Source organism: Fundulus heteroclitus, chromosome 6, assembly GCF_011125445.2.
Source record: "Fundulus heteroclitus isolate FHET01 chromosome 6, MU-UCD_Fhet_4.1, whole genome shotgun sequence".
Taxonomy (NCBI): domain Eukaryota; kingdom Metazoa; phylum Chordata; class Actinopteri; order Cyprinodontiformes; family Fundulidae; genus Fundulus; species Fundulus heteroclitus.
This window is the reverse complement of record NC_046366.1, coordinates 1,319,809-1,380,756: the sequence shown is the minus strand read 5'-3', so window position 1 is coordinate 1,380,756 and position 60,948 is coordinate 1,319,809. Positions and strand designations below refer to the sequence as shown.

At 41.7% G+C, this 60,948-nt stretch overlaps 2 protein-coding genes and 2 long non-coding RNA genes across 6 annotated transcripts in view; 2 read left to right on the top strand and 2 right to left on the bottom strand.

The window, feature by feature from the left end:
• The first annotated feature begins 18,024 nt into the window (after nt 1-18,024).
• LOC118563381 lies at nt 18,025-19,726 on the top strand. Of its 2 annotated transcripts, XR_004931174.1 has the most exons (3): nt 18,025-18,362; nt 18,509-18,684; nt 18,911-19,726. It is a non-coding gene; the product is annotated as an uncharacterized LOC118563381 (long non-coding RNA). The 2 variants fall into 2 exon arrangements; XR_004931173.1 differs by having other exon boundaries at nt 18,025-18,684.
• Nucleotides 19,727-20,223: 497 nt separating this feature from the next.
• Nucleotides 20,224-22,417, bottom strand: LOC110366737 (protein ANTAGONIST OF LIKE HETEROCHROMATIN PROTEIN 1). Its single transcript, XM_036137755.1, has 5 exons — nt 22,071-22,417; nt 21,710-21,875; nt 21,049-21,164; nt 20,355-20,848; nt 20,224-20,260 (listed from the first exon to the last, which is right to left on the bottom strand). The coding sequence occupies exons 1-5, from the start codon at nt 22,221-22,223 to the stop codon at nt 20,224-20,226; spliced, it is 966 nt and encodes a 321-aa protein (XP_035993648.1). The 5' UTR covers nt 22,224-22,417.
• Nucleotides 22,418-43,420: 21,003 nt separating this feature from the next.
• On the top strand, nt 43,421-50,715 carry LOC118563326. The gene is made up of 3 exons (XR_004931144.1): nt 43,421-43,973; nt 49,688-49,761; nt 50,443-50,715. It is a non-coding gene; the product is annotated as an uncharacterized LOC118563326 (long non-coding RNA).
• A 1,494-nt stretch (nt 50,716-52,209) lies between these two features.
• LOC105920836 (potassium voltage-gated channel subfamily B member 2) overlaps nt 52,210-60,948 on the bottom strand; it is a 32,018-nt gene continuing 23,279 nt past the window's right edge. For both annotated transcript variants that reach the window (XM_012856476.3, XM_036137818.1), the window contains exon 3: nt 52,210-56,973. In XM_012856476.3, the coding sequence (XP_012711930.2) occupies nt 54,991-56,973 (1,983 nt within the window). In that variant the 3' untranslated portion in view covers nt 52,210-54,990. The remainder of the gene's footprint in view (nt 56,974-60,948) is intronic.

Sequence of the window (60,948 nt, the reverse complement as noted above, 5' to 3'; positions counted from 1 at the left end):
GACGAGAGGTTCTCTCCAGATACTGGATGTGCGTCGGTCAGGCCCGTGCAGGGTCCATTATCTGAAGCAGCTCTTTCCTGGTCTGAGCAGGAGGTGATCTGTGCAGCTTGGAGTCTGAAGAAGTCTGAGAAGTGAAGAGGGCTCTTTCTCTGTGGGAGGAAGGTTTTTATAGCAGCAGGACTCCTTGTGAGAGGAAGGAGGGGCCGTCCTCTGTGCCTGTGTATCCTTTACAGCAGGAGTTGGGTTCCTTTGTCAAACTCTTCCACTGTTCAGAATTTAATCTGAGATCAATTATTCATCATGGTGTTATTATAGCATAACACTTTATTTGTCCCAAGGGGTAAATAAGGTATAGTCTAAGTCTAAATCTAAGTCTCAGCACATGCGGCTGCACAGCTGTCAGTCAGAGGCGGCAGTCTGCAGCACCGGGCCCCCCCAGGGCACTGTTCTGTCTCCATTTATCTTCACCCTCTACACCTCAGACTTCACCTACAACACGGACAGCTGCCATCTTCAGAAGTTCTCCGATGACTCGGCCATTGTGGGCTGTGTGTCCGAGGGGAACGAGCTGGCGTACCGGTCGGTCATCATGAACTTTGTGGACTGGTGTGAGAAGAACCACCCATGTCTAAACACCAGTAAGACCTAGGAGATGGTGATCGACTTCAAGAGAAGACCCCCACGCCACTCCCCTGTGAACATCCAGGGGTAGGACATAGAAACTGTGTAGAATTTCAAATACCTGGGTGTTCACATCAATAATTAACTTGACTGGACTCATAACACTGAAGCTCTGTACAAGAAGGACCAGAGCCGCCTCCAACCCGTGAGGAGGCTGAGTCATCGCAGGTCCTTTGGTGTGGGCCTGCTCACACCAAAGGACCTGCGATGACTCTGTGGTGGCTTCAGCCCTCCTCTATGCTGTCGTCTGCTGGGCCCCAGGCAGCACAGAGTCGGACAGATAGAGGCTGAATAAGCTGGTGAGAAGGGCCACTTCTGTCCTGGGCTGCACTCTGGACTCGGTGGAGGAAGTGGCCGAGAGGAGGGTGTTGTCCAAGCTTACATCCATCATGGACAACACCTTTCACCCCCTTCACCAGACTGTAGAGGAATTGAGCAGCTCATTTAATGACAGACTGATACACCCTGTGTGTAAAAAGGAGCGCTACCGCAGGTCATTCATCCATGTCTCCAGGACCTGTACGCCTCCAGGACTCTGAGGCGTGCAGGGAAGATTGTGGCTGATCCCTCGCACCCCAGTCACAGACTATTTCAGACACTTCCCTCTGGCAGGAGGTTGCGGTCCATCAGGACCAAAACCTCACGCCATAAGAACAGTTTCTTCCCATCTGTTACCGGTCTTACCAACAAGGCCAAGAGCTGCCCGTGACACTGGACACTGCCTCTCTCCCCCATCCAGGACTTACAAGCTTCTGCGTTACATTAACACACAGGCTACTGTGTGTATATAGCTCTGTATATATATCTATTCTATTTTATTTTGTCTGCACCATCAACACCAAGTCAAATTCCTTGTAAGTGCAAACCTACTTGGCAATAAAGTTGATTCTGATTCTGATCCCTGCTGCCATCAGACGTTACAATGCTGCACTTAGGCCATGGGCCAGAATCTGTAGGATGACTTTTCGTATGAACTGTCTGGGGGCAACTTTATTGCACTTGGATAAGTTGCTACACATAGCATTGATCTCAAAACACGAATGTTCCTACGTTTCACTTGCACATTAATAAGCTATAAAGTGATAAAAAATCTAAACTGTTGCCCTCCGGTCCAAGAGGTCACGTGATTTGAGTTTTGCTGCTCAGCCAATCAGATCGCTGTATTGTCAGCTGTGCGACTTCAACCAGTTCATCATGGCTGCACCCGTAAGGTGTTGTATGCGTCTGTTTCCAGACGAAGAAAGCCCAATAATACCATTTTCTGGTGCCAGTTGGCAGAGATCTTGATGGCGAGGAAAAAGATACAGCCCAGTCCATCCATCCTTCCATTTTCTAACATGCTTATCCCTGCTGGGATTGTGAGGGGTGCCGGTGCCGATCTCCAGCTTTCAATGGGCAAGAGGCGGGGTACACCCTGGATAGGTCGCCAGTCCATCAGGCGAGGAGAAATAGCTCAGACTTTGGCCCAATTTACTGTGGTATTTGTGGTATCACCAAGACCTGCTGAGCTATGATTCCATAGATGTCGTCGTGACAAACGACTTATCTCTGCCAGAATTTGTATCCCCTGCGTCGGGAGCACATTCAGCTGGAAGAATGAATCCAGTCAGCTCCGCCTCATTTCCTATTAGGCGTGGAAATTAAGACGTTTTACTTTTCTTAATGAAATATAGCAATAGTCTCATTACATTATCGTTCAGTTAGTGGGATAAAACTGAAAATGTAACACTTGTTAGTGCTATCGCAGGGGATTGCTATGTGGCTAAAAACTCGATTGATCACTCAATATAACACGTTCTGAGAAAGTGGTCATTTCCACATGTGTCACGAAAATATTAGCTTTATGTTATTAATAATAATAATACACTTTATTTAACAACGCCTTTCTGGACACTCAAGGTCACTTTACAGAGAATAAAAATGAAAATACAAAAATACAAATACAGGAACATAAAGACAGTTATGGGGAGGGGCAAGAGCAGTGTATTTACAAATAGGCGAGCTGGAAGAGGTGGGTTTTGAGTCTGGTTTTAAATAAGGGAAGAGAGTCAATACTGCGGAGGTCAGGAGGGAGTGAGTTCCAGAGCTGGGGAGCAGAGCAGCTGAAGGCTCTGCTCCCCAGCTCTTCTCCCCAGCTCTGAAGGCTCTGCTCCCCAGCTCTGCTACCCAAGTCAAGCTGGGGGTCCACTGAGGTGGATGGTGGAGGAGGATCTAAGGAAGCGGGAGGAGGTGGCAATGTGAAGGAGGTCCGACAGATATGGAGGTGCAAGGTCATGGATGGCTTTGAAAGTATATAGAAGGATTTTAAATTGTATTTTGAATTGAACTGGGAGCCAATGGAGTTGGTGAAGGACAGGGGTAATATGATGAAAAGAGGGGGTTCTGGTAATGACACGAGCTGCTGAGTTCTGAAGAAGTTGGAGTTTATGGAGGGATTTGTGAGGGAGGTTGAAAAGAAGAGAAATACAATGATCAAGACAGGAGGTGATGAGGCTGTGGATAAGGACAGAGGCAGTGCGCGTGGTAAGGGAGGAACGGAGGCGGTTAATGTTGCAAAGGTGGAAATATGCAGACCAGGTAATGTTATTTATGTGTGATTGAAAGGATAGGGAGGAGTCGAGGATGACACCCAGACTCTTGACCTGAGGGGAGGGGGAGACCAAGGAGTTGTCAATGGGTAGAGAGAAATTATTGATTTTGGATAGGGTGGATTTGGAGGCGACGAGGAGGAGTTCGGTTTTATCACTGTTTAGTTTAAGGAAGTTTGAGGTGAACCAGTGTTATGCCAGAAGCTGTTTGAATATGATTATTATTATTAATTATAATTTGGTATTATACTTGTAATAATAGGTCATTCAAACTTAAATAGTAGCTATAACAAAATATGGCTCAAATGGTGGTGATACCAGGGCTAAAAGCTTGTAATGATTTATAACACCAATGCATTTATTAATTAGCTGTTATGGACTCATTTATGCAGGAACAGGAGGTCTGATCAGTTTCTGGCCAATGAAATTTATCCAGCAGCGTTGATAACTCAAATTATAACTGTAATTAGAGTTTAAATCCTTACTCCTTATCACCAATCCAATGATAATATATCTGTAATAATGTCGGATGTCAACTCAAAAAGAGGCAACTCTATATTCTGAAAAACAATGCAACTCTGAATTGGAATGAACACAAACAATTACTATTCCACATGTTGCTATTTATTGAACCAAAGCAATTCCTTTTTACAGTAATTATTCTAATTTAACAACCTTGGGAACTCTACTCACTACTAAAATTAACATGCGAAAATATATGAAAATAAACAAGCCAAAAATGGATTAAAATGAGAGGTAGCAAATTTTAGTTCAACTCACAGTTGTTTAAACATCACATTTAAGACATCGGCATTTGACGTAGCAGCATTGAAAGGCAGAAGTAGCTCTGAGAACGGGGATGGACGCTTCAGACGCTTTTCAGCAAGTTAGCTACAGCTTAACCACACTGTACCCTCCCAAGATGGCGACTATGACAACACATGACCTGCAACCTTGCGTGATATGTAAAGGGGGAGGTCTTAATGACGTAATCAACGCTTACGGTAATGTGGGGTGGTACCTTGATTAAGAGGGCGGCCTGAATGAGAACTTCAAGGGGAGACCGCGAACTGAGGTTTAACAAAGAGATTTCACTCGCTGATAAGACAGAAAAGAGAGGAAAGAAAAAAAAAAAGATGGAGAAATTGGCTGTCGGCGGAGCCACTTATAAGAGCCACAAACCAAAAACACAGCCAAAATCACTTTCAAAATGCATGCACATACATCAGAAAATATCCAGCAGTTAAACAAACTCCGTCTTGGAGTAATTAAGCATTAAACTAAATCCTATTAGGTTTCTCTGCCCAGGCACAATTAGATCACCTTAAGGGTGAAAAGAGAAATAAAAGGGGAAAATTCCATTTACTTGTGTTGTCTCAGGGGAAGTCCTAGTTCCAAATCCGCATGCGTCCTGGGGCGCTTCGGCAAACGCAGGTCCGTCAGGCAGCAGGAGAAGGGGGGAAATCCCTGCAGTCTCTGGGCTCTTCGGGTGCTTTGTTTGGCCAAAACGAATGCATGGTCCCTTTTACGATCACCGGGAGATAACGGCTCTCAGTCTTCAATCGAAGTGGGTTCAGAAAGTACTTTTTAAGTCGACCTCCTGCTATGATTAAGCAGGGATGAAGTTTGCTTCGAAAAAATCCTCGTTCCAGCGAGAAAATTGAGCACGGCACGTGGGGAAAATCCCAACGGAATTAAACAGCTGTGTGTCTTCCCAGTCTGGCCAAGTAAGAAGGATGAGCGCAGCGCGTCCATCACTTATAAAACCCTCCATAGTAACGTTATCTCGTCGTTCGTTGTTAGGGTTGGCAGCCATTTTGGGCCGTGTTGCATGATGGGAGTTGGTGGCCATTTTGACCACATTGAATCATGGGAAATGCAGTCTGTCACGTCCTGAACAGATGCAGGCTGTCACGTCCTGAACTGGTGTACCACCAGTCTTTAATTTCAAGTAAGCAGTTAGTAAGGGACAAGGGGGGAGTGAGGGAATGGGTTTACTGGATAAATAAAGCTAGGTGCCATCCGCGTAACAGTAAAAATGAATGTTGAATTTGCGAAAAATACTGCCAAGGGGAAGGAGGTAGGTGATGAAGAAGGAGGGGGCCAAGAACTGAGCCTTGAGGGACACCAGTAGTAACAGGGGAAGGGTGGGATGTGAAAGATTTGAGTTGAATAAACTGAGTGCGGTCGGAAAGATAAGAGTGGAACCAGTCAAGAGGGGTGTGAGAGATGCCAAGTGAGGATAATCTATTGAGGAGAATGGGGTGAGAAATGGTATCAAAGGCCACACTACGATCGAGCAGACACAATTTTTTCCGAGTATTTTAGAAATAAAGGGAAGATTTGAGATGAGACGAAGATTATTAGTTAGTGGGATCAGAACCAGGTATTTTCAGAATCGGGGAAACAGATGCAGTTTTGAAAAGTGAGGGGACAATACCAGAGAAGAGAGAGGAATGAATAATGGAAGTAATGAAGGGGGGGGAGGGAGGTGAGACAGGTTTTGACCAAAGCTGTGGGGAGGGGTTGTTGAGGAAAATAAATATCTTAGTTGTATTCATATGGGAGAGCTAAAGGAATGCAGGGTTGTTGACTGTCTCCCTCTTTGAGGGAGAGAAAACATGCAGTTGGGTTTTATGGCAGGGGGGTAGGTCATTTGGCTTGACCCTTGGCAGAGTAGAACAGCCTCTTTGTTCCAACAGATTTCCAAATTTGACACCACCCCCTCCTGAAGAGATGGGAGGGTCTCACCCTTTTAAAGATGTGTTCAGAGTTGTGAAAGTCAGGCAGAACATTTTTACATCGCCAGGATGTCAGCTTGTAATGAATACAATCAAATGGTAATGTAAACTTCTGTCTCCGTTGGGAATTCCTAATTAATTAAATATGCATATTACAATGTTTACCTCTGATCAATGAGTTCTCATTTACTGTCAAATCTTAAACCGGGGTAAAAATGGGCCTTCAGAGCTAAGCAGGATTAGGCCAGTACTTTAAATTAACAATTTAGTGCGCATGACCCCAGATTTGACAGTAAGTGGAGGAACTTTTTAAATTTGGGCATTAAGAAGTAATCTTTTACAGCACCACAGGATCGACCCGAAAAGGTAAGGAGATTTTGAATTCTCCTTTGGCGTAATGTTAGACGTTTAGGCTAAATTTAAGTGGTGCTGTAGATGAGAAGCTTTCTTCTCAAAATATCAGGGGTTGAACAGAGCAACTAGAATGAGAGGATTGAATGGAATTTATGTTGAAACCGAAAAAAGGACTGTATGGAATTTATGTTTAAGTCTACGTCGAAAACGTAAAATAAGATAGAAACGATAAAATATAAATAAAAGAAAATAAAAAAGATAAAATACAAAGAATAAAAATAGTCCTGAGATTTGGCCACCTCAACTTCAGACTGACGAGCTCTGATGAATTTAAAGCTGGGATGGAAAACTTTCCCTGAGAAAGGGGACTCTCAAAAGTAGTTTAGCGATAGAAAATGGTCAAGATACGTTAATACTTTTAAAAGTTGAGTTGAATTGAGAAATAGAAGAGAAGAATAGAGATTAAAATAAGGGATCCCAGAGAGATAATTTGAATTATCTCTTAGCTTCCAAAAACGGGAATGTTCGAAAGCATGACGGTTAGACCAGGAGATATTAAAATAAATGAGACAAGGTTCCGTCGAAAGTAAAGGGTTGCAGAGGACTCTCTTTGCCGTGCAAGGCTGTCTGTCTTTATATGTTAATGTTTGTCATGTTTTGTCCAATATTTTGTCTTGGTTAAAATGGGATCCATTGTGTGAGAGAGAAGGAGACTGATTAAGCCCCCGGCTCTTCAAAGTGTGGGTGTCTCTGTGTGTATTTCTGTGTGTATATCAAGTGTAGGCTGTTTAAAAATCCAAAGCTTTCACACACATCTTTGTGTGAAAGGTGTCTTCTGTCCAGTTCTGAAACTGTCAATGAATCAGATGTACAAAAGTGCTGGCTGCCTGATAGTTCACACCCAACCTCAGATGAATCATCAGCTTGTCTTCTTCTTTTTTTTTGGGTGTCTGCTATGTAGCCTACTCTTGGGAAATGATGAAGGACATGTTTCTTTCACATATCTCAAAGATATCAAACTGGTCTCTGATTTGCTATATAGTCACGCAATGATCGAACCAAATCCACCACATTGGACAGGTCCAGTTCCACCCTTTGTAGTCACTCCCTGGAAACATTGAAGAATTGCATTCCATGCACATAAATTAAATTTCTAATTTATAAATTTTTTGTGCAGTGCCCTGGCCTCCTCTCTTTTGGAACAGTTCTGGTCCTCATCATCAGCAGTGTTGAGTAATGAGTGCTGTGTCCCAACATAGTTGTCTACACAAGGTTTTCGTTACAACTACGTGTGTCGATCATTTGGTATTGGAAAGGGATTTCAATGTCTTTTTTTATATGATTATCATTGGGTTGCAACCCTGCCCTGATTGTCTGCCATGTGAAGGGGCCCTAGATGTAAAAATTTAACAGAGCTTGTATAAAACAAAAAACTTGTTCCTTTTCCTCAGAGCAGTTTACACTGTTAACCCCCACCATTGGCACCAAGCCTTAAACTGGTGCCAATAGGATGTACCTGTTTGATGCAGGTCTGCACACCTTTACAGGCTTCTAACATATTGTTAGTATTGTCATAACACTGTCCTCTACAGTTACTAATGTCATTGTCCATCTCTTTGTAAAACACTAACTGCTAAGTTTAAAATTTCCAGAGGCTTGTATAGAGAAACCATCTGTCAAATTCCTTCCTATAGAGAAATATAGGAAGGAATTTGACAGATGGTTTCTCTATACAAGCCTCTGGTGATATAAAATGCAGGATAAAAATCAACTGGTCCATATAGTGTGATGTCTGGGGTTGAGTCCACACTGATGGCATTAATATAAGCAACCATGGCTTTCCTGTGAACCTCACAACTTTCATGCTCTACTAAACCTTTATTAGCATGTTTCCAGTCATAAAATCCAGTGCTCATAGATGGAGACTGTTCCATGTTGTCAAATATTTAACAAGCAAAACAGCACATGTTTCGTACCCTCTGATGGTGAATAACACAGTTGTCCTCTAAGACAGCTCTCTCTCTTGCTGAGTTTGCGTTTAAAATACGTTTTTGAGAAAAATCGTCTTAGGTGCTTGTAGGCTCGCTCCAATGCAGAGAGGTTGGCATCTTTATTCTGACACAGTTCCAGTCCCTGTTGGTTGACAGTATTTCCCAAGAGGCCTGGGTTATTTTTATATGGATCAAACTGAATGTCTCCCCTTGCCTCATTCTCTCGCTCCAACTGGGCTCGTCCTTATCTTCTCCACCTACCTGCTCCCCTTTGGCAAGCAAAACATCCACCTGTGTGTGACGCACCTCGTCCTGCTGTCCCTCAGGTGGTTGATGAATTGGAAACTGACAATCCTTTAGCAGGATCATCTTCTCTGGCAGATGTTTTTTTTTTTTTACAAAAAAACTATGTCAGTTTTGGTATGGTTTCAAATAATTATTTCTCTCAAAGCTCCTTGTGACAAGTGTCTTTTCTTTACGAGCACTGCTCTGCAACGTGTTAAATCACAGTGGGGGAAGCGGGGAGGTGCAATAAGGAACGGAATAGAAAAATTGCTATCCACATTATAATTGGTCAAACTATGGCTGGGAGTTGGGCCATAACTTATTGAGCCCATGTGGGTTGTTTTTGTTTTGGGGCAATCAGCAGCAAGAGATCTGTATTTAAATTAATTGACCTCAAAACTGAAGGCCCTCAATACTTAATGCATAACTTAATGCACAGGCTTAACTGGGCATTAGGCCAGGTAAGCCTGTGCATTAAGTTGGCCATGAGTACTAGCAAAAAGAGCAGGTCAGGAGTCAGGGCAGAGAACTGAGGGAAATAATTTTAGTGTTAACGACCAGTTTCTAAAGGAAATCCTCCATTAAAGGTTAGTATTATTCCCAATCAAGAAGAAAACATGTAAAGAAAAAATTGAATTAAATTAATTTATTTAGTTCAATTCAATTTTATTTATATAGCGCCAATTAACAATACATGTCATCTCAAGGCAATTTACATAGTCAAATTCAATAAAATCATACATATTGGTCATGTTGTGCCAGAAACCTGTTTGATTATGAGTATTATTATTAATTATGATTTCCATCCATCCATCCATTTTCTGACCCGCTTAATCCCCCATGTTTTATTTTAAAAATAAAATAATTGGCATCCACCCAAACATGATTACCTCGTCCACAGTAAGTGAGGAAGCGTTGGAGGAATCTTTAGAACCTGTGCAGTGTCTGAACTGTTTAGAAGCAGTAGAGCTTTCTGAGCTATCTAAAATTTTAGCTTTATCTAAACCTTTTACCTGTATGTTATACCCAATCCCAACCACATTGTTTAAGGAGGTATTCCCTCTGTTCAGTGGTCCTATTTTAGACATGATTAATCTATCCTTGGTAAATGGATATGTACCACAGGCTTTTAAATTAGCTGTTATTAAACCATCTCTTGATCAAGATGAGTTAATAAATTACAGACCTATATCTAATCTTCTTTTCTTATCTAAAATTCTTGAGAAAGTACTTGCTAATCAACTATGTGAACATTTACAAAGTAATTACCTACTTGAGGAGTTTCAGTCAGGCGTTAGAGCTCATCATAGCACTGAAACAGCTCTGGTGAAGGTCACTAATGACATTCTAATGGCCTCAGATAATGGACTTGTGTCTATACTTGTCCTGTTAGATCTCAGTGCTGCATTTGACACAATTGATCACAATATTCTCCTACAAAGACCTGAGCATACTGTAGGAATTAAGGGGAAAGCATTAGGCTGGTTTACATCTTATCTGTCGGACAGATTCCAGTTTGTTCATGTTAATAATAAATCTTCCTCAAACTCTAGGGTCACCTGTGGAGTACCACAGGGTTCAGTCCTTGGACCAATTCTCTTTACTATATATATGTTTCCGATTGGCAAAATTATCAGACAGCATGGGATTAATTTTCACTATTATGCTGATGACACTCAGCTATATTTGTCCATAAATCCTGCTGAATCCAATCAGTTACTTCGACTGCAGTCATGTCTTAATGACATCAAAAGCTGGATGACTTTAAATTTTCTGCATTTTAATTCTGACATGACAGAAGTTGTAATCTTTGGACCAGAGTCCTAAAAAATAAACTTCTTAATCAATCACTTAATCTGGATGGCATTAAATTGGCCTCTGGTAATAAAGTAAAAAACCTTGGTGTTGTTTTTGACCAAGACATGTCATTTAAATCCCATATTAAACAGGTTTCCAGACTTTTCTTTTTTCACCTCAGGAAAATCGGCAAAATTAGAAACATTCTGTCCAGGGGTGATGCTGAAAAACTAGTCCATGCATTTGTTACTTCAAGGCTAGACTATTGTAATTATTTACTATCAGGAAGTCCACAAAATGCAGTTTGAAGTATTCAGCTGATCCAAAATGCTGCGGCAAGAGTTCTGATGAAAATCAACAAAAGGGATCAAATTTCTCCAATTTTAGCTTCCCTTCATTGGCTTCCTGTTAAATCAAGAATAGAATTTAAAATTCTTCTTCTAACGTATAAAGCCCTTAATAATCAAGCTCCATCATATATCAGAGCTCTGATTACCCCGTATATTCCTAACAGAGCACTTCGCTCTCAGACTGCAGGTCTGCTGGTGGTTCCTAGAGTATCTAAAAGTAGAATGGGAGGCATATCCTTTAACTATCAGGCTCCTCTCCTGTGGAACCAACTCCCAGTTTTGGTCCGTGAGGAAGACTACTTTTAAGACTAATCTTAAAACTTTCTTTTTTGACAAAGCTTATAGTTAGAGTGGCTCATGTTACCCTGAGCTACCTCTATAGTTGTGCTGCTATAGGCTTAGGCTACTGGAGGACATCAGGGCCTATTTTTCTCACTCTACTGTTCTCCAGTCTACTGTTCTCCTGTTTTGCATTGCATTACATTGAAATGACTGTCATCATTTCAGCTTTTAACTTTTTGCTCTCTTTTTTCTTCATAGTAGGCACAGCTGGTATGACGTTCTGTTCACTGTGACATCATCCAAGGAAGACAGATCACCCGCTATTATCATCTAATGTAGAACATATTAATGGATCAATGTTTGCTTCTGTGCTTTTTTTGTCTGTCTTGTTGTGTCTCTGCTCTGTCTTCTGTAACCCCCAGTCGGCCGAGGCAGATGACCGTTCATACTGAGCCCGGTTCTGCTGGAGGTTTTTCCTTCCCGCTAATGGGTGGTTTTTCTTTGCACTGTCACTTCATGCTTGCTCAGTATGAGGGATTGCTGCAAAGCCATGGACAATGCAGACAACTCTCCCTGTAGCTCTACGCTTCTTCAGGAGTGAATGTTGCTCGTCGGGACTTTGAAGCAACCAACTGGTTCCCTTATATAGGAAATTTTTCACCAATCTGTATAATCTGACTGATTCTGACTTTGTAAAGTGCCTCAAGATGACTTGTTTCATGAATTGGCGCTATATAAATAAAATTGAATTGAATTGATGTGGTCATGGGGGTTGCTGGTGCCTATCTCCAGCGTTTACTGGGCGAGAGGCAGGGTACACCCTGGACAGGTCGCCAGTCTGTCGCAGGGTAACACAGAGAAAAGACAGGACAAACAACCATTCACGCACACACTCACACCTAAAGACAATTTTAGAGAAGCCAATTAACTTAACGCATGCACAGGGAGAACATGCAAACTCCATGCAGAAAGAGGGTTGGATTTGAACCCAGAATCTTCTTGCTGCAATGCAACAGTGCTACCCCCTGCTCCACTGTGCAGCCCTAATTATAATTATAATTTGCTATTATAATTTTAATAATAGATCATTCAAACTCAAATGGTAGCTATAACAAATGTAATTCAAAATGTTGTGATCCAAGGGCTCCAAACCTGTAATGACTAACACTAACAGGGTATTTATTAATTAGCTGTTATGAACTTATTTACGCTGGAAAAGTGTGATTGTCATGGTTTTTGACGTGTCTAACCCACATGCAGAATATACTCAAGAGGCGCGGAGCAGTTTCAGATATTTATTTTAAAGCAGGGGAGCACGAGCCGATCTCAGGCGATTTACGCTTCTCGCAGCCAGGGACAGAAAGTACAGCCGGGCTCGGGCGGTCTGCGGACAAAGGAGAAAGTTAGATCAGCTCACGGAGCAACGGGAACGGTGTTACTTAGTTTCCGCTTACCGCCGAGCGCCGTGATCTAGCCGGGGGGAGTGGAGCGGAGAGACGGACCCGATCAGCGACCCTCCTAGGTGGCAGATGGTGGTGGAGAGACAGGCGGGCGGTCAGGAGGGATCCGTGCGGGGCCCGAGCAGCAGGTGGATGGATGGGTGGCTTGAGGAAAGCTGGAGTAACCAGAGCGGTTTCGTAGGTGTCCACGGATTGACTCGTTGGAGCCGAATGGGCACCGGAGACAGAGTTCGCGGAGGAGCGAGGAACACTCGGGAAGAAGGGGTGACCTGAGACAGAGGGCTGGACAGCACGGGCTTAACTTGTGAAACATGGAAAGTAGGGTGGATTCTGGAGTGCGGGGGAAGGCGAAGACGGACAGCAGAGGGGCTGATAACAGAGCCTACAGTAAAGGGGCCGGAGTAACGGGGAGCCAATTTACGTGGAGCGCCCCTGGTTGGAAGATCCCGTGAGAGCAGCCAGACCTGCTGACCGGGACGATAGCGAGGGGCAGGTACTCGCCTCCGGTCTGCAAACCGGCGGTTCTGCTCGACAGTTCTGTGGAGAGCCTGGATGGTTTCGGTCCAGATCCGCCTACAGCGGCGGATCTGGTTCTCCACAGAAGAGACGGCGATCTGTTGTTCGTCCGTGGGAAGAAGGGGGGGCTGATATCCGAGGGATACTTCAAAGGGGGAAAAACCAGTTGCGGTGGAGGTATGAGTATTATGAGCATACTCCACCCACGGGAGGAATTTACTCCAGTCAGATGGGTTAGTGGAAGTGAGACACCGGAGGGCTGACTCGAGCTCCTGGTTAAGCCGCTCCGTCTGACCATTAGTCTGGGGGTGGTACCCAGAAGAGAGAGAGCACCGAGCTCCCAGAGCGGAGGCAAATTCCCTCCAGACTCGGGAGGTGAACTGGGGACCTCGATCGGACAGGATGTCCTGTGGGATCCCATGCAGACGGAAAACGTGCTTAACCAGGAGCTGAGCAGTCTGTAGAGCGGAGGGGAGCTTGCGGAGGGGAACTAAATGACAGGCTTTCGAGAACCGGTCGACTATGGTTAAGATTGTCGTCATCCCCTGAGAGAGTGGGAGACCGGTAACAAAATCAAGGGCTATGTGGGACCAGGGGCGTTTGGGGATCGGTAGTGGACGTAGGAGACCCGAAGGGGGTCGGTTTGATGGTTTATTCTTGGCACAGACGGGGCAAGCGAGGACATATTCCTGGATGTCCTTAGCCATAGATGGCCACCAGAATCGCCGGGAGATGTGGGAGAGAGTTCGGTGGGTGCCTGGGTGAGCGGAGAATTTGGAGGCGTGGCTCCAGTGAATCACTTGAGCGCGTGCAGCGCGGGGCACATAAACTCGATTGGCAGGACCGTTGCCTGGATCAGGTTCATTCTGTTGAGCTCGGGTGATGACTTCTTCTATTTCCCAACGTAACGAGCCAACGGTGCAGGTGGGGGGTAAGATAGGAGCTGGTTCAGGATCGGAGTCGTGTGGGGAGTAGAGGCGAGAAAGGGCGTCGGGCTTCAGGTTCTTGGAACCGGGGCGGTATGTTATGGACAGGTTAAAACGGGAAAAGAACAGTGACCAGCGGGCTTGCCGAGGGTTTAGACGTTTGGCGGACTGTAAATAAGCCAAGTTTTTATGATCAGTCCAAATGATGACGGGCTGCTCGGACCCCTCTAGCCAGTGACGCCACTCTTCCAGCGCGAGTTTAATAGCTAGCAACTCACGATCCCCAACATCATAGTTGCGTTCAGGAGGGGTCAGGCGACGGGAGAAAAAGGCGCAGGGATGGAGCCTTTGGTCATCATCGGATTGCTGGGAGAGTACAGCACCAACCCCCGTGTCTGAGGCATCGATCTCCAGGATAAACTGTTTCAGCGGGTCAGGATGCTTGAGAACAGGTGCTTGGGAGAAGCGATTTCTTAAGTCCTCGAAGGCTGCATTGGCTTCAGTGTTCCACATAAATGGGGTCTTGGGGGACGTTAGAGCGTGTAGGGGGGCGGCGATCTGGCTGTAATTCCTAATGAAACGGCGGTAGAAGTTTGCAAAACCTAGGAAGCGCTGGAGTTGCTTCCGCGTCTCAGGAACGGGCCAGGTGAGGACCGCCTTGATCTTCTCAGGGTCAGATCGAACCCGCCCACCCTCTAGAATTAGACCTAGGAAGGTTACAGAGGGTTTATGGAATTCACATTTTTCCGCTTTGACAAATAAGCGGTTTTCGAGGAGGCGTTGGAGAACTAAACGAACATGGTGATAATGCTCGGTGGGACTCTGGGAATAAATCAGGATGTCATCCAGATAGACAAAAACGAATATGTTGAGAAAATCCCGGAGGACGTCATTGACGAGGGCTTGAAAGACTGACGGAGCGTTACAGAGCCCAAAAGGCATCACCATGTATTCGAAATGGCCCAGTGGGGTCTTAAAAGCCGTCTTCCACTCATCCCCCCGGCGGATCCGTACTAAGTGATACGCGTTACGCAGGTCTAACTTTGTGAATACGGTGGCATTTTGGACAGGTTCAAGCGCGGAGGAAAGGAGCGGCAGGGGGTATTTGTTTTTAACGGTGATTTGGTTGAGCCCGCGATAATCAATGCATGGGCGAAGCGACCCGTCTTTCTTGCCCACAAAAAAGAACCCCGCCCCTAACGGCGAGGAGGAGGGACGGATCAGACCCGCAGCGAGAGACTCGCTGATATATTTCTCCAGCGCCTGGCGCTCGGCCCGGGAGATGTTATATAGGCGGCTTGAGGGCAGCGGAGCGCCGGGCAGCAGGTCGATGGCGCAGTCGTACGGACGGTGCGGGGGTAAAGAACTGGCCTTACTTTTACTAAACACCTGCCATAGATCGTGATACATCTCGGGGACAAGACCAAGATCCACCGAGGACTCACCAGATGCGGTAACCTCCGATGGAGGATGTGAGGGAAACGCGTAAAGTAAACAGCGTGAGTGACAGGTAGCTGACCAGGACTCGACCCGCTGCTCGGCCCAATTAATGTGTGGGTTGTGTTCTCTTAGCCACGAGTATCCGAGGACTAACGGAGCGTGTTTTACTGGAAAAACAAAAAATGAGACACGTTCGCGGTGGTTACCTGAAATGATGACCTCCAGGGGCTCGGTCTGGTGGGTAATTTGCGGGAGGTTGCCACCATCCAGGGCGGACACCTGAAGGGGCGTAGGCAGTGGCACAGTTTCGATGCCGATCTGCTGCACAAGAGAACCATCGATTAGATTAAAATCGCAGCCCGAATCAACTAGAGCAGCGAAACTTACTCTGTCATGAGCCGTGGGAATTATTGCTCGCAGACAGAAACGTGGGGACGCAGGAAGATGTGGAGGCGCGGGAGACGAAGGCTTGTGGTCCGCCGGTGTTACGTCAATCCGCGTTTCCTCATCACATACGGTTCCCCCTTCGTCTTCTTGCCGCTCCGCCCCGCCCACGCGGCAAAATAGGCGCGTGCTCGTGATGAGCACTGAGAAAGCATGCGCGTGGCAAGCACGCACTTGTTCGGCGCGCTTGTCTGAGGAACTACGGACACCGTGAAAGCTCAAACAACATGTTTCGGCAAAGTTGTCACACTTTCTTCACGTTTTTGCGGGAAACTAATAGTAATAATACTAATAATATAATCAATTATAATAAATATATATGTTAATACATATTATGATTATAATAAATATAATATTTTATACATATATTATAATTATAATACATAATATATGTTATATATATATAAACATATATATATATATATATAATATATATCTATTTATATTATCATACTCTATATTATACATTATATACATAATTATGTTTAGTTATACTTATTTCTATACTGTTGTCTCCACTTATATTATATGTTTGTATATATTCTAATTATATAGATAGCGCATATGCTATATGAATTCCAAACAGGGCAATGCAATTTAATGCTCACATATACCCATCAATACCGTTTCCCCTGTTTTACAGTGGGGGAACGCTATCTGATGGCCATAAATCTCCCTTCAGATAGCGTTCCCCCTGTTTTACAGTGGGGGAACGCTATCTGATGGCCATAAATCTCCCATCAGATACCGTTTCCCCTGTTTTAAAGTGGGGGAACGCTATCTGATGGGTGAAATGTCTCCATCAGATAGTGTTCCCCCACTGTAAAACAGGGGGAACGCTATCTGATGGGTGATTTTAACATAGGGGGAACGCTATCTGATGGGTGAAATGTCTCCATCAGATACCGTTCCCCCACTGTAAAACAGGGGGAACGTTATCTGATGTGAAATTTATGGCCATCAGATAGCGTTCCCCCACTGTAAAACAGGGAAAACGGTATCTGATGGGTAATATTGAGCATTAAATTGCATTGCCCTGTTTTTAATTCATATAGCATTATGCTATCTATCTATCTATTATAATTATAATATATACAACATATTATAATTATAATATATACAACATATATATATTATAATTATAACTATAACATATATTATGTATTATAATTATAATATCTATATATATATATATATATATATATATATATATATATATATATATATAACATATATTATGTATTATAATTATAATATATGTATAAAATATATATTATTTATTATAATCATAATATGTATAACATATATATTTATTATAATTATTAGTATTATTACTATTAGTTTCCCACAAAAACGTGAAGAAAGTGTGACAACTTTGCCGAAACATGTTGTTTGAGCTTTCACGGTGTCCGTAGTTCCTCAGACAAGCGCGCCGAACAAGCGCGTGCTTGCCACGCGCGTGCTTTCTCAGTGCTCATCACGAGCACGCGCCTATTTTGCCGCGTGGGCGGGGCGGAGCGGCAAGAAGACGAAGGGGGAACCGTATGTGATGGGGAAACGCGGATTGACGTAACACCGGCTTCTCCACTACAGCCGACGGACCCGGTCTTTTGACAGCTCAGGGCAGGCACGGATGAAATGGTCAGGTGAGGCACAATAGATACACTGCCTAGCTTCCATGCGTTGCTGCCTCTCTTCTGGTGTTAAACGCACCCGGCCTATCTGCATAGGTTCAGGTGGAGGTGGTGAGGCGGCAGCCGGCCTGGGAGGAATGCGCTCGGGAGGGAGAGGAGCCGACAGCCGCGGGGATCTCTCAGACCTGCCCCGGCCCCTACTTCTAAGACGGTCATCGAGACGGATGGTGAGTTCAATCAATTTATTTAAAGAGTCAGGCTCCTCTAGACGGGCTAGCTCATCCTTAAGGGATTCGTCTAGCGCATTAAAGAAGACCGTCTTGAGCGCTCGCTGTTCCCAGCCGGCGGCGGCAGCTAAAGCCGGGCGTACACTGTACGAGTTTTTCCCCTTTTCCCCTTTTCGGGCCGATTCAGTCGTGCGGGCATTTTTGAATCGGGGCGGATTTCAGCTTGATCTTAGAGGGGGGGAGGAGGGGGGACTGGCTTCTCACGACTACCTCCCGCTCAGGAATCGGACGATCGGTGAAAATCAAACATGTTTGAAAATCAGTCGGCCGTCGTGAGGTTTTCGTGAGCGCATCCTGCTGGTGAAGCAGAGCTACGACAGTTTACGAGCCGTTTTTCCCCCAACCTCGCGCAGTGCGCACGCGCAAACAAGTAGATTCCGCTTCCGTTTTCCTCTCGGACAACACAGAACACAACACAGAACTATGGCGGCAACACGTGTTTCATGGAGTCAGTCGACGGAGGAGCAGCTCGTGGAACTTTGGCAAGCTCACCCCAGTCTCTTTGATGTTGGCTCCCAAAGCTACCACAACAGGAATAAAAGGGAGAAGAGTTGGGTCGATATTGCTACCCAATTACAGCTACCTGGTACGTTCCTGTCTTGACCAACAGCATTTTGTTTTGTTTGTTTTTTGTGTGTGTGTGTGTGTGTGTGTGTGTGTGAAAAAAAAAAAAGAGAGAGAGAAAGAGAGTTACTGGCAATATACGTGAAAAAATATACTTTTCTTTTGCAGTGAATGAGGTTAAAACCCGTGTGGCATCACTCCGGACGCAATACGGAAAATTGATGAGACCCAAGCCCAGCGGCAGTGCCCAGAAACCACTGACTCCAAAGCAGAAGTGGATACTGAAGCACCTAGACTTTTTGAAGGGTCACGTCATCCACAGAACTACAGAATCTACACTGAGAGTAAGTTCATATAAGCACAGCATAAAAGTGGGGACATGATGGACATAATGTTAAAGTCCAAAGAAATGCACACTTAAATGTATAAATTCAAACACCTTGAGGTTTAAGTCACTACAGTCAACCTGCACCTAATAATTATGTGTAAAATTATCTGACTGGAGTAACTGATCAAACTTGTTACTTGTAATCACTCTATTCTGATTGCTGTCTACACTTTTTCCCACAGCCTGGCGCTGAGTCAGAGGACACTTTTGAGGGAGAGGAGGATCCATCCACTGTTGAAAGTGAAGCAGATGTGTCTTCAGATACCATCAGTCCAGTGTCAGTGCCAGAAGAGGAAAGCAGTGTGCCTGTGACATGTCAGCCGGTGCAAAAACAATGGGTCCCAAAAAAAAAACCTCAATCTACTCAGCAAAGACTTGAAATGACCAAACTTTCACTGCTCCAGCAAGTACAAAAAACTCTCTCATCTACTGGCGACCCTGCGGAGCTGTTTGGACAGCAAGTAGCCACAGAGATAAGAATCATCGAAGACAAAGTAGATTATGCAAGGCTTAAAAGAAAAATCATGGATTTGATTTATGATGCACAGGAAGCACAGGCTTCCCGTGCATCATATACACAGGAGGCCTCTGCCTCCTCTGTATATGATGCACGGGAGGCAGGAAGTCAGCTGCCTAGGCCATCATTGTATTCCGCACAAGACTACCAGGCCCCATCTACCCAGCCTATGTCTTTTACAACAATGTTAAATTCTGATTAGCTGGTTTGTAAAAAATAAATGTGTCAAGAGAGATCAAAGCTCTTTGTGACAGAAACCACTTTGGTTTTGGAGAATTTCCAAATTTTGCATTTCTCTAAATATCTGAAGCTAATACTTTTAGTTTATTCTTTACAACATAGATTTGTTTTAATCTACATGTTCAGTTTCTACACACAAGTTTGTCTGGGGTACGAAAGAGAACAATCGAACTGTTCTTGATGTGCCATCTACTTGAATGTAGCACTGTTTGCACATTTTGTAAATAAAGGTTTTTCTGAATGAGTAAATCACTTATTTCCCAATAATGTACAGTACTGTTTTCTACTTTGTTTTAATATTTCAAAACATGTCTAAGTAGGCTTTGTAATAGGTAAAGTTTAAAATAAAATTGCAGGCGACACATCGTTGTCACGTGTATGGCTTTAATGACATCAGAAGGCTGCAAACACAAGTACTGACATTTCCACGTTTTCAAAGTAACAGGTAGATGATATGGGCGTTTGTGAACTCTGTTTATAATTTTCCTTTCTATACACAGTGTATTCCAAAAAAAGAAAAAAAAAGAAACACTCAGTTTTTACTTTGGTCCTGGACCTACACCATGTTTTCTTGCCATGACACGCTTCCTGCAGGTGAGACAAAGTATTGGCAGAGGACCTCCCTTTGTCTCTTTGCCTCCACTGATGGGTTGCGTGCTTGGCCTGCTGAAATGGACTGAAGTGCCCCCTCCCTCCTCCATGCTCCTTCAATCAGCCGGTTGTTAGCATCCTCTGAATCTACATAACCAGGTGGTACGTAGCCCTCAGACCTCTGCTGTCGGAGAAAGTTGTGGAGACAGAGACATGTGAACACAATGGTGACTACCTTGTCTGGATCCAGGCAGATGGTTGTTCTGAAAACCCTAAACCGATTCACAAGAATTCCAAAAGCATTTTCCACAACACGCCGTGCTCTGGAAAGACGGTAGTTGAAGATCCGCTGATTGTTGTTAAGGTTCCGAAAGGGATATGGTTTCATCAGATCTGGTCGGAGGGGATACGCATCATCACCAATAAACATGTAGGGAATCACATTATCAGTGCCTGGCAGGGAGTCATCGGGGGGGAAATTCAGTATGCCTGTGTCCATAGCATCTCTAAGGTCAGAATGAGCAAACACTCCAGCATCAGACACCCTTCCTTGTGTCCCTGCGCTTGCATACACAAACTTGTAGTTTGCGTCAACAACTGCCATGAGTATGATGGAAAACCTAGACTTGTAGTTATAAAACATGCTTCCACTGTTGCGAGGGGGTTGAATGAATACATGTTTCCCATCTATTGCTCCTAAGCAGTGTGGAAACTGCCATTTGTCTTCAAAGTCTCTGGCTATGGCCGTCCACTCAGAGTCAGTTGATGGTGTCTGTGGAACACAAAATATGATGTATGAAATAAACATTTTTGGAAAACACGTTTTTATGTCTTAAACACTGTTTTTTTTTTTACCACATTTCACAAAGACTGGAGAAAAAAACTAATGACTTTTGGTTTACTTGTGGAACATATTTGAAAAATGTTCAGTAAACTTTAAGCAGTATAAAAATAGCTGTAACAGAAATTTACCTTCAAGTAAACATCCCGCAGCACTGTAGTGAGGGCTGTGCACGTTTCCATCACTATCCGACTCAGTGTTGTGCTTCCAATCCTGTATTGAAAACCTAATGACTTGAAGGTCTCGCCTGTCAAAATAAAGAAAGTGATTTAGATAGTTAGGTAGATTTAGATCAGGCGTCACAAACCTTTTTCAAACAGCGCTCCTTTATCGGTGTAGTGTAATAAAAAGGGATACAAGGATCTGTAATGTGGAACTCACTTCCTGGTGATTTAAAGTCTTACCAGTTTTAATAAGACTTTAAATCACAACTCTGGTTTTGCCAAAATAAGACATGTAACAATTTAAGATGTTTTTATATTTTACTGTATGCCTTTAGATGGTGTCAATATTAAGTTGTGCTATTTTAAATTATTATATATTTTAAAATTTATGATGCCAACATGGGACAGCTGTCATATTCATTTTGCCTATGTCTAGAATAAAATAAAGTGGCAGTATAAAGGACAGATGTCCACTCACAGGGCATTAGTAGCTGTAATTGTATGAACTTGGGCGAAGTGATTTATAATGTGATGTGGTTAAAGGTTTTTTTTTTTTTGCATCATGTTAACCTCTATTAAATGTAATGAGCAGTGTTGCAGAAGTGTTTTTTTTTTTAAATACACTTACCTGTTGCCAGAAAGCGTAAGGTCACAGAGAGCCTGTCCCTGGGGCTGATGGCTTTTCTTAGGTGTGTGTCTTTCTTTATTATGTGTGGTGTCACCCTCTCCAGGAGATAAGAAAAGTCCTCGACCGACATCCGCAGAAGCTCCCGAAATCCCGCCATATCATCTACCTATTGATAGATAGGGCTGTCATTAAATACACACACATAAGAGTAGTATAACAGTAGCATAACAGTAGTTTAATTATAACAAAAGCAGGCTATAGACACCAAACATTTATTTCTGCATTTAACTGACTATCATGACATTGTTGATAAACAAAGAGGAAAAGGCTGGGGTGTTAAATGTGCACAACGTCAGCTTACCTCAAGTTCTTTCTGTAAAACAGACAGACCGTAGATGTCACGTTTCCTCAGCCATGTCTTTGTCCAAATACGTCCTCGCCTTTTCTTTTTAGGGCTTTCTGTACACAAAATTGCACTTATTGCCAAAGCAGCGCGTTTCTTTGCAGTAGCCATCGACACTTCCGTCTTCTTCTTCTTCTTCTTCTTCTCCTTCCGTCTTCTTCTTCTTCTTCTCCTTCTCCTTCCGTCTTCTTCTTCTCCTTCCGTCTTCTTCTTCTTCTTCTTCTTCCGTCTTCTTCTGTCTACGTTCGGACGTACAGTGGGAGCACTCCGGTCGCGTCCGGGCGTCGCGCCGTACACAGATCGTGAGCGGTGAACTTAAACCCCGCGGTTTCGTCGCACAGTTTGAGATGTATATAAGTACCACGACTGAAAAACTCGTACAGTGTACGCCCGGCTTAAGGTGCGGAACTCCACTGCGAAGTCGGAGGTGCGGCGACCGCGTTGTCTGACTGCCAGCAGCTGGCGGGACTGTTGTACAGGGTCAGATTCGACTGAAAAGACCATCTTGAATTCCTGTAGGAACTCTTGAAAGGAACAATTGAAGTCTTGACAATTTGGAAAACGGGCCTCAGCCCATCTTAAGGCCTTCCCTGTTAACAGGCGCAAAATGTAGGAGATCTTAGTCTCGTCTTGATTAAACGCTCTCGGGGAATTATTAAAAACTAGAGAGCATTGAAACAAAAAACCCCCACAATCTCCGCTATCTCCAGAGAACTTCTCCGGCCCGGGAGAGGAGGTTGCGCCAACAGCTGAAGGCGGTTCGGGGGGCGTGGGCCCCGATGTAGAGGGAGGCGACGCGGAGGGAGGATTCAGTGCGGCGGCGCGCAGCGCGTCAGTCAGTTGACCGATCTGCCCTGCGAGCCCCTTCAGCTGATCCTGGGTGGAATTTACAGCAAAACCAAGGTTTTGCAGCTGCTCCTGATGGATAGCAAGCGTCCTCTCGAGTATATCAGCGGGGTTTGTCTGGCCAGAGTGTAAATCTGTCATGGTTTTGACGTGTCTAACCCACATGCAGAATATACTTAAGAGGCACGGAGCAGTTTCAGATATTTATTTTAAAGCAGGGGAGCACGAGCCGATCTCAGGCGATTTACGCTTCTCGCAGCCAGGGACAGAAAGTACAGCCGGGCTCGGGCGGTCTGCGGACAAAGGAGAAAGTTAGATCAGCTCACGGAGCAACGGGAACGGTGTTACTTAGTTTCCGCTTACCGCCGAGCGCCGCGATCTAGCCGGGGGGAGTGGAGCGGAGAGACGGACCCGATCAGCGACCCTCCTAGGTGGCAGATGGTGGTGGAGAGACAGGCGGGCGGTCAGGAGGAATCCGTGCGGGGCCCGAGCAGCAGGTGGATGGATGGGTGGCTTGAGGAAAGCTGGAGTAACCAGAGCGGTTTCGTAGGTGTCCACGGATTGACTCGTTGGAGCCGAATGGGCACCGGAGACAGAGTTCGCGGAGGAGCGAGGAACACTCGGGAAGAAGGGGTGACCTGAGACGAAGGAAATATTTGTTAAAGCTCTGAAAAGGAACGTTGTCATGCAACAAGGGCCTCTTAAGCATACCAATACTTGGCTACACTCTGGCATCGTCCAGCAGTCCAAGTGCTGTCTTTATAGTGCAGCTCCGCGCTGCTGAACGAGCCGCAGGTGTGTACCACGCCCACCTGTCAACTCCAGCCACCTGTGGGGAAAGCAGATCATGCGGGGCCGGCAGAAAACTGCACGACGCTTCCCGCAGGGTCCTGACAGTGATCTGACCGGTTGTTGACCGATTAGACTTATCCAGCAAACGTTAATAACACAAATTATGCAGTTGGAGTTTTAACCCTTACTTCTTTATCCCAAACCAATGAAAATGTGTCAGTTGATTCAGTTGTTAACTCAAAAAGAGAAAGGTGACCAGATTTCTGAAATCAAATCTGGGGACATTTCTTGCTCGTGCATAAAAAGCAATACATAACATCAAGATGAAATTAGGAAACGGGTACAGTAATGGTTTCATTTATTTTTAAATTAATTAATATTTGAACAACAAAAATCAGGTGTAAAAACCAGGAATGTGCCTCTCCACAATTTAAGTGCATCCTAAGATTAATAAAATGAATAAATGGTGTTATTAATAGAAAACTAGAACTGTGTCTCTGGGTTGGGGGAAAGTGGTGGGGGTGGTAGTGGAGGGGTCAAGGGTGGTTAGCAGGGCTTTCCAATTTTGTGGGGCCCATAGAGCTCTGCTGCCCCCTAAGGGGAGAGTCACATGAGGAAAAGAAAAAACAGTAAATACAAACATTTAGCCTGTGGCTGTCTGTGGAGACAGAGTTCCCCCACCTTTTCAAAAAAGTGCAACAAATACTTATTTTGTTCACTTCTACATACCTATGAGAAATAGGTTTTTCTGTATTAACTTCAAAAACAAGTAGCGGTCAAACCTGCATGTAAAGGGTGATACATGTTTCTTACTGTCACCTGACCGCCTCAGGGGACTGTGCATCTCAAAGTAGCAGATTAATTTATGGGCTATAAGCAAAGCTCCACTACTTCCTGAACTTCAGCAGCTCCGAGGGATCCTGTGGGGGGTACTCCGGGAGTATGGAGTACCGGACCCTTTAATAAGGGCTGTCAGGTCTCTGTACGACCGGTGTCAGAGTCTGGTCCGCATTGCCGGCTGTAAGTCGGACTCGTTTCCGGTGAGAGTTGGCCAAGGTTGTCCTTTGTCACCGATTCTGTTCATAACTATTATGGACAGAATTTCTAGGCGCAGCCAAGGTGTTGAGGGGATCCGTTTTGGTGGCCTTAGGATTGCGTCTCTGCTATTCGCGGATGACGTGGTCCTATTGGCTTCATCAGGGCGTGATCTACAGCTCTCACTGGAGCGGTTCGCAGCCGAGTGCGAAGTGGCCGGGATGAAAATCAGTGCCTCCAAATCCGAGACCATGGTCTTGAACCGGAAAAGGGTAGAGTGCCTTCTCCGGGTTGGGGAGGATGTGCTGCCCCTAGTGGAGGAGTTCAAGTATCTTGGGGTCTTGTTCACGAATGAGGGGAAGATGGAGCGGGAGATCGACAGGCGGATTGGTGCAGCGTCTGCTGTGAAGCGGGCGCTGTACCGATCCGTTGTGGTGAAGAGAGAGCTGAGCCAAAAGGCGAAGCTCTCGATTTACCGGTCGATCTACGTTCCTACCCTCATCTATGGTCACGAGCTTTGGGTCGTCACCGAAAGAACGAGATCCCGGATACAAGCGGCTGAAATGTGTTTTCTTCGTAGTGTGTCTGGGCTCTCCCTTAGAGATAGGGTGAGGAGCTCAGTCAACTCAGAGTAGAGCCGCTGCTCCTCCACGTCGAGAGGAGCCAGTTGAGGTGGCTCGGGCATCTGGTCAGGATGCCTCCTGGTGAGGTGTTCCGGGCACGTCCCACCGGGAGGAGGCCCAGGGGAAGACCCAGGACACGCTGGAGGGACTATGTCTCCCGGCTGGCCTGGGAACGCCTTGGGTATCCTCCTGAGGAGCTGGCCCAAGTGGCCGGGGAGAAGGACGTCTGGGCCTCCCTACTGAAGCTGCTGCCCCCGCGACCCGACCCCGGATAAGCGGAAGAAGACGGACGAACGGACTTTATTAATACGCTTCTAAGTAATTTTTTTCCTTCTTGTCAACCGTTGTCTAGTGTTCCTATTTTCCTCCATTCTTATTTAATCTCATTTCTGTCATCTTATCTTCTTCCTCTCTCCTCTTGTATAAATCTTACATTATTCTAAAACAGAGACATTATAATAAAATCACTTACAAAAACATTAGAATGTACAACATGGACTATTATTATTATTATTATTATTATTATTATTATTATTATTATTATTATTATCTCATCTGATTAAATACTAAAAATGCTAATTACCAAAATATTTGGAGCTACAAGCAAAAACAACATAATAAATAAACATTAAACAGGGGGGTATCTTTTCCTCCATCATTCTCAGATCATGCAGATCTTGTATGATTCAGTTTTCCTGTTACTGACTCCTATTCTTTCATGAGGAACTTTCATATATCCAAACTGAGCAGTAGAAAAGCACACCTAAGCCTGGAAGTCTATGCTCATAAATCACAACCATAAATCAGCAAAACAACTTGTAATAACTCTACTTATAACTAACTAACTGAAATATAAACCAAAGGTCACCAATCAGTTCTAAACATCTTTAGACGAACCCTTATTGATCCCTGGAGAACCAACGTACCAGATTCGTGCCTCACAAAGATTTTACAATCATTCTGTAACATTTTATCTGAGTGTCTTTTACTCAGGTGAGCAGCAACTCGTGGTCTTGTCTTACTTTTTATTGATTATTTTTTAACCTGGACACAAACCAAACATTTATCACAGGATCAGGCCGATCAAAATAAAATGAATCGATTAACACAGTTACCATCGGTTTCCACTATTCATGACAACCATAGACATAATATAAGAGTGGACCCCGCAGGAATTACGGCCGCCATCTTGGGGTGGTCGACCTGCTACCCTTAACCTGCTGATTCAAGCTGAACATACTAATAATACCTCAGCACAGTTCGGCAAATTTTTGTTTAAATCGACGGACTATTGATGTCAGGGCTCGAGGGATAACTTTTCACAAGTAAGATTAAAAAATATTTTTTATATTATAATGTGATTTTTCTAATATTAGACAGAGAGATACAGGTCTACACGTCCAAGTATTTGTGACTTAGTCTCTCCAAAATTGCATCTACTCCGTGAAGGCATCAGAGCTTTAGACATTGGCTAATAATATATTCACCAATGAATATATTATTCAATATATATATATATATATATATATATATATATATATATATATATATATATATAGATAGATAGATAGATAGAATATTCGCTAATGTCTAACAAAGCTCTATCTATAGATAGATAGATAGATAGATAGATAGATAGATAGATAGATAGATAGATAGATAGATAGATAGATAGATAGATAGATAGATAGATAGATAGATTTTTTTTGTTATGGCCTGGCTCTTGGACCATAACAAATCAAAGCGAAGCCCCGCCTGTTATAACTTAAAACGGGATTTATTTAACAAAAATCATAACTGGTTGGAGAGGAGAGGGAAAGAGATGTAGGCAGCAGAGAGAGACAAAGAATGAGCTGAGCTCCTCCGAGCTGGTCTGATCTGAGCTGCTCCCAGCTGGGGTTGATCATCTGGTGCTTGGGCTGGAGCGGAGCTTGGGCTTGCGCTGTCAGGTGAGGAAGCTTGCTGCCGTCAGTCTGGCCAGCTGCCTCCACTTCCAATCAGCACCAATTAGAAGCTCTACACAGGGACTCAAAAGAAGGTATTTCTATCTATCTATCTATCTATCTATCTATCTATCTATCTATCTATCTATCTATCTATCTATCTATCTATCTATCTGTCTGTCTGTCTATCTGTCTGTCTGTCTGTCTGTCTGTCTGTCTGTCTGTCTGTCTGTCTGTCTATCTATCTACTGTAACTATGTTTTTGTATATAGTAATAACAAATAATTATTAAAGTGTATGAGTGGCTGTGTTTTGTGCAGCATACATAAATTCTGTCAAAATATTCAACTACTTTTAACCACACTAAGAATATTTAAATGCACTGCTATTATAACCATTTGTTATAATAGCTATAGCTTTAAAATTGTGGAAAAAAAAAACAACAACGTGAAACTTAGTTTAATAATCAGCAAGTATAGTTGACTAAAATTGCTTCTGCACCTGGTTAACACGTTATACTGAACTGAGTTATCGACTGCCCCAAGATAGCCCCCCTAAATCTCGTCAGCGCCTATAGGCGAGAGCGGTCGATGCGGGGTCTACTCTTTATATATGTCTATGATGACAACAAACTTCCACTTCTTCTTCTTCGTCTGGTGTTTAATGCCGGTTGGCAAAAACTTTTAGCAGTATTACCACCACTTACTGGTATGCAGTGTGGTTCTTGATGAATTATATATATATATATATATATATATATATATATATATATATATATATATCTTAGTATTCTACTCATTTATATAATTCACACCTTCTATAATCAAATCCTATGAAATAATTTAGTTATCTTTAAATATTGAATAACTATTTGTATATGCTTACTCCCCAAATGCTTCCTCAAAATATCTAATAAATTAATATTTTCCTTAATACATTGAAACTCTTTCCTCATATATCTTCTCTCTCTTTCATATTTATTACATTCTAATATAACATGTTCTAATGTTTCATACTTTCCAGAATAATCACATTTACCAGTATTATGTTTTTGAATTTTAAAAAGTGTATAATTAAGTCCTGTATGCCCAAATCTTAACCTTGTTATAACCCTATCCTCCTTTCTATTTTGTCTTCCTTCTTTAACAATACTCTTCCCTTCAGACTTACTTATTTTTATGGGGTTCCGTTTGTACCAAAAATAATATGTCTAGATGTCTATGTTGCATATGTCTATGTTGTATATGTCTATGTTCGCTATGTCTATGTTGCACATGTCTATGTGCACATGTCTATGTGTTTAACAGATGATTCTGTTAAAAGTGTGTCATTAGTGAACAAGCTAGTTTGGCCAAGCCTCATATTAGAATGGGAGAGAGTTGGAAATGTGAGCAATAAGCACTAGCTACACTTTTCTTTCGAAATAATTTAACTTATTGCAGTAGTTTTATGGTATGGTTTTGTACCATGTCTTCATTGAAAAAAAATTTTTTTTTGTGAAATTGCCTGTTCTCTTTTTTTAGAGCTTGAATTTTAAAAGTAAATTTTTTTCAAGCATTAAAAATGACAACTGCCTATATTAAAGTGAAGGGGAAGATTTACTTTGTGCCAATCCTGACTTTGTGCAAAACCTACAATGCTTTGTATGAAATGAGATGTTATTTATCCTTAAACTTTGATGGGAGACCACAGAGCCTCCGATTAAAAAAGGGTGACATTTTGATCATTTTAAACATCAAAATACAATATTATTGTTTAAGTGAACCCTTTTTATAAATTATGGGTTGCATTTTGTTAGAGTCCTCCAAGGGTAAGTATGTATTGTCAGTTGATAATATAAATGATCTTAATAAAACTGCACCAAGCTAGCGTCCATTGGCCTATTATGCCCCATAGTGTCAGAAAAATGTTTTGGTTGGTTGAGCTACCATTAAACAACCCGGTGATACAGAAACTAGATGCCATGTAAAGCACTTTGAATCCTGCCAGTGCGAGCACACATTTATTCACGGGCTATAGGCGGAGCCCCTTGGTTTTATTTTAAAGTTTTAAGCTCATAAATGTACATCTCTCCCCCTGATTATTATAACGAAGCTATTTGCGCCAGGCCCCCTCCTTCCTCCTTTGCTGTCTTAATTAATGCCTGACGTAAATACCATTTACGATTCGTTGAAATCTAAACATTTTGGAGCTATTGATAATGAAAAACCATTTTTTTTAACAAACAGACAACAGAAAATCTACTTCCACTGTTTGTAATGGCGAGGGGAATAGGCAAGAAAGACCAACGACAAGGACCAACGACATGAACCAATGACAAGAACCAACAGCATGGACCAACACCTGAGAGCAATGACATTAACCAATGACGGAAGTTACAGACGTGCAGACAGTTACGCAAACCAACAACAGGGGGCAACAGCATCATGTAACAACTGCAAGGTGTAGGTTAGTTTACTGCACATGAACTGGCAAGATCACAGTGAGTAAACACCACAGTAGCTGCTAGAGACATACACATATATGCAACATCTACATGTGCAACATAGACATGTGCAACATAGAGATAGCGAACATAGACATATGCAACATAGACATATGCAACATAGACATATACAACATAGACATATGCAACATAGACATATACAACCTAGACATATGCAAGATAGACATATACAACATAGACATATACAACATCTACATATACAACAAATACATGTGCAACTTCTACATATGCAGACAACACATATGCAACAACAACATATTACATCTGCTTATTTTTGGTACAAACGGAACCCCATACATTTTAACTATAAAATTAATAGGCTTGTGAGTCGCCCTCTTTGCCAATTTATGTGCCTTCTCGTTTCCTTCTACTCCAATATGCGCTGGAACCCACACAAATATAACTATTAAACCCATATTTTGTATTCTGAATAATGCATGAAATATTTCTAATAAAATGTCTATCCTACTATCTGATTTATTATATTTTAAACTAAATAATGCTGAACTTGAATCTAAACAAATGACTGTTTTTAATGGTTTTGTGTCTTCTACCCATTGTAAAGCTAATAATATTGCCAACATTTCTCCTGTGTATACTGATAATCCATCTGTAATTTGTTTTCCCATTCTTATATTGAATTCTGGTACTACAAATGCTATTCCTATTTTTCCATTTATTTTTGATGCATCTGTATAAATTTTAAAATATTGCTAATAATTGTTTAAATGTAACTGTACTGAATACCTTTCTACAATGTAAGATTTATCTTGTTCCATTATTGCCATATTTGCTCTTGCTTCTGGTAAAATCCATGGTGGTATAATTTATATTGGTATTGTTTGGGTAATTTCTATATCATTCATTTAAATTATTTTCTTTTCTTTTCAATTGTCCATCCAAAACTCCTAATTTCTTTCTTTTCTTTTTCCCATCATAGATTTAAAATTTCCCAAGTTGGATGATCTAAGTTATTAGCCTTTAAATTCACCCAATAATTTATTTGTAGTTTTCTTCTTAAATCTAATGGCATTTCTCCCATTTCTACTTCTATTGCTGCTGTAGGTGTGGTTTTAAATGCTCCAGTACATAATCTTAATGCCTAATGTTAGATAATGTCTAATTTAGCCAGATGGGTTTTAGCTGCTGAACCGTAAACTATACAACCAAAGTCTATGTTAGATCTAATCATACCTGTGTAAATCTGTTTTAGTGATTGCCTATCTGCTCCCCAGTCACTGCCAGCCACGCATCTCATAATATTTAAGATTTTCTTACATTAATCAAAAATATAACTTTTTCAATATGTAAATTCCATTTTAGTTTTTCATCAAACCATAGTCCTAAAAAATTTACACACTTTACTTGCTCTAATTCCTGGTTATATAATTTTAATTTTATTTCCTTGTTTATTTTTTTCTGATTAAATGTCATTACTTTTAATTTTTCAATTGAAAACTTAAATCCGCATTGCAACGCCCATTTCTCTATTTCAATAATAACCTCTTGCAATTTCTTTACAATAAAATCAACATTTTTCCCTCTTTTCCAAACAGCTCCATCATCTGCAAAAAGTGAACACCCCATTCCTTTTCCAATATCTTTAAATACATAATTTATCATAATTGAGAATAATAACGGACTTATAATACTCCCCTGCGAAGTTCCATTTTCTACTCTATATTTTCCTGAGATCACCTCACCAATTCTAACTTGTATTTTCCAATTTGTTAAAAAGTCTTTAATCCATTTAAATATTTTCCCTTTAATACCCAACATATATAATTTAATTAATAATCCCTCAACCCACATCATATCATATGCTTTTTCCATATCAAAAAACATTGCCACTACACTTTCTTTATTTACTTGTGCTTTTCTAATTTCATGCTCTAAACATAGTGTTGGATCATTAGTACTCCTCCCTTTTCGAAAACTACTTTGATATTTTGAAATATATCCTTTATTATTTGAATAATATACTAGTCTATTATTAATCATTTTTTTCCATTATTTTACATAGATTTGATGTTAAAGCTATTGGTCTGTAATTTTGTGGGTTTGAATTATTTTTTCCTGGTTTAGCTATTGGTACTATAATTGATTCCTTCCAGTTAATCAGTAAATTTCCCTCCTCCCAAATTTTATTATATAATTGCAATATTATATATTTAGATTTTTCACTAAGTTGACTTATCATTCTATACCAAATTTCATCTTTACCTGGTGCTGTATTTTTGTCTTTCTAAGTGCATCATTCAGTTCAGCTTTTGTAAACTCAACATTCAATAAATTATTTGTTTCTTCAACACTCTAATAAATCTTTATATTTAAGTTTTGTATTTTTCTCTTCGTTTTCCTACCTCATTACTAATATTATTTGAACTTTGGATTTTACTATATGTTCTTGCCAATATTTCAACTTTATCTTCATCTTTTATTATATTTATATTATCTATTTTTAATATAGGATATTCAAACTCTCTCTTTATTCTATTCATTCTTTTAATTATTTTCCATATTTTTTCTATCTTTGTTTCTCTCCCTATTGTGCTACAAAAACTTCTCCAATACTCTCTTCTTGCATTCTTAGTAGTTCTCCTTAATATTGCTTGCTTTCTTTTATAATCAATTAAATTCTTATAAATTGGATTACCTTTTACAACCTTAAATGCTTTATTTCTTAACTTTATTGCTTTTTTACATTCATTTGTCCACCATGGTACCATTTTCTTATCTTTTCTACACCCTGCTTTCTTTATAGAATGACCTGCTGCTTCCATGATTATCTTACAAATGTTTAGATTTACATCATTTATATCTATTCTCATATCTACTTTTTCCAAGTTTATTTGACTCAAGAATCTTAATTTAATCCAGTCTGCTTTATTGAAATTGAGTTTTTTATTGACCGTTATATTGTTATTTAAATTTAATCCTACTGTAATTGTTATGGGATAATGATCACTACCTATTGTTGAATTCTTATCAATGAACCACTCACATATACCAGCTAAAACATTTGATACAATTGTTAAATCTAAAACTGATTCCATCCCTGTTCTTACATTGATTCTTGTTCCTCTCCCATCGTTAATACATGCAAGATTTTTCATTTCCATTAATTCTTCTATAACTTGTCAATTTTTATCATTACATTTACCCCACAATGTACTATTTGCATTAAAATCCCCACACCAAATTACTTTCCCTTCCAAATATAAAGTTAACTCCTCCATTATTTCAGTTGATAATGTTTTACATGGATTATAAAAATCTATTTTTTTAAATTTAACTTATTGTTACCATATCTCAATTACTATATATTCAAGTTCTTTGCCTTTCCCTAATACCTGATATTGTATCCCTTGTTTTATAAATATTCCACATCCTCCTCCACCTCCCTCCTGTCGATCTCTTCTTACACTATTATATCCTTTAATCACAAAATCTAATGTTTTTTTAACCATGTTTCCTGAACACAGATAATCTCTGGTGGATATTTAAGTCTATCAATATAACCTTTAAGTTCCTGTTCGTTAGCAATCAAACTTCTTGCATTCCATTGTAATATTAACATGAACTACTTTCACCTGATGGTCCTGGTCTCCCATGTACCTCCAACTTTTGTTCTCCCATGATCCCTGTTTAAACCCTAAAAACTTTTCAGCTCCTCTCACTATTATTTTAATCTTCTCAGTTTTATGCTTGGCTTGGTCAGTGCAGTTGATAACATATGCTACAAATAATATTAGTTTTTCTACTGGTATTGTAATATTTTCTTCTGACTGTACTTTAGCTTGCAATGGAATTTGTCTCGGTGTTGGTTCACTCATTTTTGTTGTCTGTTCCTTTACTTTTTTAACTGCTCCTGCATAGCTTATGTTTTTTGTCAGTTTCATCTGTATGATTTCTTTTGCCTTCTTTCTTTCTTTCTTTCTTTCTTTCTTTCTTTCTTTCTTTCTTTCTTTCTTTCTTTCTTTCTATCTTTCTTTCTTTCTTTCTTTCTTTCTTTCTTTCTTTCTTCACATCCTCCATATGTAACTCTATGTTGCCCTCCACAGTTAAAACATTTTTCTTGTACTTTCAATTCAATTCAATTCAATTTTATTTATATAGCGCAGAATCATGAAACATGTCATCTCAAGGCACTTTACAAAATCAAGTTCAATCATATTATACAGATTGGGTCAGATTATACAGATTGGTCAAAAATGTCCTATATAAGGAAACCAGTTGATTGCATCAAAGTCCCGACAAGCAGCATTCACTCCTAAGGAACCGTAGAGCCACAGGGAGAGTCGTCTGCATTGTCCATGGCTTTGCTCCAATCCCTCATACTGAGCAAGCATGAAGCGACAGTGGGAAGAAAAACTCAGTATGAACGGTCATCTGACTCGACCGACTGGGGTTACAGAAGACGATGCAGAGACACAACAAGTGAGACAAAAAAGCACAGAAGCACACATTGATCTAGTAATCTGTTCTACATTAGATGGTAATAGCGGGTGAGCCGTCTTCTCTGGATGATGTCACAGTTAACAGAACGCCAGACCAGGTGTACCTACTATGAAGAAAAAGAGATAGAGCGAAAAGTTAAAAGCTGAAATGATGACAGTCATTTCAATGTAATACAATGCAAAACTTCTTTACATTCTTCAAACTTGTGATCTTCCCCACATTTTAGACATCTCTGCTTTCCTTTACAAACTGCTGCTATGTGTCCGTACCTTTGACATTTGAAACGAAGTGGAGGAGGCATATAAGGTCTGACCTGAAAACTGAGATAACCTATTTTGATGTTTTGTGGCAATTCTTTTTCTTCAAATTCAATGAGGATTGATAAACTTCCTACTCTTTCTCCATTTATTGTTTTGGACAATCTCTTCAAATTATTCACTTTTGCACCCACAATACTTCACTTAAGTTTCTCAAGATCTTCATCTAGAGGGATCCCATTAATTACTCCTCTAATTTTTTTATTTTCTCCCAGCACTTTTGCTCCAACACAGTTTTTTTTACAAATATTATTCACATTTAAAGCCTTATTCATTTGTTCTTCGTTTTTACAAACAACCAATAGGTTTCCATCTTCCAAAATCTTTACCATTTTGACATCTCCAATTTTCTTTTTTATTTCTCTTGACACCACAATGGGGCTGATGTTATCCTGTTCCTGCTAATTTTTAAGTTTTAATATTATCTTAAATCCCTCCCTCACAAGTTTCCTCCTAACTATCCTTTCTTCATCCAAACTACTTCCTTCCAGTTCTCGTTTACTGCCTTGAATTCCCTTTCCTTCATCTGTTTTATTTCTTCCACGTCCTCTCCCTCTTCCTCTCCCCACTGGCGTCCACTCTTCTAAGTCCATACCTTCCTCACTTTCTACCTCCATTTCCACCCGAACCAGTCACATACAAGTTTATGCCAAAATCTGCCTTTTCCAAATCCGATATATTTTTATGTTTTGTTTTTCCTGCACCGTTCCAAATCCAACCGATTCACCAACTCCGCTAACAAAGTTCCACTTCTTCTTCTACTGTTGTAAAAGTGGTGCGCTCTTCTTCTTCTTCGTGTTTTAATGGCAGCTGACATCCAAAAGGATAATTACCGGCATCTAGTGGGGCGCTCTGTTCCTCGTCTTTATGTTAACAGCAGCGCAGCCAGCTACCGTAACACCTGTTTCTGTGCGCAACAGCTCTACCGTAATCACAGTCTACACGCAACATTTTTCCCCTCGGTAAAATCGGGGACATTTACGGGGACAGCTTCAGCCGGGGACAGGTGGTCCAAAACGGGGACAGTACCCGGAAAACGGGGACAGTCCCCGGAAAACGTGAACAGTCCCCGGAAAACGGTGACAGTCCCCGGAAATCGGGGACGTCTGGTCACCCTAAAAAAGAGGTAATTCTTTTACTCTTAGAGACCATCCCCATTCTGGATCAAAATAATTGATCCAGTAATACAATTACTATTTCACACGGTATTATTTATTAAACCAAAAATAATTCCCTGTTACAGTAATTATTATGTTTAATGAACACTAGGAAACATTACTCGCTACTCAAAGGACATGCAAAGAAAATAAATTAAAATAAAACAAGTCAAAATGGGTTAAATGAGAGGTATCAATTCTTAATTCAATTCAGTTGTTTAAACATAACATTCAAGAGGTCGGCACTTTGACGTATCAGCATTGAAAGACAAAATAGCTTTGAGAAAACAGACCTGAGCGCTCTTTGTATTCCACAACAAGCTAAGCTAACCGTTTACAGCTGCTTTGCCCCTTTCAAAGATGGCGGCTATGACGACATCTGACCTACGATCTTGCGTGACGAGGAGGTCCTAATGTTATAATATTTAACACACACGCCTAGTGCAGGGTGGGCTTTGATCAGAGGTGGCTTTCACTCCTGAACAAAGAATGTTCAAAGAAAATGCGGGAGAACTGAGCATGAACAAAGAGCTCAAGATGAAGATAGGGAGAGAAAAGGAATTTTTGACCCTCGGCGGAGTCCGCTTATAATCAAACCAAAAACAACAAAAATCACTTATGAAATGCATGCATACACATCAGAAATATCCAGCATAACCTGCTTGTTTGGCCAAAACAAAAGCGGAGCTTGTGACGATCACTGGGAGATTGCGTCTTCCAGTAGGATCAAAATGAATTCAAAGGACTTTTAAATGAATTCAATGTACTTTTAAAGTCGACCTCCTGCATAAACAAAACAGAAAGAAGTTGGTTCGGCAACTCGGACCAGCGAGGACTTAAGCCCGTGTCACGTGAGGAAAATCCCAACTGGATGAACAGCTGTGTGTTTCCTCAATTTGGCGAACTGGCAGCAAAGAAGGATGAGTTGAGTGCGCAAGCGCTTTTATGCGGTCCTATAGCAATGAGATAACATTGCCAGGCTGGGAGTCATGTTGCATGCTGGGAGTTGGTGATCATTTTAAGATGGCATTACAGTCAAAAAGTTTCCTATCTAAGGAAACCCACCAGATTGCATTGAGTCTTGACAAACAGGATTCACTCCTCATGAGGCTTTGCAGCAATCCCTCATACTGAGCATATATGAAGCAACAGTGGAGAGGAAAATTCCCCTTTAACGGGAAGGAAAAACCTCCAGCACAATCAGGCTCAGTGTGAACGGTCATCTGCCTCGACCGACTGGGGGTTAGAGAAGACAGAGCAGAGACACAACAAGAGAGACACAAAAGCACAGAAGCACACATTGATCCAGGAATCCTTTCTATGTTATATGGTAATAGTGGAAGATCTGTCTCCCCTGGATGATGTCACAGCTAACAGAACGCCAGACCAGGTGTACCTACTATGAAGAAGAAAATGACAGAGAACAAAAAGTTAAAAGTTCAAATAACAACATTGCAAATTGAAGAACAGTAGGAGAACTCAGCAGAGTGAGAAAAATAGACCCTGATGTCTTCCAGCAGCCTAAGCCTATAGCAGCATAACTATAGAGATAGCTCAGTGTTAGCTAACCCACTATAACTATAAGCTTTGCCAAAAAGGAACGTTTCAAGCATAGTCTTAAAAGTAGACAGGGTGTCTGCCGCATAGACCAAAACTGGGGGTTGGTTCCAGAGGAGAGGGGCTTGATAACTAAAGGATCTGCCTCCTGTTCTACTTTTAGAGACTCATGGAAACGCCAGTCGACCTGCAGTCTGAGAGCGAAGTATTTTGTTAGGAACATATGGGGTGATCAGATCCGATACATGATGGAGCTTGATCAATAAGGGCTTTCTACATGAGAAGGAGAATTTTAAATTCTATTCATGATTTAACAGGAAGCCAATGAAAGGAAGCTAAAATAGGAGAAATATGATCCCTATTGTTGATTTTCATTAGAACTCTTGCTGCAACATTTTGGATCAGCTGAAGGCTTTGAACTGTATTTTGTGAACTTCCTTATAGTAAATAATTAACATGATCAAGCCTTGAAGTAACAAATGCATGTTTTTTCATCTCATCTCTTGGAAAAATATTTCAGATTTTGGCAAAATCTTGCAGGTGAAAAAAGGAAACCCTGGAAACCTGTTTAATATAGGATTTAAATGACATGTCTTGGTCACAAATTACACCAAGGTTTTTTACATTATCACCAGAGCCAAAGTTTCCCCCCCAAATTTGTTTATTTGGTTTTCCTTCAAGTAACAGCAACCACAATACAAATGTGTAAACACAGAACACACACACACACACACACACACACACACACACACACACACACACACACACACACACACACACACACACACAAAGAAAAAGGATGAACAAGAAATAAATAAATGAAAGGTACAAACAAACAATGGTACAGGTTTCAGTTCAAATAACAGAGTTCTGTTCCGGTTCGGTTCAAGACAATGTACTTGTACAGTGTTCTCTCAAGCCAGCATTTCGCACTCAGACTCAATATGAATTTCCACCCTTGTGCAATTGTCCGTCTGGCCTGTAGTAAACAGAGGGTGATCATCTTCCTTTTGGTGGAGTTGAGCTTAATGTCCTTAGGGAATAGTCCTAGTATGCACAGTTTAGGACAGAGAGGGAGGTCTGTCTCAGTTATAGCAGAAAGTACTTGAATAACCTCTCTCTAGAAGGTTTGTAGCTTTGTGCACGACCATAAACAATGGATAAGTACCTTTACATGTTTCACACACGCACATCAGGAGTGTTAACATTAAACTCGTGTAGGACCTCAGGTGTTATATATAGCCTCATGACCCACTTATATTGCAAAAGTTTGAGGCTGGCATTACATGTTTGTGTTTGTGATTTCTTGTATACAGTTTGCCATTCAGAGTCTGTTATTTCCTGTTTCAGATCAATAGACCACGCAAGTCTCTTTTCCTCAGAGGATTCTTGGGTCCCAAGTAACAGGGCCAGTGGTCCGATTGCTAATACAAACAAAAGGGGCGAGAGAGAGCACCCTTGCCTTGTCCTAGCTGTAGTTGAAAGAGTTCCGATGTGGTGAGATTAGTTGTGATTGCTGCACTTGGAGATGAGTACAGCATTTTCACAAAGCTGCAAAAGTATTCGCCAAACCCAAATCGCCTCAGAATATCAAACAAATATGCGTGTTCAACCATGTCGAAAGCACTTTTTGCTTCAAGTGAAATTATTGCTGTGTTTGTGCATTCCTGCTTCGCATAGATGATATTTAATACTCTATGGATGTTATACAAGGCCTGGTGGTCTTTAATAAAGCCATTTTGATCAGGCATTATTAAAAATGGAAGTTGTTTTTCCAAGCGCTTTGCAAACATCTTTGCAATTATTTTGGCATCTGAATTTATTAATGCTATTGGACAATATGATGCGCAATTGATGGGCTGCTTATTTGGCTTTAATATCAGTGATATAGTAGCGTTACATAGGTTAGGGTGGTAGTTGTCCCGCCTCGATTAATTCAATTAACATATCCAACAGAGGTGGAATCAGCCATTTCTTGAAGTGTTTAAAAAAAATCAATAGGAAGTCCGTCAGGACCGGGTGATTTACCACTGGTCATATAAACATGGGTCTCCTCTTTCATTGTGGGTGAGTCTAGCTTTTGCTTTGCCATGTCTTCCAAGAGTGTAATAGGTAGCGTGTCTAAGAACTTATCCTGGTCATTAGGATATTGATCATATTTTCTTCAAGTAACAGTAACCACAATACATTCCTTATATGATAATGATCCGCCTCCCGCAAGTGCTTACACTATTTTCAATATGTATATTGTCAACCGAAGTTGACAATATACATTTGAAGCATAGAGTTTCATGTAATATTTTCTGAACACATCATTGATTTCTGAAGGGCTCGTTGTAATCCCACTTTCAGTTTCAATTTCGGTGATAGCCTTTACCTGACTCAAGGTTTTAAGGCGTCAGGCTAATAGTTTCCCTGATGATTCTTCCTGTTCGTAATAGTTTTGCTTCAGTCTGGTTGTCTTTGATAGTGCTTTGTTAGCTGTTAGGTTGTTGTAGTTAGCTCTTAGTTCCGTAAGCCTCGGAATATTCTCTGGGGTATTATTGATGGCGCACTCCTTTTCCATGTCTTTAATGTCACGTTCTACATACCCAGCCATCACCGCATCTCAAGACGCCTTAAGATGTGTCTCAAGACACATTTGTTGAGATGTCTTGAGATGTCTTGGTAAGTCAAGACATGTCTATATGACGTGTCTATAGACATGGGTCTTAAGATATCTTGAGATGACTTGAGATGTCTCAAGATGTCTTGAGATATCTGAAGATGTCTTAGAAATAAAATTTAGTAAAGTATCACTATCCACTATTTTGTGTGTTTGTGTGTGTGTGTGTGTGTGTGTGTGTGTGTGTGTGTGTGTGTGTGTGTGTGTGTGTGTGTGTGTGTGTGTGTGTGGTAAGGTTACTCTGTATAAGAGTGTGGATATGTGTTTCTACGATGCAATTTGTTCCTTGAATTGTGAATGATTTTTTTTTTTTTCAACTAATTGACAGTACTGTCCATTGGTGGCAGCAGACTTTCCTAGATTTTCAATTGTCTCCCTGAAGCATTTGTGGTGGAGGAACAGGAGGGTGTCAGTGATGGCTGATGTTGGAAAAATTATTTTTTCCCCCTTTTTGATACTGTTTGCAGCCTGTCAGTGGGTCTTCTGTGCGTTGCAGCAAGAAAGTGGTACCCTCAAACAGGACAAGTGGAATATCTGGGGAGAAACATTGTGCATGTAGCCATGGGATACAAAAATTATCTCTAGTAAAACTGTAACTTAACCTAGTGTTATGCATTATGCTATGAGGTTTACATTGCCCAGTTCCTCTATAATCCTGCTTACACATTATATTCAAGATGTAACTTTACCAGAGATTGTAGCCCATATGGTTGTGATTTTCACTAGTTGCCTGTCACTGTCATTCACATGGGTTGGGTTGAAGGGGGCTATCTCCACAAATGAGCCAACTTTGAGAGCCTTTAAGTCAAATATGTGAATGAGATAAAATATTTTTAAAACACTTGCATTCATTAAATAGGTATATCATAAAGGGTGTATTACATTTATTTAGATAAATATCCAAGGGTCTAATACACAAAATGATGCACAGCTTCTGGGAAATGTTATGCAATATGTTTAGTTGCTGGTACAATTGCTGCTCTGCGCTATCCTTTTATGAATTTGGCTGAAAAAATATTCTGAATTCAGTACATTACTACTGCCATTACACAAATAATAAACATTGATAACATACTTATATTTTTGTGGGGACAGTGTGGCAGTTTGGCGTTTAATGCATCTCTCTGGTTAACCAGAGAGTGGGTTGTTAATGATGTTGATTATATGCTTCCCCTTATCCAAACCTTGGAAATATAAACAAATTATGTTAATGATTTTCCTATACAAGAAGACAGTGCTTACAGTACATTATAATGTACAATTAATATTTATTAATATGTATTTTCCTGTACTGGCTTGAGATCAACTACAGGAGTCACACCTTTGGGCCAAGGAAGATATCTTCTTGTGTCAGGACTCTATCCCCCATTCTCTCCATAAGGTCTGGCTGGCGCATCATTTTTGACACTTTCAGGTGGGATAGCTCTGGCATTTGGGTTCCAAGGTGCAACCCTGTTAAGAAATTAATTACAGTAAATAACATTATTTTGTTACTTTTTTTAGTCATCGTTGAAGGAACATCCAAGAATATTTTAATAACACAACTATTTTAGTAATTTATTTTTGTAACATAGATTTCCCTACCAAGCCCATGTCTTTGATTAAGTTCAGCTGCAGGTATCACTGTGGCTGATCCTGATGGCCTGTAAACCGGGGCGTAGCCTGGAAGGCCGAGCACAGATGTATTTTCTGCTGTTTCCTCATTTGGTGTTGACAGTGTTCAAAGGGTATACAACAAAGCAATCCTCTTCACCATTCATTTTTCAATACTGACACCATTTTTATGAGCAATAACTGAAGTACCACAAAAATATCAAGACTTAGCTTCAAACACCTTCAGGACCTAGTATATGAAATGTATGGAAAATGTACCTACCCAAGTCCTTTATCCTCTGGTGTTTGTCCTCTGCAAAGCGGTTGCAGTCACCAATCATAGAGTGGCCCAGGCCAGCATATCAATTTGCTACTTTTACAATGTAATTATGAAATTATCAACTTACGACGTTGCCTCTGTGACGTTAACAGTGATAAATTCAGGTAGTTGAACACAGAAATGTAGCAAAATGTGAACTCTGCTAACCTCCAACTGCTGTACTAACTGTTGTACTAACTGAAAACAAACCTGAGATTTGGAATGTTAGCAAAAACTGCCCTTCAAAATAAGAGCTCCTTCAAAACAAAGGTCCTTTCAGATTCATGCCTGAATGGCAACACAACCCATGATGCCCATATTTTCCCATTTTGCCCCCAAATTTTATAATCATAAAACTCCTGTTAAAACAAGATAGCTTCGCCATGCTTTTGAGACAGGCTGCAAAGGGTGTCTTAAGCCATCTTAAGATTTGAATGCCTTAAGACAAAAAAAAGATGTCTTAAGACATCTAAAGACACTCAATGTCTTTAAGACACAAAATACTGTCTGAGAGCATCCCATTTCCTGCAATTGCATGTCTTAAGACGTGGGTGCATGTCTTCAGATATTTGTCTTAAGATGTCCTAAGACGTCTTGATGTGCACAACTGTCTTGAGACGTCTTGATTCTTCTTATTCAGACATCTTGAGACGTCTTGAGACACTGTGATGGCTGGGTATGTAGTTCTGTCATATGGATATGCATCCAGTTAGACATGTGGCTCGTGTAGGATATCATCTGACCTCTAATATAGGCTTTAAATGCTTCCGACCTAATAGAGGCTGATGTTTCGTCTGTATTTGTAGCGAAGAATACATATCTTCTACATATTGTAGAAAATTCTGGTCGCGTAGCCACCTCGGGCTAAGTTGCCAAAGTGTCTGTCCTTTCGAGTAGGAATTGTAATGGTAATGTAAAAATAGAAGAGCATGGTCTGAAAGTATAATACGTTTATGTCCACAATCACAAACTGAATCCTTCAGCGTTTTGGAGATTAAAAAGTAATAGAGGCAGGATTGAGTCGAGTAGGTGTTTGAAATACAAGAAAAATCTTGGTTGGTAGGATTCCTATATTTTTAAATATTGCAAAGATGAAGCTCTGAAATAAAGTGCTCAATCGTTTTGTGGGGTCGGGTATGAGAAGGGTCCACTGTTTTTAAAAATAGGGGTTAAGCGTGCATTTAAAATCGGCACCCATTATTATTTCTCCCTGATAAGAAGACACGATCATAAACAAGTTATTAAAGAATAAGTCATCATCGCTGTTGGGACCATATATATTAGCCAGGATAATTTCTTGATTTAACAGAGAGCCCTTGACTATAACAAATCTGCCCCTTGGGTCTAAGATAATTTTATGTGTTCTAAAAGCAACTGATTTATGGATTAGAACTGCGACTCCTCTAGCCTGTGACCAGTGACAAGATGCAATAACTTGCCCAGGAGCAGAAAACAAACACCATACAGTGTGAGCAGTAACCTGTGCTCAACGAATATCGGTTTGAACCCTCCACAGGTTGTTGCATGTTATGGCACAACGGCCAGTGACCCAAGTTTTATGCTAACTGAATCGATTATAAAATTGAGATAGCACATACCAACATCTTAGTCCATAGTAGTCTCTGTGGGTGGAAGTCGTTCCTTCTCCACTGTTTTGATGTAATCTTGTACCTCGGCTGGAGTAAGGAAAGTTACGGTCCCACCCCCGTCGAGGAAAAGCTTCATCTTGGCCGGGTATTGTAATCCAAACTCGATGCCAAGGTTATGAAGTTGGGCCTTCACCCAGTCAAACTTTCGTCACTTCTCTTGGACCTCCGGAGGTAGATCGGGGAAGAACATCAATCGATTGCCTTCGAGTTGCAGCGGCTTCTTCTTCTGGGCGGCTGTCATCACTCGCTCTTTATCGGTCATCCAACGGAATTTGATGAGGATTGTGCGGGGCGAATGAGCGCATCTTCTTGTTGTCTTTGCAGAAAGTGGAAGTCTGAAGGCTTCATCAATGGATAGGGGATCCGGAAACTTCAGGACATTCGGCTCCATTGTCTTGGTGAGTGCTAGCATGTCCCGTTGCGCTTTGGGACATTCGCTTCCAGGACGTTTATCCCATCTTCCGCAGCGCTAATGCGGGTTTCTGCATGTTCAAGTCTTTCAGAGAATATATTTATTGCTTCCCTGATCCCCTGGTTCGAGCTTACAACTTCTTGGAGCTGAGTCATGAAATATTTTTCGAAGAGCATGGATAGCCGCTAAGATTTCTTCATCTCTGGTGTTAGTTTCATCTGTTTGCTCCTCGTCCTCGGCCCCTTTGTTCCCTTTTCCTCCTTTTGGTTTGGTACTCGTCATATTTTCGATGTGGCTTGGTGTATAATCTTTTTTTTATTCAGTCATTTATATTTGGAGGGTTAGTTTTAGGAGATATTTTATGGAGCACAAGATCCACGCGTCCGTTCACTTTGAAGTCATCACCGGAAGTCCACCAAAGCCAAATTTAATGCCATGCAGATTAAATGATTGATTAAGAAGTTAATTTTTGAGCACTCTAGTTCAAAGATTACAACTTCTGTCTTGTCAGAATATAAAAGCAGGAAATAAAATCATCCTGGTTGTGATGTCCTGAAGACATGCCTGTAGTCAAGTAATTGAATGGATTCTTCAGGAGTTATGGATATATATATAGCTGAGTGTCATCAGCATAACAGTGGAATCTATTCCCATGCTGTCCCAATCCCAATCGGAAGCATATATATATAGTAAAGAGAATTGGTCCAAGGACTGAACCCGGTGGTACTCCAAAAGTGACTCTAGAGTTAGAAGAAAATTTCTTATTAACATGGACAAACTGGAATCTTTCAGACAGATAAGATTTAAACCAGCCTAATGCTTTTCCTTTAATCCTTACAGTATGTTCACGTCTTTCTAGGCGAATATTGTGATCACTTGTATCGAATGAGATCTAACAGGACAACTACAAACACAAGTCCATTATCTGAGGCCATGATAATATCATTAGTGACCTTCACCAGAGCTGTGTTGGTGCTATGCTGAACTCTAAAGCCTGACTAAAACTCTTCAAATAGGAAAAAAGATTAGATATAGGTCTGTAATTTATTAAGTAATCTTAATCAAGAGAGGGTTTCTTAAGTAAAGATTTAACTTTAAAAGCCTGTTTAAAGATGATCAGGTTGTAAAGATTCCTCCAATGTTGCCTGACTTACTGAGCACAAGGTAATCATGTTTGTGAGGATGCCAATGATTTTATCTTAAATACAATCAATTTTATTTAAAAAGAATCCCATAAAGTCATTACTGCTGAGAACGGTTGGAATGGATGGATCATCAGAGCTCTGACTTTGTGTAAGTTGGCAACTGTACTAGAGAGAAACCTTGAATAACTTTTATTGTCCTCTATTACTGATGAAAAACATGCTGGTCTAACTCTGCAAATAATCTTTTTATACAACATTAGACTATTTTCCCTATTAGGTAGGATTATTCTAGATGTGTAGAGTAAAATTTTCTCTCCAATTTCCTAACATTGTGCTTCAAAGAATGCAGCTCTAGATTAAACCAGGGAGCCAGCCTCCTGTGAACAATCACCTGTCACATAGTCTAATGCAAAACGCAATGAGGAAGTGACACTGTCAACAAAAGACTATATTTGTGAATGAGAAGAAACAACATTGCTGCCATCTGCAGGGCATATCTGTGATACTGAGGATATTAAAATCAGGACACTACACAGGACAAAGATTATTCAAGATGGGTCTGGCACAATCTAATATCTGTCCACACTGCATAGGCAATCATCCTGATAATTATATTGATGCGTTATGGTTATGCAGACCAGTCCAGAGGTTCTGGACACAGATATGTAAGGACTTATCAAAGTGCTTGAGCTGTAAAATTACACCTTCCCCATCAGTTTGCTTGCTTGGTAATTTTGAGGAAAGCCCTCTGGGGAATAAAATAGTTTACATGGTTTTCACTGCACTATGTATCGCAAAGAAAACTATCCTCATGAATTGGAAAAGTAAGGAGAATCTCAGTATCAATCAGTATAGAGATCTTTTGTTGGATCATATTAATCTTGAGACAGCATCTGCATCCACATCTGTTCGATCTCTTTGGGCTCCTTTGATTAGCACTATCACTTAGTGGAATGGGGGGCGGTGGGTTGCTTCCTGCAGGGCGCAGTGGCTGGGTGGAGGGGTTCTTGGGACTCTGGGGGCACTTGGAGTGGGGCGCTTGGTGGGTCTGACTCCAGGGTCTGTTGCCCCCATATGGGAGGAGCTTGGGAGGCCTACGGGTGGCCCACAGCACCGCTTGCGGCGCTCTTGGGGAGCTACGCGGGGACAGACGTGGGTTACTGACCTGGTAGCTGTGCTGTCGCTGGGTGGGTCCTGGGTGGGTCTGGGGGCCTGGGGTCCCTGGGGCGCGCCGCCCTCGGGCGGGGGCCCCGGCGGGGCCTCGGGGGTTCCGGTTCCGGGGGGTGTGCCGCTTGGGGTCTGGGCCAGCGTGCGCCCGGGTGTCCGCCCCTGCACGGGGCCTCTGGTGCGCTGGGGGTCCTCAGGGCCTGTTGAGCTGGTAGGGGGGCATGGTCATTAACATCTCAGGGCAGATGCTCTTCCCCTTCTTTGGGTTGGCATTCTGCTAGTGGGGGGAGGGGAGGGAGGGGGAGTAGTGACTTACCCAGCCTGGATGTCTAGTGTCGAATGTATGGTGAGATGTTTGAATGTTAGTGTTGGGGAGGGTTTAAATCTATGGGTGGTGTGTGTGGGGGGGGTGTTTGGTGGATGTTCTGGTGGGCTTGTGTCCGGCCCCCTGTCCCGGTCCTGGTCCGTGTAGTATCCCGGTGCGGGTCTCACCTGGGGGGTGGGGTTTGGGATGGCTCGTGCGGGCTGGCTGGCCAGGGTCCCCCATCTTATTAATTTATTTATTTAATTATATATTATTATTATTATTATTATTAATAATTATTTTTTGGGGGGGGGGTTAAATACAGTAGGCATGGGGGGTGGGCTGGGGGAGGTAGAGGTGTTGGTCCTGGTGGGTGGTTGGCTGGCGGGCCCTGCGGCCTCTCCCCAGCCCCCGGGCTATGGTGGTGCCGCTGGAGGGGCCCCTTTCTCCGGGTGGGGCTTTCGGGGAGCGGGGGTGCCTATTGGAGTCAGTAGGGGAGCTGGCTCCCTGGGTTGGCTCCCCAGTCCTTTGCTCCCCATCCCCGGACTCCTCCCTCTGCCTGCTCCATCACGCCGCCACACATGTAGGTCCTTGGGGAGAGGGCGTTACTGGAGGTTGCCACCTTTTGGTGACGTCCCTCTCCCCAATTTTATCATGCATTTTAGACACTTTCACTCCAAACATTTTCACAACGCACATTCATGTAGGCCACGATATGGGGGGGGGGTGGGGGGAAGACGTCTGGGGGGGGGCTTATGTTGTGTGAGCCTCGCCCCGGGCGGCTCCCTTCACCCCCTCTCGCATTTAGACATTGAGGGTTCTGGGTAGTTGCTTGGAGGGGGGGCGCTGGCACCAGCTCCCTTCCGGAGGGGGGGTGGGCTATGCCGTGCACCCCCTTCGGTGCTTCCAGTTTTAAACACACCTGAGAACAACATGCAACAACACAACATCTGAGCGGGCGTAGGGAGGATCGGGGGTCTTTTGCACACCCCCGATCTCCGATCGCGGCACGGAGTCTGGGGCCTGGAGGAGGTGCGGGCCACTGGGTACGGGGTCTTGGCGGGGGGCTGTTGCGGCTGGCCAGCGGCTTACCGGATCTGGGGCTGACGCCTCTGCTCTCCCCAGGAAGGGATGGGGGGCAGGGGTGGCTAGGGTAAGGTCGGGGTGGGAGGGGGTTTATTAGGTATATAGTGGGTGATGGGGGGCTCTGGTCGGATGGCCCGTACGGGTCGTGTCGGCCCCCCCTCTTTGGGGGGCCTGGTCCGGGGGGCGCCTGGTCCGGGGGCGGGGCCGGGGGTCGGGCACAGGCAGTCGTATTGTTGAATTGTGGTGACCCCCCCCACTTGGGATTTTTGGATGTGAATGCTATGTGGGAATGTGTGTACAGCGTTTTTTTTTTTTTTTTTTTTTTCCAGGTTTGGGTTCGGTCCGCTCCCTCTCCCAAGATCATCTCAAGTCTCCGCTAGGTGCGGAGTCCATCCCCCCACGTCCTGCCCTCCTCCGCTGCGTTAGCGGGCGCCTTGACCCTCTGGCGCGTTGACGGTCCTCAGGTTTGGGGCGGGTTCCCGGGTGGGCGCCGGCCCATTCCCGGCGGTGGCTTCGCGGGGCCTGGCCCCCCGGGGGGCGGCCGGGGCCCCTGCCGCGGGGGCGGGGCGCCCCTGGGGCCTCTGGCCCCCAGGGCCCATGGCCGGGACCACTTCAGCGCGGCCGGCTGCCGGCGGAGCCCACGGGCTCGTCCCCGCGGCTCTTGGGGGCGTCAGCATTGCGGTGGCTGGGGGATTTCCTCGGGGTCGTCTCTCCTCTTTCCTCAGGGGGGGGGTTGTAGATTTCCTGTGAAGGCCCCTCTCAGGCGCACTGCTTTGGGGGCCCCTTTGGGAGTCCGGGGTTATGGGTCCCCTGACCCCTGCCTCTGTGCTCGGGGAAGGTGGGTCTTCGGTTCTCCACAATCACTATCAAGCCATTTCCTTCTGGATAATTTTCAACTAAACTAGTGCACTCTCACAATCTCCCACAGGTGCTGGGTCCCAGGTATTAAATGTTCACTTATATACAGAAAGGCTATAATTTATTTACTTTCTTTTACTTTTTTTTTTAGATATCACATTACACATGTCAGCTTAAATAATAATACATATGATTTAGCAATAGTATCAAGGTGTTACACGATTGTATCTGTTGCTTTATGTCTATTGGTTGTGCTGTTCTTTTTGTGTCTCTTTCCAGGTGATGGAGCAGACAGAGGACGTTTTATCATTCTCTTCCTTTTATCTCTTCTTTCTTTCACCTCTTCTTTCTCTTTTTTTTTCTCTTCTTGTTTTTCTTTTACTCTCCTACTTTCCCATTGTAGTGTCCATATAATTTGAAATTCTCCCTGCAGGAATCACAATAAAGCTATTTACACGCACAAATCAAGCGGAGCATTATGGCGAAAGCTGTTTGCTCCACTTGTGAAAGTAAAATCTGTCGAGCTCTATTTGGCAATAAGATATCAATTTTTATTGCCACATTGCTAGACAGGACACTGGAAAAAAAATAAAAAAATCAGGACAGACATTTTAAAGACACATCATTATCTGATAAAGATCTGCTATAATGAAACATGCTATAGGACAGGGTTATGAGGAAATACTGTTAATTCTTCACGATCAATGCCACGTCAGCACAAAGTCCAAAGTATAAAGGCAAGAGTCCATCAGTTTATGAATATTTTGAGCAAAACCAATTGAATCTAGGATAGTATTAAAGGCTACACTAAAGTTATCCCATTCAGTATCAACATGAATGTTAAAATCTCCCACTATATAACCGTGTCAGTGTTTAACACTAAATCAGATAAGAAGTCTGAGAACTGAACTAAAAACTGAGAGTAAGTGCCTGGTGGACGATACAAAACAACAAACAGAAGAGGTTTTGTTGCTTTCCAGTTTGGATGTAGATCGGGGAAGAACATCAATCGATTGCCTTCGAGTTGCAGCGGCTTCTTCTTCTGGGCGGCTGTCATCACTCGCTCTTTATCGGTCATCCAACGGAATTTGATGAGGATTGTGCGGGGCGAATGAGCGCATCTTCTTGTTGTCTTTGCAGAAAGTGGAAGTCTGAAGGCTTCATCAATGGATAGGGGATCCGGAAACTTCAGGACATTCGGCTCCATTGTCTTGGTGAGTGCTAGCACCCTTTTGAACATTTAAGGGTTAAATGTTCAAAAGAATTGTAGTTATTAATTGGCCTGGAACTAATTAACAAATCACACTAAAAGATGGTTGCTGCTACTCCTCCTCATCCCGTAGTTCTGGGATTGTGAAAATTTTGTCTTGATTGGAGTTTTGTTTTTGGTTTCTTTCCATTTTACCAATTCTGTCTTAGGTTTAGGTTCTGTCTTAGTTTGGTTTATGGAATAGTTTGAGTTTTGTTGTGGTTTGTGGTTTGGTTTGTTTGTGGTTTTGTTCTTCATTTTACATTATCAGTCAGGGTTCTGCAAGCTTTTAGTTCAGTTCTGTTCACCTGCCAGCTCACCTCCCTGTTTTCACCCAATCAGCTTGTCACTCCCCTGTCAGCAGTCACCAACCTATCAGTTTGCTTCTCTGTCAGTCACTTCCCTGCCTCTGATTAGTTCCACCTGTTTCCCTGTAATTAGTTTCTACTCAATTCACCTGCTCACTCCCCTATTTATACCTGACTCTGTCTCCTGCATTCTGCCAGATCATTGTTTTCCATGCCTATTGGTGAGTCTTGTCCAGCATTCCCCGTACTCTGTTTGCTTGTAGACCTGACCCAATTAGCCTCTGGAGTTCTGAGCCAGCCTGATACCTGATCCTGATTTTCCTTCCCTGTTCTTATAGCTTACCTGTTTACCGACCTAAGCCTGGACCTGTTTCTGAGTTTTCTGCCTGTTTTTGGACTGCCTCTCTGTGTACCGGTTTGTGGATTCCCGTTTTGACCATTGAGACTGTCTGTTCCTGCACTAACCAGTTCTGTTTATTAAAACCTGGTTATTCCACGTACCTCGCTTTGTTTGGCTGAATACTGGGTCCATCTGTCCCTGATTCATGACAAATTTAAATAATTAGAGAGTTCACTGATTTATATTAACCATACTCAATATGGAAGGACAATGAGTTTTGCCAGCAAGATGCAAATGGCTGTGTTTGTGTTCAAGATTTGTCAATTTTTATGAAATTTGGAGTGCAAATAAGACAAGCATGTTTATGTTCTAAACCTGGGATAGTTTTTTGTGATTTTTTTGTTTCATGGCTGAGTTAATTCTTAAATTTTTAAAGAACTGCAAAAGAAAAGACATCTTACAAAAAACAGTTAAATTAACACATTTATTTTTCCATCATTTTGTTACAGAACCAAAAGTCTTACCTTTTTGTTATTTACACAGATTGACTGACTGGAATCTTATAGTCTTTTTTTATAAATACACAAAATAGTTGGACAGACAATAGAATTATGAGATTAGTGACATAATTCAAGCAGTTATGACATTTAAAGAAGCAGGTTTTTAGCGGCATGCCTGTGTTTTGCCCCTAGGTGTCTCACTCTATAAAGGACAATAACTCATCCAAACACTAACTTTTTATATATATTGTTCAACCTTGGAAAGTGAGGTTGTCCCTGTGGTGGCAAATCTTCAGGAATAACAATGTAATAATTTATGTGCCAGGGTCACATTTAACAAAAAAAAAAAAAAGAAAAAAAAAGAAGAAAAGATCTGCAGCAGTTTATGAGTGCTGAAACAAAGGATTATTTCCATGTGTCTTCTTCCCAAACCGACAGCTTATCTGAGGTCACCTGTGCCTAGCAAGCTGTCTGGACATTATAAAAATGACTACCTTTAGTGTGAAATCAACATGCTACTGTTAGCTAAATCATTACAGTTTTAGCAAAAACCTAAAGCTCAAATTGTTGCCATCAGTTAAATCTATTCCAGATACATTTAACTTGCTTCAAAGGCCAATTGATCTTTTGTGCACTTAATTCCATGCTATGTAAAAATTATCCAAACTAAACTTATCAATGAACTCAAGTGAATCTGTTCTACGAAAAAAAAACTACAAAATGTATGGTTGGACCTTGGCTAAAGTAAGCAACGTTAACTGATTGAATTATGTAGATGACAGACAGAACGGAAACAACCTACCTGAATGTTTGAGAGATTCTGTTGGAAAACAAGCAGAAGCTAAAAGTCAAATATTAAATATTTTTTCACCTTCTCATAAAATCTTTTATGAAAAGGCACTGATGTTCTAAGTATACATCACACAGCACAATATTATTTTTATGAAAAAGCAGCTACTTATTTTAAACCAAAAATGTAACACCCACCTCGGTAATGTGAGTTGGAGGTGACTGGATAAATCACCTTTTGCCTTCTGACTGTTTCATTCAACCTACTATAACAAAAAACCTAGGATTGCTTAAAATAGTTTCCAGTTCTGCTGCTGTGGCACCTACCACGTTCATATAATTTACTGAAGAAACCCTGTAGAGGACAAACTCCAGAGAAGTTCATCATATGTAATGTTAAGTTGTGTTTTTCTTCAATGTTTTCCCCAGGAGACTTTGTGAATCTGGAACTGGTCTAAAGAGAAGATGAGAAGTTCTTTAAAAGAATATCTTTTTTATTACTGTTTGACCTAACTTATGAATTGCATCCATATTTTCTAATAATAATTGTTGCATGCAATGGTTTTATAGCATAGTACCTTTACCAGCAGATCCAGGGAGTCAAATACACTCAGCTGCAATATAATCCATCTATACATAGTGATTACCTGGGTCTGCTGCATATCTGCTGGGCTCAATGAGTAAGAGGCAGGTAGACCCTGGACAGGTTGCTGTCCATTACAGAACAAAAAACAGGCCCGCTAACTCCCAGGACAATTAAGAGAAGCAACCTAACAGGCATACGTTTAGACTGTGTGATGAAGCAGGAATACCTGCAGAGATCCCAAACATGCACAAGGAGAACATGCAAACGGCATCCAGAAAGACCCCAGATGGAATTTAAACTTAGGAACTTCATTTTGCAAGAAAAGAGTGCTAAAAACAGCATCACCGTGTAGCCCATCACAATAACAGAACATTTGAACACAGCAAATCTGCAGATTTCAAAACCACTTTACAATGAAATGCCAGATGACTATTGCTTAATGAACATGAGACATGCGAGTTTAAAACTGCAGCTAAAATGCAATAAATATTCAAAGCAATTACACTTGAATGTGGGGAGAAAAGCCAGCCTGCCTCCCCTCATCCCCATTAGAGAGCTCTGTAAAAAAGGGTTCTCAGTCTCTGTGAAGTGCTAATAAAAATGGGCATGATGACATGTACCTCCAGTTAGTCTGTCTCTAAAAGCTTTTATATTTTCCATTTACATCAGGTCACCTAGTCCTATAAATAAATCTAAACTTTAGAATCTCAGAAAGGGAGAAATCCCATTATATTCATTAAGTGCTTCACAATCCTCAGAGGGACAGGTAAAAAGTAAGAACTGGCTGGGTGTGGCAGTGGGTCAGAAATGTGTTTGTCAAGAGAAGAGTAATGCAAGAGGACATCTGTGATGGAACCACACATAAGAACAGTAGAGGGTTTTCCTGAGAGCAATGCGGTGTTTAAAATGCCAATAGAAGCCTGTAATGCAGTTCTGCAGACAAGAAGAGTGATTTCTTTCATTTTACTTTCTTGTGTGGCAAGATATTCCTTAGACTGGAACATGTACATAAAGTTTCAGTTTCACCAGTTGGACTTCCTTTTTTTAAGATGTGTTTCCACATTTCAGGTTGGACGTGCAGTCTGAGATTTTCTTACAGATATAAATGAAGTGACAGATACAAAACAAGAACCAAGGTACATTACACAATCCTTACAACCATGAAAATGCACCCTTTGTGAATCTTTTCATACAGTCATAGTCAATAAATTAGAATATTATAGAAAAGCTAATTTCTTTAATTAATTTAATCCACTGAGTGAAACACAAATATGTAGATTCATTTCAAACAAACTTGATGTTTTCAAGCCCTCATTTCTGTAAATTATGATGTTTTCCCTTTCCAGCTAATGGAAGCACAACATATAAGATTAGAATATTATATCCCACCAATAAAAAACATATTTGATACAGTAATGTGGAGTTAATGAAACATATTTAATAGCTCCTTAAATGTTTTTTATTTTCAAAAGGTACTTTTATTCTGACAAACGGTCTAATCAGAATGCATATTCTAATTTCTGATATATGACTGTAGATCCGTTATATAGTTCATTCACAGTGTTGCTTATCTGTTGATCCTTTCTGGTCATTTTCTTTTTGAAAAAGGTGCGAAACAGCGATTGTTGCATGACTGATTAAAATTCCTTTTCCATTATTTTATCATTAAGATTCTGCTTCCGTTGTAAGTACAGGAGTATACAAAACAAGAAAGATAGAAAAAGTTACAAAAACTGAAGGATCCATAAAACAGAACATAGGTTATCAAACCCAACCACATATACTGTATTCTTCAGATGTATTTGTCCTTAATGTTATTCACTCTCTAACAATTGTAGAACATTTCGCTAGATGCACAGTGGTATTAAGTGATGAATGTTGTTCTACATTTGTTGGAGATATATTTAAAAGTTGTATGGACAAATTCAAAACAAAAATGTCCTCTAGCTTTTAAAGCTCCAGGTTGCCCATTCTAAATAAAAACTGCAGGGTAGTAAACAGGAGGGAGATTTCAGCCACTCCTCCCCAAACAGAGACACATCCATCCACCCATTTTCTAACACGTCTATTCCTTGTGGGGTTGCAAGGGGTGCTGGTGCCTATCTCCAGCTGTCAATGGGCGAGAGGCGGAGTACATCCTGGACAGGTCGCCAGTCTATTGCAGGGCAACAGAGACACAAATGCACTCAAACAAAACAGTCATGACAGTCACAAATGTCTTCATTTACTCAAGGCTTTGTTTTTGCTTTCTTCTGAGTCTTACAAAATTAGCAGTTGGTCAGTTTTCGGTTCACAGTCGTACAATTTAATCTTACAGCATAAACACCTGCAACACAAACTTGGTGGCCATTAAAATGGTTCACTGACGTGTGAGCCTGCACTCAAAGTTTTACTGGAGTCCCAAGCTGAGGTCTCAGTAATGTCTTTTTACTGACAGCAGTGTTCGCAAAATAACTCAAAAAAAGTCTTTTGGGACAGAACAGAACTTCTTTTTTTAAATTACATCTTTATTTGTGCTTCCTCGGTTTGGGCTTTCACAGTGTCTGTATCAACATGGTGGAGATCTCAGCTAGGTAACCATCCAACAGTCTTGGTAACGTCAAAACCTTCTGTTTTTCTTTTCAATCCATGCATTTTTCCTCTCTGCTTCAATCTATGCTTACTCTTGAGCTCACATACTTGTTTCACAGGGTGGTGTCAAACTTCCAATGTGATTTTCTTGGTTTTCTACCCCCTGTGCTATACCCTCCCTGCCACCATCTGCCACCCCCATAGTTACTAGCTCCTGGGTGCAGTTGAGAGGGCTTGCTTTAGCTGAGCTGGCGCTAATGCATGAGCCAGCAGCAGTAGGAGCCTTTTCCATGTGATTTTTCCCCTGATGGCTTAAGCTTGTGTGCTGTCCTTCACCTCCTAAGCTCCTGATTATGGAACTCTCCCCAACAGGACGGGAAGACTCATGTGACAGAGCTGGAGAATTTGGTATTGTTAGCACAGACGTTGTGTCATGCATACCAGAACTGGGAGAAGTAGAAAGCATGGAAAACACATCTTCAGAAAGTAGTTGATCAAGCTTGGCTGAGCTGGTGGAGTCTTTGGTTGTTTTAGGTGTCATAACTGCTGTAAGAACATCACCTTCAGAGCCCATGAAGTCAACATTTAGGGTTCTAATTGTTTGAGGGCTGCTATAATCTTGTTCAGAGCTGCAAATTCTTTCACTGGTTTTCACAAATCTTTCATCTCTCTGGGGCACCAATGTCTTTTCTTCAGTCACAGTTGTTTGGGCACTGGACAAAAATTCATACAAACCCTCTTTGATTATTGTAGTTGGTTGGTCACTGTCGGGGCCCCGATGTGCTTCCATTGTGCTGATTTGACTTAAATCCAAGGGGGGAGGGATAGAGTGTCTCAGACTAGATTGACCTCTTTCTACACTTGGTAACAGAGAGCTTTTTTCTTCTTTTTCAGCCAAAGAATCAGCCACAGAAGCAAGTTCCTCCCCCTTGCTAACGTTAGGTAAAATTGGTTGGGTTTGAATAGAGGTCAAAATATTTGTCTTTGCCTGGTTATCTATAAGATTGGCATGCTGCTCTTGTAGGGACTCTGACTGGCTGTAAGGACTGTCAAGCTGCTTTGCACCAAAGGATTGAGGAGGAGTTTTATTCATCTGTGGTTTCAGTGCTTCAGGGGAGTCCCACTGTGTGACCTGTTGAAACTGCTGGGACTTTGCTGGGCTACTGACATCTGTGTTGGAGTAGTGTTTGTGGTAGCTCCAACGACTAGGGGACAGGTGGTTGTCCACCAGACATTTGTTTTCTTCTTTTTTTTCCACCAGCACATCTGTAAGTTCCATACTACGGGCAAATGCATCTTTCAAGTTAATAGAAACAATGCTTCCACTTCTTTTAGCTCTTTCAAGCGCTTCCCTTCTCTTAATGGCCTTTTCTTGTCTCTTCTGTTCTCGGTAGAATTCAGAGAAGTTGTTGACGATTATAGGGATGGGAAGTGCAATGACTAGCACACCTGCTATACAGCAAAGCCCTCCCACAATTTTGCCCAGTAGGGTTTGTGGATAGATGTCACCATATCCAACAGTTGTCATTGTGATAGTAGCCCACCAGAAAGAGGCAGGAATGCTTGTGAATTTAGTGGAGTCTTCATCCTTCTCAGCAAAGAACACCAAGCTGGAGAAGATCATAATGCCCATAGCCAAGAAAAGGATCAGCAAACCCAGCTCATTATAGCTTCGTCTCAATGTGAAGCCCAAGGACTGGAGTCCTGTTGAATGCCTAGCCAGTTTCAGGATCCTCAGGATCCTCATAATACGGAAAATCTGGACGACACGGCGCACATTCTGAAACTGCATCACACTCTTGTTGGATTCAGTTAGGCAGAGGGTCACATAGTAAGGCAATATAGCCAACAAATCTATGATATTCAGTGGTGCTTTGATGAAGTTCCACTTATTAGGTGCTGACAGCAGGCGAAGCAGGTACTCCATAGTGAACCAGGCAATGCACACAGCTTCCACATGGGCTAGATTGGGGTTGTCGTTGAACTGGCCAAATTCATCCACAACCTGGAGCTCTGGCAGAGTGTTGAGGGATAATGAGATGGTAGAAATGACTATGAAAAGGATAGAGACCATGGCCAGGACCTGCAAGACAAAGACAGCATTGAAGAGTGTTATATAGCTTTGTAGCATACATTATTTTATAGTTGCATAAAATAAATATTAGTTGCAGATCTTTTATGTTTTATCAAACCTGATATAATAGTGACAGATGTGTAATTTTAGTCAACTATCTACAATGACTGCAGAATATTTATCTCATGAGTTGCCGTTTTAATTACATACTTTTATCTAATAAAACCTACTAATTATTTAAATTCTATTTATTTTGAGCTCCAGTTTTTCTTGAGGTTATTTGCTGGTACCCAATTAATTTCAAATTAAATCCAATTTGGTTCCTTTACTACAACTTATTAAAATCAAACCCAATTATAGCTCAGCCAAACACAGTTGCATTCAGATTTAAACCCAATTATATACAGTTCAGAATCAAAATCAGTTATAATACACATTATCCCTCAGTAGTTTAAAGAAGGGCTGTTGTTAAAGGTTGTCTTATTGCATACATGAAGCAAAGTCAAATCCAGCATGGTGTCATTCCTCACAATTCATCATGTTTGAGTTCTTGAAGTAAAGAATCGTGAGACAGAAAATCAATTTAAATGCAGATCAGATTGTACTGTTCCCTTTACAGATAACTGAGCAACAGTGAAACAATGTAGTGGCTATATCCGAGTTTAGTGAATTTACGACTGATGAGATTAATAACGTTTTTTTTATGACTGTGCATTCTCCAATAATCATAAGCTGTGGTTAAGCTGAGACAGTGTCAGATGTTGATAAGGTTGTGAGGAAATTGTCACTCTCTGTGTTTTGGTAGCATTGAAGAGCGCTAAATAGAGCATTAAAGTCTAAAGGAAGACCATCTCTTCCAACATCTACGGAGTTCTTATTATGTCCTCCAGTATAATCAATCTATCAGTGTTTAACAGTAGGTCAGTGGAAAAGCCTTTTAATTAGATTTTTGGGATGAATTCAAAGTGGAAACCACATTAGGAGTATTGCAGGGCACCATGTCATGCAAGTAGAGGTAAGATGTTCACGAAAAAAGGGAATCTATTCACCTGCTCTTAAACACGAGCAACAGAAACTGAGTCACAGTTGCAAGCCATCTTGGTTTGCAAATTTTTTTTTCTGTTTTACACTGACGCACAAGCAAACTTCTCCTTTGCTTCTCCACTGAGTGGGACATAACAGGCACAAGGAGTGAGCGCACCAGCTTATTTGATAGTAGAAGTTGTCCACGCTGTCTTCCAGTGAGTGCTAAGGGGATGGATTTGCCAATTGAAAGATTTTTGACAAATGTTATTGTGATTTTTGTGTTAAAATACTGTTGTGTGGACTATTCTATGCTAAAAGCTGTTTTGCATATAGGTTTACTATAGCTAATAAAGCTAGTAAGTTTTGTGGTACAATCCAATTTACCAGTCTCACAAATCTGCCATTTTTATTTCTTTGAGTTATTTTGTATTTCACCTGAAGAATGCCAAAGCTAAGAGGATAAGTTGAAAATCTGTGATTGCTTATTACACCATCCACCAGTGTCCTACACACATGGCCGAAAGGGGTGAAGTAGAGATATGAAGAGACAGCATCAAAGTGAGTTGCTCTCAGACACTCCTCAGAACAGTGGTAAAAAACGGGGACTGTGGGGGCAAAATGAATGAGGAATTGAGACCAAAGTATTGCAGTTTCCCTTTACATAGACAGCAACTGAAAGATTTCAATGTGAAAAGGAAGAACTGAAAACAATGATTAATATATAGTTAACCCATGCCACATGAAACTCTAATTTATCTTTCAGAATAGCTCAGACTCAGATATCTTACCAGCAGAATCTATATTGGTGAGATGTATGAGTTTGAATGATTCCGATCGTTTCCAATCCATTGTCCCAGTGAGAAATCCATTGATAAAATTAACTCCCACACAAGTTGTATACTTCAAAACAAATTATTAAAATTAAAGGGATGCCTTAAACATCTGGCTCCCTCCATAAATCATCGATTTTCACCTTTAGGTGCATGTCATTGGATGCCTTTAACCCACAATCGAGGAGCCATCCTGAAGTGCACCAACAACTGAACTCATTGCTGGACTTCAGTCCTGGATGGTTTCATTAGGTTTGAAAAAAGTTTAATGGGCGCCACACCTTGGAGTGTCAGCAGCCAACCACAACCCACAGTTGTAGGTTGTTTAACAGATAATCAGAAGGTTGATTTTTTTGATGTACGATCTTACATTGTTGCCTTACGAATCAGAAAGGCATATAAACAGGATTAGGACAGAACAGATGATGTTTTGTGATTTCCATATTTGCTTAAGAAAATCAAGACTTTATTCAAAAGAATTCTAGCTGTGAATTTATCCTGATTGGTAAATGGCTGGATTCATAAGCATTTACATTAACATCTGCAAGCATGAGCTCTTTAGACTTCACTTACAAGCACAAAAATCAATTATTCTGTTTTTAGTGTTCCATTCAGAGATGTAAAATTCTCATCACAGGCTCTTGTGGGCGATGATACGTTGCATTTTACACTCTTTACACAGAAGAAGAAAAAACTGAAACACAAGAATGGTGATTTTACACCAGAATATTAATTTTGATTCTGTATTCTTGTCGTTAAGAGATAAGTCCTCCACACCTTGAAGACAGACAGCGCATCTCCCCTTGGTGTTGATTTTCTCCTTGTTCTCCTTCTGATTGATTTTCATCATTTTCTTTATCAATGTATGTATTGTATATATTTATATGTGCCACCCTGTGTCTGAAGGTACCATTGTCCCAGTTTAAGCTCAAACTCTGCGTGAAAACTAAATTTTTCCATGAACGTCAGTGTAGACAGATGCTAGTGGGTCGATGATGACTCTGATGACATTCTGCCACACAGGCTTCATGGTTGAGTGGAGAGTAAAGCAGACCATACGGTATGGATTAGGTTTTAAAGGTGGTTCAGTTCACAACAAAACAATAATCATGAATTAGATATTGTGAATCGCATCAAACAGATTTTAATCTTTAGTTCTCACAACTACAGTTATTTTGATGACATTTCCTAATTCTGATTTAATTCTGAAAGGTTCTATTTATTCACGGTTATTTGAGTTGAGGCAAGTAGATGCAGTCTCACTGCTGCATTAATTTTTCCCACACACAAAAGAGCAACATTATTTTAGCACCTGTGACTGAGGACTTAGTTTAACAGATGCCATTACCGCCAGCGTGAATAACAGTTTTACTGTATTTCCTTAGCCCTGTAGTTTGAGTGTTGCCTGCCTTGGCCCTAGGGAAGAATTTGACTTTGATTCGCTTTGTCTCTTTCTCTGTCAGTAGAGATGAGGATTACCAGACTGTCTTTCAGCAGCTGTTGTGCTGAATGGGGACATCTATTTTCTCCTGGATGTGCTGACAAGTGCTAAAGGCTCCTATGTTTGCGAGCTTCACATTAGCCACAGGGGTCCAAGAAGTTACTGCTTTGTTGAGTTTTAGTGTGTGTGTGTGTGGGGGGGGGAGAGAGAGAGAGAGAGAGAGAGAGAGAGAGAGAGAGAGAGAGAGAGAGAGAGAGAGAGAGAGAGAGAGAGAGAGAGAGAGAGAGAGAGAGAGAGAGAGAGAGAGAGAGAGAGAGAGAGAGAGAGAGAGAGAGAGAGAGAGAGAGATGAGGCAGGGTTGAGAATTAATAACGCTAGTGGACTGGTAAAACTCCAAGACGTTTCCACAAATGAGGTGAGGTGTAAAAGAAGTGTGATAAGAGTGCCACTGGTGAGCAATAGCCCCACTGATATTCACTGCTGGAGCAGATCCACCAATATACCTTAACATGAATACAAGCGCTTCTGCATGGATGATCTCTATTCTGAGGAATTACAAAGTGACAAACGCGTTGTATACACCGTATGTCTGTCCGTTTTCTTTCGCTTATCCGGGGTTGGGTCGCAGGGGTAGCAGCTTCAGTAGGGAGGCCCAGACGTCCCTCTCCCCAGCCACTCAGGCCAGCT

Bases quoted from the DNA above. Each gene is read 5' to 3' on its own strand.
- LOC110366737 (XM_036137755.1), bottom strand. From the start codon at position 22,223: ATGGCTACTGCAAAGAAACGCGCTGCTTTGGCAATAAGTGCAATTTTG. The intron at 21,165-21,709 runs GTAAGTGTATTT...TTATTTTGACAG, and splicing joins CTTACGCTTTCTGGCAACAG to GCGAGACCTTCAAGTCATTA. The intron at 20,261-20,354 runs GTTTAGGGTTTT...TTTCTCCGACAG, and splicing joins TTTGGAATTCTTGTGAATCG to CAGAGGTCTGAGGGCTACGT.